General features: G+C 42.5%; 2 protein-coding genes across 3 annotated transcripts in view; one reads left to right on the forward strand and one right to left on the reverse strand.

The window, feature by feature from the left end:
* Positions 1–1,828: 1,828 nt before the first annotated feature.
* On the reverse strand, positions 1,829–44,116 carry ENTPD7 (ectonucleoside triphosphate diphosphohydrolase 7). Its single transcript, XM_037050763.1, has 13 exons — positions 43,995–44,116; positions 43,615–43,707; positions 42,380–42,562; positions 25,329–25,534; positions 24,921–25,071; positions 21,477–21,580; positions 19,258–19,314; positions 15,861–15,994; positions 12,900–13,066; positions 10,240–10,564; positions 8,277–8,362; positions 6,068–6,229; positions 1,829–4,651 (listed from the first exon to the last, which is right to left on the reverse strand). Exons 2-13 carry the CDS (start codon positions 43,620–43,622, stop codon positions 4,420–4,422), a joined length of 1,815 nt encoding a protein of 604 aa, XP_036906658.1. The 5' UTR covers positions 43,623–43,707; positions 43,995–44,116; the 3' UTR covers positions 1,829–4,419.
* Positions 44,117–62,782: 18,666 nt separating this feature from the next.
* Positions 62,783–72,089, forward strand: part of SLC25A28 (solute carrier family 25 member 28) — a 9,633-nt gene continuing 326 nt past the window's right edge. Inside the window, exons 1-4 of one of the 2 annotated variants that reach the window (XM_037050769.1) lie at positions 62,783–63,163; positions 69,078–69,306; positions 70,378–70,434; positions 71,564–72,089. The exon at positions 71,564–72,089 is cut by the window's right edge and continues 326 nt beyond it. In XM_037050769.1, the coding sequence (XP_036906664.1) occupies positions 62,873–63,163; positions 69,078–69,306; positions 70,378–70,434; positions 71,564–72,081 (1,095 nt within the window). In that variant the 5' untranslated portion in view covers positions 62,783–62,872 and the 3' untranslated portion in view covers positions 72,082–72,089. The other variant, XM_037050770.1, reaches the window with a different exon arrangement.

Below are 72,089 nucleotides of genomic sequence, written 5' to 3' on the forward strand. Positions count from 1 at the left end.
CACCTACTACTACTGCGCTGGGGCTCGATTCCAAGGGACCTCTCAAGTTCCTCGTAAAACCTCATGTTCTGAAATACACATACAGGGATGGCCACTGGAAACTCCCTTCTCAGCAGGGAATGTCAGGGGTCATGGGTAAAGTGGGAGATGACCGTGGGCTCTTGGGCAGCCTGGTCTTCTAAACTAAAGACCGAAATCTTCTTCCTGAAACCCTATCACTTGTCCAGCTTCGCTCCTGCTTTTAGTGCCTTGGGCCAATGGGTCTCCCTTTAGAATCAACCTCAGCTAGAAACAGCCTAAGTGCCCAGCAGTAAATGAGTGAATCAAAAAACTGGTACATTTACACAATGGAATACTATGCGCAGAAAGAAAGAAGGAATTCCTACCCCTTGTGACAGCATGGATGGAACAGGAGACTATTATTCTAAGTGAAATAAGCCAGTCAGTGAAAGCAAAATACCGTATGATCTCACCTATTAGAGGAATCTAATGAACAAAATAAATGAATATAGAACCACATGCATGGAAACATGGAAACAGACAGACAATGACCAGAGGGGAGGAAGGAGGGGATAATGGTGTAAAGAAGGGGAAGGACTAGTCAAATATCATGTATGAATGACCCATGGACATGGACAACAGAGTTGGAATTCACTGTGGAAGTGGGGGGTAAGATGGGCAGAGGAGGGCAAAGGGGGAAAATTGGGATAACTGGAATAGAATAACAACTTTTAAAATGTTAAAAAAAAAAGAACTAACTTCAGATCATCCTGTCTAGTCACCCTGTTTTATAGATGAAAAATGAACCAGAGAGGGCAAGTGACTTGCCTGGAGCACCAGAGCTAGTTAATGGCAAAACCAGGACTAGAACCCAAGTCTGTTGTGCATGAAGTCTGATGTTCCTTCCCCTAAATCACACCACCCACCCGTCTCACTCCTGACAAAAAGCAAAACACCCCACTGTGAGAACAGGGATGGAGGGACATCTATTTAGATAACACCAGTGAGAAGTGTAAAAAAAAAAAAAAGAAGTGTAAGTTACTTTATTTCAAAAAAGTAAATATGGATGGGAAAATGTTAATGCCTAAAAAAACTAGCTTAGCAATGAGTGGCAGATTCCAACCACCTTTTAATAAGCACTGCCTTTGGAGTTGAAGGAAACCCTTAGGCTGTGGAGGGGAAAGTCAAAATACTTAGATGACATTAGAAGAACAAATACAAGGCTAGTGGAAAGTGATTAAAATTTCCTTGACCTAAGAAAATCAATTCAAGGAGCTAAGTAACCAAAAGATGGTTATAATTTTGCTTAGAATTAGTTGCAACTTAAGTGAATGTAATGCCATATAAATATTACACATATTTTCCTTACATCCTAGTAATAAGAATTGGGAGAAAAGTGAGGGGCTATGGCATCATGAGACTAATGAAACATTACCCTTAAAGCCACTGACTCTGGTTCTGACATGTGAGACCTGTCTCAGTAATAATGAAAGTCCTAAACCAGTTCAGGTTCATTGTCACTATTATCAAAAAGTCTGGTTCTTAGGATTCAAAGGAACCGGTGGAATGTGAATTTTACAAAAAACATGATTATATCACAGTAGAACCACTCAAAATGCAGAAATGCAAATAGAAATATTTAAAAATCTTTAGAAAATGAGGGCTAAAAGAGAGTTAAAAGCAAGACAAACTGACTCTACAAGAATATTTCATTAACAGAAAATGTATACAGTGGTGCCTCAGTATTCATCGTAAATTCATTCCAGAACTCCGGATGAGCGCTGAGCAATTGAAGAATGAGGGAACTTTTTTTTTTTTGGTCAAAATGCAACAAATACAGGGTTTGATGAGTTCTGAAGGACAACTGTATGTAAGTAATGGCCCCTCACCCTCAGCAAGGAATAAACTGTTTCTGTTTCTAGCTAATGAGATTTCATTTAAGATCATTAATTGGGAGTAATGGAGAAGCACTGGAACCAATACTAAGAGCACCTATTCAGTTTGAGGGGTGTGATAAAATTTTCCATATTTTTAAATCATGGAACTCTGAGAAATTTTACTCATGGTAATAAAGACAAGCCTACATCCTATAATAGTAAAATAATATTCAGGATATAGCACACTAAACAAAAAATCAGACTGATCAAATTAAGAATATGAAAAACATTTACAGTGAGAAAAATGATGAGTAGAGGTATCCTGAGTTTCTCAACTATAAAAAGAACAGAGAAACATCAATCTGGAAGGTTATCATAATGGTTGACACATAAGATTTTTAACAGAGTGTCTGGCACATGAGTGCTTGACAAACGGTGGCTGTTCTGTTACAACCAGGACGAAGAATGACTTCCTAGGGGCTTTCGAGTTGGACTAATCACCACCTGCTGTCTGCTCCGACTTCATTTTGAGACATGAAAGGTTTAACAGTTAGCCAACTGCGAAGCTTTTGACTAGACCACTGACTAGATCTACAAGAAAAATACAAGCAGTATTTGGAAATCAAGGTGAGGAGAAAAGAGTCACCCAAGTAGGCAAAAACCATATTTTGGTATCATGTATAAGCAGCATTCATAAGGCGAAGCTCACTCACAGTGACAGAAAGATAAGAAGTCAAACAAAATCAAGGCAATTTAGAAGTCTTAAAATTAATGGAAATCGCTGAGATGAGTCTTAAAAAAATATTTCCAAAGGGCACTATAAGACACTTCGTTAGACCCATCATTAACTAATTTGGAAACAATTCAAGATTTGTTCATTTTCACCAACCAACCAAGAGTCCGTATACTCATTTTCCTGTTTATTTCTAGGAGGATCTTGAGTTCTTTTACTCCTTCTGATGCCAATATGAAATTTACATTTTAAGAATTTTACTTTTTTCCCCCTTTAAAGTCAGGGCCCATAACCCTATTTATCTAATTTTAGAAATCACAGATGACAAAAAAAGAAAAGCAAGCTCCTTCAACGCTGGGAGCATGTTCCTGGGCAGGACACTTCGGGCTACACACCGGAAGGGGTAAAGGACAAAGAAGATTCTGTGAGGAAGATGGGGGTCGATGGATAAGAATCCTCGTGCAGTTTAAAGGCTAAGTGAGGAGGAGGAGCAAAGCTCCCAAAGGGTCGTGGATGGAAATGTAATTATTATGGCTTTTCCTCTCTCCTTGTTAATGGAAATGCTGTTTGGACTAAGCAATCTCTTAACAAAGGTTCTGAAAATTTCCAAGTGGCTTATTAACAGATTTATCTATTTATTCCAAAATTTAGAATTTGCTTCTTTTAAGACATTCTAAGAGTTAAATTGAAAAATTTTCTGTTGCTCAGAAAGACTTAGTAAATAAGAGTTTGGATTTTATTTTGCCTACTATCCTAGAATTGTTCTTTCCTTGAAAGACAACCCAAATATATCCCTTCCCAAAGTATATATTGATCTTAGCAGTGAAATAAAGAAACTCCTGAATCTTCCTGTATACGGACTCATAGAAACAGGCCTGGAGACTTGGGCTAGTGAACACACAATACAATATACAGATGATGTGCACCTGAAACCTATGTAATTATATTAACCAATATCACCCCAATCAGTCCATAAAAAAATAAAAACAGCCCTAGAGGACAATGACCTGGAACCTAACCCAGGGTTCCAGTCCCCACCACAGTCTCTCCACCCTACAAGGCTCAAAAAGAAAAATTAATGCCCAGCCTCTGAGGCACATAAAAATTTTCTACCTGATCATACAAGACATCAGATAAGACTTAGTCAAATCTTCAATGGACCATCCATTTAGAAGGGGTGCTAACCCTCTAAAATCACATACTAACACAAGCAACAGTAAGTCAGGAACCTTGGACCATGTTCATAATGGCTTGTCAAGGAAGCAAAGAAGTTGTGTTATTTTGGTTGCCTGGAAATTCATATCTGTTCCACTGAACTGCAAATTACCTTGGATCTCTTGTAAAGGCTGTGGATCTCCACATAGATGATATCTCTGTTACAGAGAAAGAAGGCGATGCTGCACTTGCTAGAATGTCTTCGACTTTGTATCAGATGCCCCAAGTTTGGTTTCAGCCCGGCTTCTAGTGTGCCCAATGCTAAATTTCATGCTTTAGCAAGGGGAGGAAAGTCTAAATCCCGGGAACACACCAGAACTCCCAGGGAAAGGAGCAGATCGATTGGACTAAGGTTGGTCATCTTTGTTAGCACCAATCTCTCATTATTTAGTTCTTCACAGACTATGTTACAGCTTCTCATAGATAAGAGGACCTGGAGATTGAGAAGGAATTAAAGAAGATATTAAAGTAGAAGTTCCAAGGTCAAAAATCCACAAGGTCAGGCAAAGCAGCATCTGAAGTCAGTACAAGAAAGTGATGGAATCCGATGAGCAGCAGCTCTGGGCACTCAAGCTTCCGTAGCCCTTGCCCAGCTCATGGCTCCACCTGTACCCTCATCATAGGCACCACCTCTTCAATCCACAGCAAGTTCAATGGAGCTGAGGCTCGAGCTTGTCGACGGTGAATTCGGCGCAGCCGCAGAAGGTACAGGATGATGGCCAATAGCACCACCAGGATACAGGCAAAGAAGAGATAGTGGTTGTAGACAAAAGAGAGACGGAACCAGCTACTATGGGCCTGCCGGACACCTTCCTGCCGTAGATCCCTAGGGAATAGTTTGAAGGTGAAAAGAAATGTTAGTTTCAGAGAGAAATCTTTATGCTGAATTAAAAGGCCCAGTGATGTTAGTCCACTTATTCCATTCATGCAAACACTCTATGACACCAGCTCCATAGAGCAAGCAAAGCTGAAGCATGTCCCCAGCCCCAGGGCTGCCGTGTGATTCTTCCTGTACCTTTCTTTCTAAGCCTTAAGAGGAAGCCTCACAGGCTTACACCCTCCAGAATATGAAGACAAATCAGAAGCCAAAAAATTGAACAGTTAGGCAAGGCTGGTGGTCATCTGTCACATTAGTCTTAAGAGTGGCCCCATAACACTCTGGCCTATATATGGTTTGTAAATATAGTACTAGTGAGAATAGGTGGCCCCAGAATCCAATAAAAAAAATCAGAGTATGTCTAAATCTTTTTAGAAAGTTGCTATGCTTTTCGAGGATTTAGGTTATGGGCTAAAGAAAGCTGGCACCTGATCAATTCTATTGTAGCCTGCACAAAAGTGAAGAGGCATGTAAAGCTAAGTGCAGTGGTCCACCTGTCTAGAACAGAAGCCTCTCTCTGGTGGTCTGGATACCAGATTGGTTTCTGTTTGGTTTGACCTGCAAGTGTTCTGTTGTGTTTTTAATGTGACTCTCCAAACTGAAAGACTGCAGATGAAATACAGACTCTGGCTTCTCCTGGCAAATGAGAATGGGCAAATGCTGGGACAGCACTTCCGCAGCCGTCAGCTGTGGGGAGGGCACACCCTCTGCTTCCCCACTACCTGCAGGCTTCTGACAGCACTGAGTGTAGTAAAACAGGCACACCCCCCAAAATATAAAAATTCATTTTACTTTACTGGAAATAATCCAGGGGAGAGAATACCTAAAGATTATCCCAAACATCTTGTTATTCTCACAGCAAGACATCAGGCTACCATTGCTTGATGCCAATACTGCCCTAGGAGCACCTCAGGTCCTTTGCTCAAGTCTGGGCCCACCAGAAGCCCTCCAAGGCAATGACACCACCTCTGGAGGGGCGCTTGCCATCAGGAGAGATGGCTCCACACAGACAGTCTACCACATTTCTCTAGTCAGATAGGTTTTCCAGGGTAAATGGATGACATTTTAATTTATCAGTCAGTATCTTGGAAGCAGTTAGTGAGAGCTCAACCCTAAAGGTTTATTCATTGTGGATCAACAAATAAAACTGAATTTACAAAATTTCAAAGCTAAGTAACAGACTCCGGACCCATAATGCTCAAGCTTCTTTCTGTTTCAACATGCCTGGTTAGTAATGACAGTTCACCTGGTAGTAATAAAGGGAATTTGTTTGCTTGTTTGTTTTGGGGTTATTGCTTAAGAAACCTATTCTGAGACACTAACATCTTCGGAGCTCAAGATGCCAGCTTGGTCAGTCCACCTTACCTGAGTGGTAGGAATCGTGTCTTAAACAGAATGGCTCCCAGCGTCCACTGAACTTCTCGGTCGTACACCAGCTGGGCTGTCTGTAGGTTTGAGTAATCGTAAGGAAAGTGGAATCCTTCATGAAGAACTTGGTACATCCAAGCCGATTTAAAACACTGGTACCTGTGTGACAAAGAATAAATAATTTAAAAAATTATTTATTTTCTGAAAAGAAAATTAATCTTTTCTTAAAGATTCAGCAAAAAAATTTTAATCAATGCTTTCCTTTGTGTACTCCCACTGGATGTCAAAAAATTCTCTACCTGATTTACCTCCCTCACCTCTAGGGGGAGGTGTCTACTTTTGAGTCTACTTTATCTTAGCATTTACTACGTATGTAAGTGAGGAGCACCTTTATGCAGTAATAATATTATGGCTACGTTTTCTTTCCTTTTTTAAAAAGAGATCTTATTTTCAGAGAATATGCTGGAATATCTACATATGTAATTATAAAATCTGGGATTTTTTTTGTTTTTTTAAAATTTTTCAAATACAGTTGTCTCCATTTCCCCCACCACCACTCCCCTCCGCCCCACCCACCCCCACCTCCCACCCTCAATCCTACCACCTTTGGCTTTGTCCACATGTTCTTTATACATTCTCCTTGACAACCATTCCCCTTTTCTCCCATTATCCCCTCCTCCCTCCCCTCTGGTTACTGTCAGTTTTTTCTTCATTTCAATGTTTCTGGTTATATTTTGCTTGCTTATTTGTTTTGTTGATTAGGTTCCACTTATAGGTGAGATCATATGGTATTTGTCTTTCACCTCCTGAGTTATTTCACTCAGCATAATGCTCTTCAGTTCCATCTAAGCTGTTGCAAAGGGTAGGAGCCCCTTTCTTTCTGCTACGTATTCCATTGTGTAAATGTACCATAGTGTTTTGATCCACTCATTTACTGATGGGCACTTAGGATGCTTCCGATGCTCAGCTACTGTAAATTGTGCTGCTATGAACACTGGGGTACATAGGTTCTTTTGAATTGCTTTTTCAGGATTCTTAGGATATAATCCCAGCAATGAACTTATTGGGTCAAAAGGCAGTTCCACTTTTAGTTTTCTGAGGAAATTCCATACTGTTTTCCACAGTGGCTGCACCAGACTGCATTCCCACCAACAGTGCACTAGGGTTCCCTTTTCTTCACAACTTCACCACCACTTGTTGTTTGTTAACTTGGTTATGATGGCCACTCTGACCCATGTGAAATGGTATCTCATTGAGGTTTTAGTTTGCATATCTCTGATGGCTAGTCATGCTGAGCACCCTTTCATATGTCTCTGGGCACTCTGTATGTCCTCCTTGGAGAAGTGTCTGTTCAGGTCCTTTGCCCATTTTTAAATTGGGTTGTTTGTCTTCCTGGAGTGGAGTTGTATGTGTTCTTCATATATTTTGGAGATCACACCCTTGTTCGAGGTATCATTTGCAAATATATTTTCCCATACAGTTGGTTCCCTTTTCATTTTGCTGATGTTTTCTTTAGCCATGCAGAAGCTTTTTATTTTGATGAAGCCCCATTTGCTTTTTCTTTTGTTTATGTCCCTTGCTCTAAGGGACATATCAGTGAAAATACTTTTACATGGAATATCTGAGATTTCCTGCCTCTGTTCTCCTTTAGGTGAAGTCTGGGATTTGCTTCCAAATAACCCAGTTATGATCAGAGGGGAGTTGTGGGTGGGAAAACAGATGAGACATGACTGGCCAGGACAACTGTTGACAACTTTTAGCAGAGAAGCTGGCTGATTGGTCCACAGAAGTTCATTGTTTTTATGTTTTCAAATTTTTAAACTAAAATGTTTATTAAACAGGAGGACCAATGAACCAAACTGACAAAATACTGATACCTGTTGAAGCTGAATGATAATTACATGAGTGTTTATGTTATTTCTACTTTTCTGCATGTTTGATATTTTAATGAAAAGTTGTTTGTTTTTTTTAAATACCACCACTTTTGATTTCAAGCCACTTGGAGAGAACTCTGAAACCAATGGTTTCCTTTGGCTTCACTAAAATAGGCTCATTATTTGGCCCCTATCATTCAGACAAGTCAAAATCTGATATAATCAAATTCTCATTGCATGTGAAACCTAATCTGTACTGTTGCTTGCTCCCTCTCCTTACACTCTACCTACATTTTAAGGTCGCATCTAATGGGGAAAAGGAAGTAACTTACTTGAGTCGATGCTCATCTGCATGTGGTGAATAAAGGCCATTCCTGAATCTCTGAGTCAGTACTGACCAAGTCATGCCGCAGTAATCCTGGGAAAACCACAGAGAAAAGGTGCAACATGAAATTGGAGGCAAACTCTCTAACTTCTTCCACAGTCACAACTGTTCCATTTCTAAAGTGACCTGAGGGCTACTAGTGGACAAAGGAAAACAGACATGGTATATTCATTCCCTCAGTACTGTGTCATGTGCTGTGCAAGGCAAGTCCCAGACCTCCGGCTTCTGCGAGCATTGAGTGGACTGGAAATACTCCTTTTCACTCCTAGCACCTCCAAGTCCAGCACAAAGCCAGCCTGAGATGACTCCTAAGCCTCTTATGCTACAAAGACAGGTAAATTTAGGACCGGGATTATCAACACCAAAATCCAAAGACAGCTTCACTCCACTCTACAAAGGTCCGGCATGAGCAGGTGAAGCAGATGGAACAGAATGGCCCAAAACCTGGCACTGGCCTGCCTCCAAGTGGAAATTCTCACCAAAGGAATCATTCCCTTCAGTTTGTTCGGTAAACTAGCAAGCATTTCCTGAATGTCCACTACGTGTCAGGTGCTGTTCCACACGTCAGGGGATACCAGCAGTAAATACAACAAAGATTTCTGTTGAGTTTTCTCTATTTCTTGGAAGCCTATGTTCTAGTGGTGGGGACAAAGGATAACCAAATATACACACATACATACACATACAGTATGTGTTAAATGACCTAAATGCTCACAAGAAAATAAAGCAGGACAGGGAAAGAGGTAAGAATAGGGAGGGCTCCAATTTTGGGTAGCATGGCCAGGGAAGGAGTCCCTGGAAAGATAAAATAAGAGTCAAAGTGAAAAAAAATAAGGAAAGGAAATCATTTACCTGGGAAAGAGAACATATTAAGCCCCTACCAACTTGGGCAAGCAATAATTTGAGCTCTTTGGTATTCAAGGGAGTAGAATTTGAAGAAGTTTTACAATGAGAGAAAGATCCAAGCCATGAGCAGCCAGGGAGCCTGGGACACAGGAGAAGGAAAGGGAGTACGAGGGCATTCCTGGCGGCTGGGGAGGAAAAAGCAAACCCAGTTTTCCTCAATATTCCTTCGGGACAGCCTTCAGGGAACAGAACAGTACACACTGCAGAATTATTCTACTGGAAGTCTTCCACCAAGAGACCCTAGAGAATCATAAGAAAGCAAAGAATAAAAAATACAAGAGAACAGATTCTTCCCATAAGTTTCTCTGATAAAAGAGAGAGATCAGCTAGATACAAACAAAAGTTCAAAGTGATGAATCTAAATTGAAGGAGGATCTATAGAAAGCTAGTTGACCTTTCACCTGTCCAGGGAACTAATGATTTAAGTCTATAGGATACAAAGGATATATGCTCAAAATGAATTTTTACTTCTTCCACATTTTAAATTAAAAAAATTCTTCCACCATCATTGCACATTTTTTGCATCTTTCTCATATTCTGAGTGATCCTCTACTACTCCAACTTTCTAAACAGCTCAAACCAAGAAAATGAAAATGGACTCACCCACCTGTGTGACATCATCTCCAAAAGCACAGTACAACTGGGGACACCAGCAAGGGGAAAACCCCCTGCAGGTGACACTACTTGGCCACAAACATGAAACAGGACTGTTGGTAAGCTGGAGGAAAAACTACCAGCTGCTACAGCAATGTTAGCCCCGGGTGACACTGTGGGTGACAGGACACCCTGGAAAGCTAAACTTAATTCACTGAAGGCAGTATAGCGTAGCAGGTTCCTTAAGTTCTCTGAATACTGTACTTTCTCATCTGTAAAACGTGAGCTGATAAGCCTCTTGTGAAGAGTCAGGTGAAACCATGCATGCAAAGCTCTTTACACAGCACCTCGTTAGGCATCTAATAAATAGCCACTGATGGCATGAGTCATCCTTCTTATTAATAATTTACCTGCGCAGCCTTGGCAAACGTTGGCCCATGGTAGCGGCCACCGATGCGCAACACATCCTCTGTACAGTAAAAAAACTCGGAGAAACCATAGAACTCGCTGTTGTTGAAGTCGATTGGAGACTGGTAGATGCCATTCAGCGAGGCCTGGCTGCTGTTGGGGCGGGCAAGCAGGGGGCTCAGCTTTGCCCCACAAGTCGCCCAGTCTCCCTTTCCACGGACATGCAGGACCTGGTTGTTCCTCTCCACCACATCAGTGAGTCCCACAGGCAGGCAAGGATCCAGAAATGGACTGTCAGTACTCAGACCTGTCTTCTCGCCCAGCAACCTATCACGATGTCGAGAACAAAACACATCAACTACTGTGCTCCATCTACTCTAAGAAACACCTGACGGGAGCAGCCCCATCTGAGAATGTGCTTCAAAGACACCTTGTCATTGTTTTACATGCTACCCCTAGAAACAAGGGTGGAGCATGACCATGTAGTTCAGTCATATATACATTTAACTTTAGGCAAATTCAATTTAGCAAAAAGGAAAGAGAAATATGGCAGTGATCAATTTTGTTCAACCTTTTAGTCAACATGTATATTTCTCAGTGCAAGGTACAGCTGGAGATGTGAATGAGCTACTGTGTCAGGGCTTCATTCACACTTGCCTCTTAAAAGTGCAAAGATCTCACCCCGCTGAGTGTGGTTCTAATGTTTAAAATAACGACTGGGAGGAGACAAAGCGGGAGGGGCTGGGGGCATTTCCTGAGGAGGGGACGTGGCCTCTGTGCAGTGTCAAAGGCCCAGGGAGGTGCATGCCCTGGCTGAGGTGCGAGGGAAGGGACAGCTCTGAGCTCTGGGAGTACAAGCGTGCACTAGCCTTGCAACAGTACTCTCATTCCTAAAGAGACTGACATGCAGACCTTGCCAAGAACAAAGTTAACTGTCGATCAAGTAGCTTTGCCAACTGCAGTTAACTGTGCCTCAGTTCCTAAAGAGATGGACATCGAAGAGTAGACTTCCTGGGATGAGGCTGCACACACGAGGACAAAGACTGGAGAAGGGAACGGGAGTGTAGCAACATGACAAAATGCTGGGGCACACCAGGACCTGTTTGAAGGAGGTGACAGCAGCTATAAGGAAAACTTAGAAAACCATCATTAAGAGAGAACCAGTTCTGACACCTCAGAAAGCACAGGTTTCTCTCGTAGACCAGCAGCTACACAAGAGGAGCAGTCACTTCTGAATTACGTGCCTTACACACGTGCAAGAAAACTCGATGCCCGGGAAGAAGAAGGCACAGCCTGGCAAGGCCTGAGGCTGCAGAAAACAGCAGCCCGAGAAAAAAGAGCAGCAGAACAACAAAGGAAGAACATGGAAAAGGGAGCAGAGTGGCTAATGAAGAAGGAACAAAACAAAGTTGGTGTGAAACTTTCACAATAATAGTTTGGATGTCGCAGAGTCACCGGAGGGATCTGAGCCCCACAACCCAAGCAACACTTGTATGGATTTGAGAGCATTTTTGAATACGAATACACTGCCCAATTTTAATGCATTTATCAATTATCTTGGATAACAGGATTCTCCCAAAATTTCTTAAACTCTTCATTACAAAAACAAAAAAAGACTTATGAGACAGTATTTTTTCACATGGTCCCAACATATGATAATTGAGTTCTGTGGAGTACTGGGATATACCAGCACCCCTTCCAAAGGGATATAGCAATAACTTTTCAAACTAGTGTTTCTAGCTAAACAAGTGGGGGTAAATAATTGTAGGGTAGAAAGAACTCTACCATTTATTATGCTTTCCTTCAAGATACATGATGATAAAATAATTTTAAATACTAAAAACCCCCACAACTGTTTGTACATTATGGTCTGCTTTATCTGACACTCAAATAAAAAAATCAGTGATCTGGTCCATGCTGGGGGGAAAACTGGTGATTCTGAAATTAATGAGAGAACAATTTAAAAATTAATTTTGCCCTGGCCAGTGTGGCTCAGTTGGTTGGCGCATCATCTCATAAACTGAAAGGTCGCAGATTTGATTCCAGGTCAGGACACATGCCTAGGTTGTAGGTTAGGTTCCCAGTCAGGATATGTACAAGAAGCAACAGACTGCTGTTTCTCTCTCGCATCAATGTTCTCCTCCCAGTCTCTTTCTCTCCTATTCCCTCCCTCTAAATCAATAAGCATGTCTTTGAGTGAGGATTTTAAAAAAAGGATAATTTTGACTACATGCTTTTTACCCTTTAAGTGCACTTTGGAACATAACTTCTGCATAAAATGCAAGTCCACTCTACTAATAATTCAACAAGCCTGTCATGAGCACTTCCATGTAGAAGGAACTGCTATAGAGTCTACATTATACTGCACATTTAAAATCGACAACTTAACTAATCTCACCTAATGCTGTGACTCCTGAAGTGAGATAAGGCAAGCAGTCACCACAGTAAGCCGCTATACTTTTTTGTGAATCCTAATAACAAAGATTAGAACACACTTTCATCTCAGTTAGCTAATGGAGGGTCACTAAGAGATGCTCCCCCATTGGCAGGGCTGGTCAGGAAGAAGAAAGCAAGGATGTGCCTTAGTAGAACGTGAATATTCCCAATATCTGCAACCTGACAACATTCTATTTCAGAAGCACAGATCCCATGTCGAACATACCTGTTTTTGTTAAGAGTTTCATTCAGCACAAGGTCTTCATAGCGCTGTCGGGCGAAGTTGCCCCCAAACCCCAGAAAGGTGGTGACGTACACCCTATACACATGTTTGGTGTGTTGCACATCACAACCCAGGTTGAACTCAGCCAGCAGGATCTTTGCAGCTTCTTCCTGTAACATCGTGCAAAGAAAATAAAGGGAATTTCAGTTTAGGTTGATTTCTAGAAAGCTATGACATTGCTAATACATGAAGCTTCATTCATTATGACTAGTCTTTAAAATATCTTGTGGCCCTGGCTGGTGTAGCTCAGTGGATTGAACGCGGGCCTGCGAACCAGAGGATCGCGGTTCGATTCCCAGTCAGGGCACATGCCTGAGTTGCAGGCCAGTTCCCTGCAGCCAACTCCCAGAAGGGGACGCACGAAAGGCAACCATACATTGATGTTTCTCTCCCTCTCTCCTTCCCTTCTAAAGATAAATAAATAAATAAAATCTAAAAAATAAATAAATAAATAAATAAATAAAATATCTTGTGGCATTCTTTCATCCTCATAGCGTTATTTTAAACAAAAACCTAAAATGGCAAGACTATGTAAGAAAGCACAAATCAGAAGCTGAACACCAAGGTGAAGACCAAAACACTATTTGCAGTTTTACAGAAGGTACAGTCATTACAGGTGTTGCGTTTTCTCACGTGTGTGGTACTGTTCTCATTTGTCCAGTTCACCAAAATGAGAATGTACTGTTTTTATAATTAGAATTAAAAAATCTTTGATAAAAATGAATTCAAAGAATTTGGGAGATCATCATGAGCTCTATTCTATGACCTTTTCTAAAATTATTCAAGAAGTCCTAATGTTCCCTGTGACAGATCTGGAATTGGAAAGTTTAATTTTATTGTACCTCCAATAAAAACATATTCTTTCTCTCTCTCTCTCTTTTCTCTTTTATTTTTAACTGGTAATGAATAAAAGGTTTCTTTTGGAATGATGAAAACATTCTGGAACTCAATAATGGTTGCATAATTTTATGAATATGCACAATTTTATGAATTGTACAAAAATGCATTAGACATTTAGGACCATTTAAGTTTTAGAAATGCTATTGTGTTATGCCTCATTGTTTTTACCTTTTTCTTATCAAGCACTAAGATCCATCTTTATGATCCATTATACTGTTATGTGCACAACCATTTGTTGTTCGAGAGTCCATTTCTGTATCAGTCCTGCTTTCTAAATCTGCACACACAAAATGCCCTTGTGGGACATGTAGACACATGTGCTCATCAGATATTTCAAGCTCCACACACCCAAAACTGAACTCATTGGTTGTAGGACTTCAGCTACAAACCAAACAGACACTCTCGCCCAAACCACCTGGACATCCTGGTTTGCTCAGCATCAAGCCTACCCTTTCCCCTGTGGTCTCTCGCAGTGACTGGGCTCCTCCCACTGCTCTGAGCTGGACCCTTGGAACTACTGGCCAACCCCCCTGCCCTACCCATACCACCATATTACACTGGTTTTTCACTCCAAAATGTCCCAAATTTGTCCCTTTCCTTCCATTTCCACTTACATTGTTTAGTTCAGCCTCTTATCACTTCTCAACCAAGATTCCCTGACCTCCATTTCTCTAACACCAAAATTATTTTCCTAAAAAATACATTGACTGGATCACAGCCATACAATGAACATAACCACGAAGTTCAGAGCTGGGGAGGACCTTCAGGGCTTAATTATTTCATAGATGATGAAACTGAGGCCCATATGAATGCCCTGCTCAAAACCTTTGCTGGTTCTCCACTACCTGTAGATATGAAAGCCGAATCCCAGCATGGCACCCAAGACTCCTCACGATTTAACTTCATCTTATCTCCCTGGCCTCACCTTTTACCACAATTGCAAATCCTGTGCTTCAACAGGCTATTCTCTGGATATTCTGGATGCTTTGCTTTGTGCCTTTGTGCATTTTGTTCGCTCAGTGCAGATGGCCTTCCTCCAACCTCCACTATGCAAAACCCTATCATCACCCAAGGCCCAGGTAAATGGGAAATGGTGGAAGCTGGCATGACTCCTATTCATGCTTTGCAAATGCAGTCAACCTTGCCAGTGCACACACTGCCACAGCTTTGTTTAGACCAGAGGTTCTCAGCCAGGGTGATTTTGTAACCCCAAGGGACATTTGGCAACATGCAGAGGCACTTTTGATTGTTAAAACTGAGACTTGGCAGTGGGCAGTGTTACTAGCATCTAGTAAAGGCCAGGGATGCTGCTAAACATGATACGAGGCACAGGACAGACCCCACAACAAAGATTCATCCAGGCCAACATGTCAACAGTGCTGAGAAACCCTGGCTTACACTGAATCACAGCACTGTCATGGCTGGCCTGTTATTGCAGGTGTCTCCACTGACAGATTACAAGCTTTGGGGGCCAGTGTAACATGTCGCGTTCCTGACACGCAATAGGTGCTCACAAGTGTCTGCATTTTTTCCCTCTCTGTGATAAAATATCCCCCTCAAAGTGCATTCTTTACATTCTGGTCAGGTAAGGGGTATTGTAAGAATGGAATCTTTGGTAAGGAAAAGGGAATAAACTTAATGAACAAGTATGCATCAAATACTATGCTCTGGGGTTTATACGTATTGCCATGTCTAATTCTCAGACAACCCAGGGATATAGGTAGTATATTTATAATTGCTAAAATGTATTAAACATTTATTATATGCTTGGCAGTATGCTCAGTACTTACACACTTGGTGGTATTTCATCCTCACAACTTTGTGAAATAAAGACCATTATTATTCTCTTTCTACATACAAGGAAACTGATGCTCAGAGAGACAGCATAAGCTAGCAATACTGAACAAGTATTTGTACCCAGGCAAGTTGGTCTGTATCTGAAGAAAGTGCCCTTCTTTTTTAAATACTGGCATCCCTGGCAACTCTCCCTAAAGGGTGAAATACCTCTTTTGGAGGAAGGATGGAGGTTGAGGTAGGAACTTCATAAGCAATCTGAAGAGAGGCCCCTCCCATATCCAGTATCCCCACTGTCCTCCTGCGTCCCGTTACCAGCTCCTGGGCAGCTCCAGCATCTGATTCTGAAATAAACAAGGGAACAGAAGGGGTCCAGTCACTTAAAACCCAGATTAGGTCAAAAAGGAAAAAAAAAACCAAAACAGCAACACCTTAAAAAATTGAAAGCAAACTGAAAGAAATTAACTGTACTAACTGTGTATTACACTGAGAATTATTTCAGGTGACTTAAAACACGGTATTTTGATAATATTCCTTGTAGAATATATTTAATGACAAAAGAAACAAATACCTTAAACCGCAGTCTAGTAGTCTTATTGGTAATATTATTCATATTATTGATATAATTTTAAAACCATTAAACATCTATTATAGCATAAAGCAAACAAATATTTATGTTAACATGTTTAGGAACAAATATTCAGCATAAGAGAACAAGGATAAAAGTATAAAATCAAAGAAATTAAACAATAATTTTATAACCTTAAATATGAGTTGGAGATGTCACTGTGAACTCATAGTTCATTTTTTTCCTTTCCAAAAAATACATACTTCCTCGGCCTAGAAATGATAACCCAGGAGCTTATTAGCATGCCTGGTATTTAGACCACAGCCTCTAGACATCCTCTTCCACTAAAACAAACCAGGGCTCCTTCAAAAACAAAAAGCCTGACATCCAGGGCTAGGGCAAACAAGGTGACCGACCATGGAATCCCCTGGTGTGCCGATAGCATAGGAAATACAAACTACTGAGAGGAAGTTAAAAAGAGTGAACTTAAAGGTGCTCCTATTCACCAATGATGGTATATTTTGGGCACCAAAGCACCAGGAAGTGATATGGTGGACAGTCATGCATCAACTACATTAAAATCTACAAGTTCAGAGTAATACTGAAAATACACTTCACTGGTTGCCTTTGGAAGCTGCTAGGTCACCGACTCGTTATTTTGATAAATAAAGGGAAAGAATCAAAGATTTACTCTGTCTTTCCCATAAACACAGAATTTCTCAGAATTTTTTATTTCAGGATAACCAAATAGTTGATGAAGAAGATTTCCTTTTATAAAAATTCCAGCCCTGGCTGGTGTGGCTCAGTGGATTGGTTCCCTCCCATGAAGCAAAGGGTCACAGGTTTGATTCCTGGTCAGGGCACAGGCCTGGGTTGCAGGCTAGATTCCCCAGTTGGGGGCGTGCAAGAGGCAACCAACAGATGTATCTCTCACACATAATGTTTCTCTCCCTCTCTTCTCCCTCCCCACTTCCCCCTCTCTGAACATAAATAAAATCTTTTAAAAAAAATTCCAGCTGTTAGCCCTGGCTGGAGTAGCTCAATGGATTGAGTGCAGGCCTGTGAACCAGAGGATCATGGTTTGATTCCCAGTCAGGGCACATGCCTGGGCTGCAGGCCAGTTCCCAGCAGGGGACACACAAGAGGCAACCATACATTGATATTTCTCTCCCTCTTCTTCCCTTCCCCTCTAAAGATAAATAAATAAAATCTTTAAAAAAACACCCAGCATTTATTTTTTTTTAAAAATCCAGCTGTTAAATGTAGAAGGAATGACAGAATTAGCAAAATCATCATATTGCAACTTCCAATGAAAAAACAGATCCAAGCAACTGACCATAATTGGCTGCTTAAACCATTAGGTGAAAAGTGAATGGGGAATTTTTAGAATAGATTAGATCAGGCTGACAATACCTGAACCATGAATACCTGATCAGTCTTAACATGGCCACAAGTGAGACAACCACACATCGCTGCCAGACTCTTGATGTGATGGAGAAAGAAACACTCAGCACCACCTATGCTTTATTCTCGGGAAAAGAATTAAATTGGAGTCTAAGAAAGTCTCTATATCTCATCTCCAGTTTATAGGACATATACAGGGATGAGAAACACGTGAGAGACCCACAAAGATGCGGTAGACCAAATTTAGAACATGGCACATTCATTCATTCTATCAAGCAACTAGTTTTGTGTGTGTGTGTGTGTGTGTGTTTTAACAAATGATTTAGAAATAAGAGGTGGGAAGAAAGTTAACTGTTATAAATTAAAAGAGACATATCAAACAAATGAAATTTGTGATCCTTGTTCAGATTCTGATTTAAGAAGACAGATACAAATAAATATTCTTGAGACAATCAGGGAAGTCTCTACCTGGGTATCAGATGGGTGTTATCTATTAAGAATTGTTAATTTTGTTAAGTATAAAAATGGCACAGTGCGTATGTGTTTGTTTTGAAACTCCTTTTCTGTTTGAGATAGATAGAAAAGGATGTGAAGGTAAAAGATGTCTGGAGCTTGCTTCTAACAATCCCATAGGAGAACTATGGTTGTCTCTCAGAACAAATGGCGCTAAGTCCCACAAGACAGGCAAGAGAGAGCCCAGCCACAAGCGAACGTAGAGCTGGGACGCCCTGCCGCTAACACTGAGATTGGCGCCCACCGCACACACAGTCCGCCTGCGTGCCAGGCCCTCGGCCAGACGTGGGCAACTGCTCCTGGGGCTCAGAGCGTTGTACACACAGAACAAGGAGTATTGATGCTGTTGCAGTGCGTCCAGCAACGGACTGACCTTCACCAAGACCCCAGTAAAGAGCAGCATTGTTGGGAAAATACAATTAAAAATAAATTTAAAAAAAAAAGAACTGCACTCTGCCCCCTGACAGCATGTGGTACCCACTCAAGTACTCTGAGCCCAACTGGGCACTGCCTCTGGGCCACAAGAAGCAGCCCAAGCTGACTCCTGAGGAGGAAGAAATTTTAAACAAAAACAACTAAAGAAAATTCAGAAGTACAATGAACGGAAAAAGAATACTAAAATTGGAAGTCTTTTCCAGGGGTAATCCCCGCAGGGCAAGCTTCCTGTGTGCATCCTCCAGGCTGGGCGTCCTGGCCCAGCAGTGGCTGTGTGCTGGAGGGCGGGAGCTGGGGTTCTGGGGGAGACCAGGCCCAGAAAGGCACACATATCCCCCTCCCTCCCATCTGAGCTCATGTAATGAAGGTGTTTGTTGTCCTAAAAAAAAATCCAATAGGAAAAAAATCCTTGTGTGGAGGGAGTGTAGGGACTAAAAAATGGCAAAATGTTAGTAAGTGCTGAGTCTGGGTAAAAGAATCCTAGAGGTTCATTTTATCATTTGCTCTACTTTTGTGACAGTTGGAAACTTTCCATACTAAAAAGTGAAAAATGAATAAAAGAGGTTAGGCTGGAAAATGAAGCAAGTTAAGTTTTAAAAAAGAACAAAATAAAATGCTACCAATAGGGTATGACTTAAACCTTCAGCCCTTAAACAAAGAACTTCATAAGAAGACCACATCACTCACCATCCTCGTGGTCAAATCTTCCCAAAACAAAGTTGATTCCAATCCACGCATAAACCCCTAAGAGAGAAATAGACAAGTAAAGGCCCTCACTTAATTCCTGCGGCCACACCGCACACATGCCTCTCTCTCCAAGGGAGTGCTCTTACTCTCCTTCTGCTCAGAAAAGGTGCTAATAGATTTTTACTCCATACTCTCAGCATATGAATTTAAAATTTTCTATCTTGTGATGTTTCTCCTTTTAAAATCATCTGCCTTTCTCAATTTCCTACAATGAGTAGGAATTATTATGCAGAAACAAATGTTAAATAAAGTAAACCTTGGAGTTCTGATCCTGGATGAGACAAACATTCCACCCAGCCTCCCCACTGAATGTAAGTGTGAAGGACAGAATGCAGGGGCAGCTTGCTGAGAACTGTGAAAGTAAGTGATAGGAGACACGCTGGAACAGAGATCACAATTTAAACAACCACCATACCAGTAACGAGCTTCCCATTTTTTCCCCCCTCTTATATTGCCTGGCCTGGACTCTAAAGCAGCTTGATTGGAACAAAACTATACATGGGGTGTGGACAGAAAGAACTTGCTTGCTTTCTGTTCTGAGGAGCTGGAAAGAGGACTCCGAAGGTTTAGTGAGAGCCGGGACCCCCCCCCCCCCCCCCCCCCCGCTCGTTTTTGTTTTATTCTCTCCTACGGAGCAGTCCTGCAGCAGCAGACGTAAGTACTGGGCAGGCGCCTAAAACTCTGAGGGATGCAAATCCTTCTCTCTGACCAGTGGAGCTGTGCCTCAAGAGTTGCAGCAAATCCCTAAAGCTTGATTTTTCTCCCCTCTGTCCTCTACCACTTGGCCCCGGATGCAGACTCAATCATGGGCATGCATGACAGAGTGGACAAATTAAAACTCTACCTCTCTGACCAGAAGACCATAAAAGTAAGCCCCAGGGAACCAGAGAGTGTCGGGGAGATCGTGGAGAAAAGGGAATAAAATGGTGTATGACCCCTGGGCTCATCTCCAAGCGATACATGCATAGGTCTGACTGTAAGCAATGTATCGAAGGTTTTGAGAACTGGGATAGGGCCAGACAACCAACTTGTATGGGCTATGCCCAGGTTCCAGACTGGCCAACAGCTGGTACACACGGGGGACAAATCCAAATAGCAGTGCCATGGCTTTGAAAAAATGAATGAATAGAATCACAGCCTGTAGGAGGCAGGACAGAACTTGAGGCCTGAACCAGCCAGGTCAACTGCTCAAACAAACACACAAACATCAATATTCTTCTCATGATTGAAACAAGATACAGAGTCTCATAATGTAATATTCAAAATGTCCAGATTGCAATATAAAATTACTTGGTATATGAAGAACTAGGAAAATCTCAACTCATAAGGGAAAAGATGGTCAAAAGATGCTGACCCTGATGTGACAAAGATGTCAGAATTTTCAGGCAAAAATATTAAAGCAGCTACATAACCAAGAAATAAAATCAGTCTTATAGTGAATGGAAAGACAGAAAGTCTCAATAAAGAAATGGAAAATTAAAAGAATTAAATGAAAATTTGGGGACTGAAAAATGCAATGTTGAAATTTAAAAGAAGTAAATCTTTTCCTTTATGTAGATGGCAACTAGAAGACATAAAAGATCCTCTTTTTCAAGAAATGAAGATATAATTCATCACGCAGGCCACATTTGGGCTACCTGAGGACACTCGTTCAACTCCACCCCAAACCTACAAACCCAATAGTGTGGGGTTTCGGGAAAGTACCAATGCTAGAAAGTGTGATTATGGGAGAGCCCAAAACAGAAGGAACTCATCCTGATCAGTCCCTGAAATTGAAGTTTCCCCTCGCTGCAATAATTCGCTTTACATTTGAATTTGGCAAACTCAGTATAATTCCTGAATGCATCTATGTTTTTAAAACTACAATTAGCTAACCAAAGATCCATTTGGGAGGATCACCATTAAATACTAATACATTGTTATAAACGCAGTCCTTAGCATAAAGTTAAAAACATAAATTTATGTCTTCTAGAAGCAGCATTCTAAAGCAGATACCAATGTGTAATATGCAAATAATCAAATAAACTAGATAGCAGAATCAACAAAATTATTGTGAGAAAACCAAAAATCAGATCTATAAAGTAATCTAGACACCCTTTGGAGAAACTATGTTGTGGCTGGCTAGGAGGTGAACCAGTACGCCCCTCAAGGCCCAGTACCTTCCTGCTTCCCAGAGATCACTTCGGCCTGAGACTGTGAAAAGAGGAAGTCAAACTCCAGTGGTAAATCTTTCACTAGATCAGACAAGATAGCCAACTGCTTCCTGCAAGAAAGAACCAAAAGTTAGTCGTTAAATTCTCTTCTTACAGCCTCAACCTGACCTACTTAGCCTCGTTTACGACCTCACTGTTCACCTACCTCATCCCTTGTCAGGCCCTGCTTTCCTTCAGTACCTCCTTTCATTCCAAAGGTTTAAACTGCCTTCAAAATACAGCCTCCTACTTAAAAGGGAATATGGTAACAGTAATACTTTTCCTTTCTATGATGTTACAATTCAAACGGTGTTAAAGGACAAGACTGTGGTTCTGTGTCTTTCACAGGCTGCATAAGCCACAGGAAGTGGAAGCACAGTTTCGCATCCTGTTAAAATAGGTGTAATTACATTTTTCCTAACTGCCATGAAAATAAGCTGCTAAACTGAGGAGCACAATCCTCAGAAGCAATGCCTCACTCCACCACACAGGAAGTGCTGTCAGGTTCCCGGGTGTTTCATAATCCTTTACATGAGCTTACAATAAACTTTTTAATCTCCTTTTCCAAATTCCAGAGTTAAATTTTCTCCTTTATAAAATCTTATCATTTGAAAATGACAGATCCAGAAATTCAAAGGTCATAACAATTTGGGAATAATGTTTGAAGCTTAGGGCCTACAGGGTTGTTTCTTCCCCTAAAGTTTGATGTTGTCTGTATTATCAGACAAAGAAAAGCAAAGAAACAAAGCTAGAAGTAATACTATGAATCTAGAGGAAATGTTGGTTAAAAACAAGACCAACGAGCTTGGACTTTTAACATCACTGATTACAAAAATACTTCACCAGTTCAGACAGTTGTCAGCCTGACTTAGTGAGGAAGAGGTTGGCATTTCAAAGTGAAGAATTACATTTAATGTAGTAACTTCCAATTTAATGTCAAGTGCAGTCTCTAAAAAAGCTCCTTGTTATTCATGTAAAATTCACACAGCATGAACTTCACCTGGGGAACAGGAGCAGCTGTTTTTCCCTCCCTAGTGGACCCTCCCGAAGAGGAGGGCTTTGCTGGTTTTAGTTAGGATAGGGAGGAGTGGGCACCCCCACACACTGCTGTTTGGAATGTAAATTACTCACGCAACCTGTCAAATGGGCAATCCAAAACCAGGTACCAAAAATTTTAATGTGCTTAACCTCTGACCCAGCTATTATGCTTTTGGAACTTTTACTGCAAGGAAATCATCAAATAAAAATACAAAGAGGAAGGATACTGCAGCATTATTTATAACAATGAAAAACCAGAAATAACCTAAAACACGTAAGTAGGCATTGGTTAAATAGTTTACATCATCACAATGTAATACTATAAATATGTTTTTAAAAAGAGGTCAATTAGCCCTGGCTGGTATAGCTCAGTGGATTGAGCATGGGCCTGTGAACCAATGGGTCGTAGTTCGATTCCCAGTCGGGGCACAGGCCTGGGTTGCAAGCCAGGTCCCCAGTAGGGGACAGATGAGAGGCAACCACACATTGATGTTTTTCTCCCACTCTTTCTCCTTCCCTTCCCCTCTCTCTAAAAAATAAATAGATAAAATATTTTAATAAAAATAAAAAGAGGTCAATTTATATCTGTATGTATTGACATGCAAATTTATCCAGTATATTTTGAGTTCTAATAGGTTATAAAACAACATATAATATGATCCCAATTTATGTTTTAAAAAATACTAACTTTCATTTTGTAAAATACTGTTGTTTTTTAAAAGACTTTTAATGGCAAAATGTTAACTACTGAAGCTGGGTGGTGGGTGAATGGGGATTCATTAAACTATTCTCTCTACTTTTCTATGCATTTGAAATTTCCACAATAAAAGGGGTTTTTTTTCCCTTAAACATCACCAGGTATTTGGTATTATTTTTTGTATTTCATTAAGGGTTCTTCTATTGCAAAATAAAAAGGAGGTAGAACAAATTTTGTTAATCCAAGTCATTGTCCAAGAAACAAAACCTAGTGCCAATAAATGAAAAATACAATCCAGCTGGCTTAAATCCATTTTGAATATCGCTCACAAATGCTAATAACTTAGCAAAACATTCTTTCTACCAAACAGGTTTTTGCAGTGATAGTTACACTAATGTCAACAACCACAGTTGCCATGGAGGCAACAATGGTTTCATAAGCCCAGGACAGAGCTAGGCATTAGACAGGTGATCAGAAAACAAGGTAAAAGAAAAGGAGAGTTCTTTACAAATCCTTAAGACAAAACAAACATTAATATTCAGAGCTTCCAGGCTAACAATGAACATTTAGATAAATGGGGTGGAGCTACACGGTGGGATTGGTTTGAAGAGGACTGTTCTGACAGACAGAGGGGTTGCTGAGAAGCAGTGCCAGGAGGTGAGGCAATCCTCTCCTTCGCTCTGGACACACGAAAGCTGGCCAAACCATCGCCCTGCTGGTTGGCTGATTTTTGACCTCCGACAGCTTGTCCCCAGTCCCTCCTACTCTGCCCCTCCTTTGCTGTGACTCATCGGGATACTCAAACTTGTGATGTGGCACTACCTGTGTCATCTGTACCCCTCCCTGGCTCTCTAAAATTCTGAACAATGTAAATATTAGTTATGTCAAAAGCAAAAATTCTAAACTGCATGTGTGGTATGATCGCAAAGTTGTAGAAATTACACACAGATGTACAGAGAGAGAGGGAATGTGGCAGAATGAAACAGTTTTTTTTTAAAGATTTTATTTATTTATTTATTTTTAGAGGGGAAGGAGAGAGGGAGAGAAACATCAATGTATGGTTGCCTTTCGTGCGTCCCCTGCTGGTAGTTAGCCTGCAAGGAACCAGCCTGCAACCCAGGCATGTGCCCTGACTGGGAATCGAACTGCAATCGTCTGGTTCGCAGGCCCGCGCTCAATCCACTGAGCTATGCCAGCCAGGGCTGAAACAGTTTTGATAGATTAGTAGGATCATAAGATTTTTATTTGAGGTTCTTTTTGCTTTGTTTTGTTTTTTTACTTTTAAGATTTCCTTTAGAGCCCTGGCTGGTGTGGCTCAGCGAACTGATTGCCAGCCTGCAAACCAAGGGGTCACCGGTTCAATTCCCAGTTTAGGGCACATGCCTGGGCTGCAGGCCAGATCCCCAGTTCGGGGCATGTGAAAGGCACCACACACTGATTTTCTCCCCCTCTCTTTCTCTCCACCCCCTGACTGTGAAAATAACTGTGAAATCAATGGGTGTAGGGGGAAGATCTGCTCTATTTTTGAGCAAAGAGTCTTTTGGTGCCACCTGTCCACTCTGTTGTGAACCCACGTCCCATCTTCAGACCAGGGGCCCACAGAGGACATGCATGGAATCAATCTCCCAACTCCTACATCAGCCATTTCCCCGTGTTTCTCAGACCCTGCACCTCACCTCTCAGGAAGGAGCCTCATGCCCGCTGTGCAGAGAATGTAAAGGGGCGTCTCCTTGTGCTTCTTCATAGGCACATGAGCAGCAGCAAAGCTCAGCAGAGGACGAAGGTAGTCGCTGGCATGTTCAGGAGTATCTGCCATCGCAGAGATTCCTTAAGAAAGATAAAAATTCTTTAAAAAATAGGTCATGTACACTCAGAAGACTGATACTCACAAGGTTCTGCTTAAGGTCCTAAACATTTATTTATTTGAGAGAGGGAGGCAATGAATGAAATATCCCTCCCATTATCCAGAATCTCAAGAGAAAAGGGCAGCTTGCTTTCCCCTTGCCCTCTTCTTTCCTCTCCTCTCCTCCTTCATGCCTATAGCTGATAAAAGAGATCAAAAATGAACAAATTCCAGTTAGTACCTGGCTTGATTTTTTTAACCACTGGTTGGCTGTTGCGGTCTCTCATCTGTTTGATGTCCAGCAAGTCATGGGGGTTCCCATTATGTCTCGGCCAAAAATAAACAAAAATCCGGGAGCCACTGCTGCCACAGTCCACAACAAGTCCGTAATTCAGATTCGGGTCTTCGGTGTCAGTAGCTTCAAGATCCCCTACTCGAGCCAGATACCTAAGTCAGGAAGAAAAAGATTCAGTGTGGATAAAAAGCCAAGTCCACAAAAGGCACTGCCAATGAATCCATTGTTTATGAATCTTCATTCAGCATCGAATGCGCCAGGCACCTAGGACCACGGGCCCTGACAAAGGAGTGAAACACCAGTGACCGTGTGCACTGGTGTATATGAGGCAACTGCAGGTCTGTCTGCCTAGAGGCCAATGAAGTTAGATAACTAAGACTCCTCCAAATTTGGGGGAAGTTCTGGAATTGGCTGTGGTAACAGATATTTTACCAAGCATTAAAGAGCCTCTAGGCCCGGGTAAATAACTGGTTTTAGTTGTTATAAGCCACTTGGGGTGGTTTGTTATATACACTAAATACCTAAAATGATCCTAATAATTTTTCTATCTATTTATCCTTTTTCTATATAAACATAAGAATACTATGGAATGATATACCATATCACACTTAGTATGTGTTTCTGCGTGGCGACACTTTTATGGGGCTTTTTGCTTTGCATTTTAAATGCAATTGCTACAATTGCATCAATACACATGTATTTCATAAGAATAATAATTATTCTTTACTACAATCTTTTAAAAGTTTTGTAGCTGTAAAAAGAATGTTCATAAAATACGTAATGAAACAATGCCTGTGTGCCTAACACCCAGATTAAAACCGAAACATTACACTGTAAAACAATAAAAGCTTCTAGGCTGTAAGACAGTCCTTTGGGTTGAGATTTTCTTAGATTCTCATTCCAAGACAGCTGACAGCAGGAAGATGAAATGGCAGAGATGTTGCCAGCAACGCTGAGGTCTGAGTCTCAGCCCTAGTACTGTCTGTGCTGTGTGGCCTCAACAAGTTACTTCACTTCTCTCGGACTGGGTCCTCATCTGCAGCGTTGGGATAGCGGAGTCTCGGCCCCCAGAGGGACTATGCCTGCCCTGCAGTTGGCACAGCGCAGGGCGGCCGTGGCCCTGCCCTCACCACGTGGTAGTATTGGGGAGAAAATAACAGAAGACTCTCTGGAGAAAGGGGCTGAAAAATCCAGAAAGAAAAGAAGGTTAAGAGTCGGTAAATACTTCTGAGCCCTTTAAACAATACTAAAATCCCCTCAGAGCCCGAGGGTCTGAAAAGTACAAACACTGCCTCCTCCTCAAAGGTTTCACTTAGAAAGGAGCCCTGTGAGGATGGCGTTTAGCCTGTTCTCCAGAAAAGAAGGGTTTTTTCTTGGGACCACTCATGGAAGTCCGTGAGGGCTTCCAACCAAGATGGAGGCGTAGGTAGACACACTGTGCCTCCTAACCCAACCAAAAGAAGGACAACAATAAATTTAAAAACAAAAAACAACTAGGACTGACAGAAAATCAAACTGTATGGAAGTCCGACAACCAAGGAGTTAAAGATGAAGTATTCATCCAGACTGGCAGGAGGGGCGGAGGGGCGTTGAGGACTCCTGGCCAGACGGTGGCTGGCAGGGTGGGCGGCCCCACATTCGCACACAGATAAACCGGGAGGAATAACAGGGGAGCGAGACAGACCGCACAACCCAGGGTCCCAGCGGGGGGCAATGAAGCCTCAAACCGCCGACTGAAAACACCTGTGGGGTTGAGGCAGCGGGAGAAACTCCCAGCCTCACAGGAGAGAGTTCGTTGGAGAGACGCACAGGGGCCTAGAATGTACACAAACCCACCCACCTGGGAATCAGCACCAGAAGGGACCAGCTTGATTGTGGGAAGCAGGGGGAAGGGACTGAAAACCAGCAGAGAACAAAGCAAGCGCCACTGTGCCCTCCAGACCCTCCCCCACAGACAGCATCACAAGGCAGTGACTGTGGGTTGCCCTGCCCTGGTGAACAGCGAAGCCCTCACACCTCACTACGTAACAGGCATGGCAAGACAAAAAAAATGGCCCAAATGAAAGAATAGATCAAAGGTCCAGAAAAAATACAACTAAGTGACAAACAGATAGCCAACCTATCAGATGCACAGTTCAAAACACTGGTTATCAGGATGCTCACAGAATTGGTTGAGTATGGTCACAAAATAGAGGAAAAAGTGAAGGATATGAAAAGTGAAATAAAGGAAAATGTGCAAGGAACCAATTGTGATGGTAAGGAAACTGGGACTCAAGTCTACAATATGAACCAGAAGAAACATTCAACCAAAAAAGAATGACAAAACAAGAATTCAAAAAAAATGAGGAGAGGCTTGTGTGTGTGTGTGTGTGTATACACATATATATTTTAAATATGTGTATAAATATATATTTATATATTACATTTATATAAGTTTATATATTTATATATTATATATGTGCTTATATATAAATTATATAGTTATATATTTATACATATATATGAGGTGTGTCCAGAAGGTATCCAGCCATGTAATATGGAAAATAGAGACATTTATTGAGGAAGACAGAAGATACAAGCGACACTGTGCACAGGACAATAACGCCTAAGTCCCCTTCTAAGTAGGCATCGTGGGACCTCACACAGTTCTCCCTCCATATCTTCCTGAATCTCATCAATGCTCTGAAATCTCTTCCATTTCAAAGGTGATTTTAGTTTTGGGAAAAGCCAGAAGCCACAGGGCACCAAATCGGGGCTTCAGGGCGACTGAGTCACCTGGGTGATTTGATGTTTCTCAAAAAAACTGCACAAGATGAGATGCAGGAGTGGGCGCATCGCTGTGATGAAGCTGCCAATCACCAGCACCCATAGTTGTGGCCTGTGAATCATTGCAATAGTTTCCGTGGAGGAATGTTCAAGCTTAACGCAAAACTTGACGCAGATTCCTTGCTCTACTTGCTCAATCATTTTGAATGTCATGGCCACAGAGTACACATGCTCACTCAACGGTGTGTACTGCCCCCACTGACTAGTAAAATGAAGTTGTCATTGTTCACACACGTGCATTCTAGTCCACTCTCCTTGGCTGCCAGGTTACATAAAGGTTGCACAAACTGTTCTCATTATATTAACAATGGCTGCACTTTTTTCCAGACAGACCTCATATACTGAGGTGTATCATACAGATTAAAATTTTGTCTTCTAAATAATTTAGCTAATAATTTAATAAATGCCCTGAAAGCAGGGCCGTGGACTATTTCAAGAATTATGAATAAGCTCTCTTCCTTATAGGTATGTGTCCTACTCACCCCAAGACCCTTACACAGAACTCCTCAGGACGAAGTTTTGTGAAGCCTAAGGCTTATACAATCGTGGGGGGTGTCTTTAAAAAAAAGACTCAACATTACAAATACAAAGGGGCCTATGCAAGTGAGGGGCCTTAAAGTGGAGGCATCAGTAGCTTTGCAGTGAATCCACCTTTGTTCGGAGCACTAAGCCACGTGCTGTGCCCCTCAGAACTGTGTTTACTGGTGACTTCACGTTGCTATACAGACCACAAAGTTCCTTACTTTGGACAGAAAAGCAAACTTGCTAAAAGAAAAACATGTAGAAACTGTTCTAAAATCAAAAGGTAGAGCCCAGTGCCTTTCCTATTCTACAACACAATATGCGTTTTACAAAAAGAGAAGATAGCAGCGTCTCTAGGGAGTGTATCCGCGCCTTTCCCCACCCCTCTCCCGGGTATGTGTTCCCTTGTCTCTCCCCGCCTAAGTTCCGAGGGCCTGTCCTTTGCCTCTGTAACTTGCTTCCCAAGCCCATTTCTCCTATGCCTCACTTCTTCCACGTCTGTAACTTCCTAAATAGACTATCTCATATAGTTTGGGGGAAAAAAACCCAGAACATTTACTTGAGCTTCATTATAATGCTGTAAATTATTGCATAGCATAGTGTCAGGTAGAACTTTTTTCTGGATTTGATGTGAGAGCAAGTTGTGGGAAATGAAACAGGTGGTAAAACTCTACCCCACAACAGAACGTTTCCAGTCCTAAAGATTCCATTTCACCACGTCCTTTCCCATGCTAGTCAAATTCCTGCTGAGCTGGGCTCATAATCCACCAATCAACGCAAAACAACTCACTTCTATAACATGAAAGCTGGGGAGGGGCCTGGGTTCCCTACAGAAGTCTTTGCAAATACTGACCTTGAAAGATACGAAAAGAAACAGGCAAGATAATCCATGTCCACAGAGTGACTTTTCATTTCCCATCTGAGTAACCTTTGTATTTCAGTGCTTCGCAGACCTTTCTCTGCTTCTCTGACACCACCCTCCCTTCTTCTCTCAGACAACATCTGGATGCCATCACCTCCTGCTTAACGAGTAACTTTTCTCTGGTACACTGGTTTTCAAACTTTTGGGGCCCAGGACTCCTTTACTTTCTTAAAAATTAATGAACCCCAAAGAGCATTTGTGTACTTGGGTTACATCTATCTATATTTACCTTATTAGAAAATAAGACAAAAATTTAAATATTAATTTATATATAACAATAGTAGTATATATTAACATATTTTATGAAAGATAACTATATTTTATAAAACAAAAAACGAGTGGTGATGTTTTATAGCTCTGCACACCTCTCTAGTGTCTGGGTTAGTAGAAGACAGCTAGATTCTCCTATTTGCTTCACTACCCAATCTGTTATGATACGCTCTGGTTGAAGTTTATGAAGAGAACCAAGCCTCCCATAGACATGTTGTTGGCAAAGGGAAGAGTGTTTCAACAGCCTTTTTAGATCATTGTGGATAATCTTTGTTGACACTGCACTAAAAGTCAACAAGTGGACTTTCTTAAAGGTTAGCTGCCATGTGGAATCTAAAACCCTATCTAGGGGCTTTTTATACTCTGTAACATAAAAATCCACTGGTTACCTTGAGCTTTGAATGGCTTTACCCGTGCATAATTTTGTAAAATCATACATTGGAAAATATTGGTTCATTAAGCTACGCAAATCTCCCTAATGTCCACACATTTCATTACACAATATTTTAAAAAACACATTCATTAACATCACCACCAATCTTATCAAAAAAAGCCTTTTCTATATTAAGCTATCAAATTCACAGTGGCCGATACACATTTTTCGAACTTCTGATTTTCACTTGAAAGCTCATATCTTATCATTGGCAATAAATACTGACAGTTGTTTTCTTTAAAATGACAGGCTTTTACTTCATTCATTTTCAAGAAAATGTCTATGAAATACCTAATAGTGAAAACTACAGTTTTTCTGGCAGTCATTCTTTCAAATCAAAATAGCATTCATGATGTACTTAGGTTTAGCTTATCACTTGAACAATCACCTAAATGCTTTTCCTCAAGACAACTTAAGTATGCAACATAAATGCTTAATGTACATTTCCCATTTTTTTCACACAGAATATTGATATTCTTAAGTGAAACTGTACTGTCTCCCCCACTACAACTGTGTGACAATGACAACTGCAATGACCAGTACAATCTGGGACCTCTAATCTTGATTTGCCTTAAGGCGCCCCAGTCTTCCTGAACGTTGCTTTTACAATGTCCGTGTAAACATCAACTCAGTGATGTAAACACCAACTCAGGAAAGGCCAAGGAACATCACAACAGCCAGGAGGTAGAAGCAACTCAAAGGTCAGGCGACAGATGGAGAGATAAACAAAACGTGGTATGTACATACAATGGAAAACCATTCAAACCTGCCACATGCTACAACGGGGATGAACCTTGAAAACCACACTAAGTGAAATCAGCCAGTCACTAAGATAAATACTGTAAAATTCCCCTTCTATGAGGTATGTAAAGAGGTCAAACCCATAGAAACAGAAAAGAGAATAATGGTTACCAGGGGTCAGAGGGGAGGAAAACAGGGGAGTCGATACAAAGTTTCAGATTTGCAAGATGAAAAACTTCTGGAGACTGTTTGCATAACAATGTGAATATACTTCACTGGACAATTAAAAATGGTTAAGATGGTAAATTTTATGTTTTTAACGCAATTTTTAAAGGGGCAAACATCAAACATCTCAGTGGTGTTATGAAAATGGTTTTGGCCTCACAGACCCACTGAAAGGGCCTCAGACACTCTAAAGGGCCAGTGAACACTTTGAGAACCGATGCTCCAACGGGACCTTCTTTTTCTTAACATCCATCTGCTTCCCTTCCTGTTCATTCCCCTTTCCCTTCTCTGACATGCCTTTGCAGCCTCCACCCACGGTGCTGGTGTCTGTAGCGGCCCCAGTGATCTGAAAAGGCCTCTTCCTCCTTCTGCTGTAACCCGTGGCGTGGCGTTACTCCTTATGAGCACTAAGATCTTGTGAACCCTCAGCCTTCTTTCACGAGCGTGCCTCTGCCTCTCTGTTGAGGCCATTGGTGTCTCAAGAGTAGGTGTCTTATCCACAGTACCTCGATATTGTCACAGTGTTCTCACATTTCTCTGATATGTATCAATCAATCAATCCTGATTAATCTGGTCCTAGAGCTCACAGAATGGAACTGTTGGTTTGTTACCAACTCCTCAATGTCTTCGTATTGCTATATTCAAAATCGGTTGGTCTCCTGAGAAAGTTCCAATGGCTTCCCAAAGCATTCTGTCATCCTCTTCAGTTCCTGTCAAGATAAACAACTTTACAGCTCCAATTTGGGTGCAGCTCAACTTCCCTTTCTCTTCCCCCAGAAGTCTTCCCTGTACGCATTGGCAGAAATGTCAGCTGGCATCAGAACACAGGGGAGAAAGACAGAACCAGAGGCGTTCGTTACACTTCCCATTTGAGCCTTTGGTCAGTGCTGCTGGCGGCAGAAAGTCTCCCTTTTTCTCTGCTGGCATACAAATGAGTAACCAGAGAACAATTTTCTACCCTGGGAAATATCATCTCTTTCTGGAACTCTGACACCTTGTGACCTAATCAGGCTCCTTACACTTATCAACGAGCTGAAGGTCTTCCTCTGGCAAGGCTCCTAACATGGATGGATCGCTGGCCCTTCTTGGATGTCTTTGTTTGTAATTTGCAGTCCTGGCCTTCGCCACCACGGTCGATTACTTACACGGATGGACCCTCCTGCTTTGCTGATGCTGCACTAAGTTAATCCCTAAAGAGGAACTAAAGCCCAGGAGAAAAATTCTGAAAGCCTTGGATTCCCTCACATTTACCTTCCCACACCATATCTGATTCACCATCACACACTTAACCTCCTGCCCCTCGCACACACATTGTCTCTCTATTTGAGAAACATGATTTCCCTCTGGCCACTGCTGAGTCAACAAAAAGAAAGTGACCCACGTGTACATCACCCAGGGTAGAAGGGAAAGTCACTTTTCACTGCCATTATCCTGAAAACAGCAACAGCATTAGACTGGTAACTGACAAAACCATTACCTAGCTTACAAAATCAAAACTAATTCTACCACTTCTAGAGTTCATCTAGAACTCAATAATGTGCCAGAGGCCAATGAAAGTGGCCCTCCTCAGCATGGGGCTGCCAGCTCTCTGCTGAATGTTACAGCAAAAGCAGCTGTGCATGACTGATCTCAGTAACACATGCCCAGAAAAGCACCTCGCACAGTTACGCTGTGTCTCCTAACAAGATTAATCTTGTTAGGAGCAATGAGGAACATTTATGAGCTAAAGTTCTGCTTATAAGTACTAGTAAGGACAAGTAAGAACAAATGTCTTCAATTTCACCAACAAAAATCTCTGAATTATTCTATTGTATGTCATAACACTTAACTTATACACATAGCCTAAAGTCAATAATTTTTTTTCTAACCCAAATAATGCCTCTTTATGACTTGCTTTAAACAGAATTCAAACTCCTAAGGAAGGCTAGTTCTGGCCTCCATGTGACCAGTGAGCCCTTGAAATGTGACTAGTACAAGTGAGGGATGAAATTTATTCTATTAATGTTTAAATTTAAAATAGTCACCCGTGTGTAGTAGCTACCCTATTTTGATACCACACTGCAGTCACTCAACATTATTTGTTGAATAAGTGAGTAGGAGAGTGAATCAATGAATGTAAAATATTTACTGAGTCTGGAAAAGTCGCTGGTGCACCTCTTACAACACATGGCACATGCCAGATAGAAGTTACACCAGACAGAAGTTAATGACAACACACATTTGGCCAAAATTAGTCTTAAAAATGGTTTTGGTGTGCGTGAGGGGGTAGTGTATAGGGGCTATGTCAGGGAGTCTCTGTACTTTCTGCTCCATTAGCTGTGAACCTAAAACTGCTAAAAAAATAACATCTACTAAAGCAACAAAAAATAACTCTGGATTCAATCCTTACTGACATTCTATCACTCTCTAAACTTACCTTTCCCTAAATTCTAGCTGTAATGCAAACCCTCTTCTTTTCCCCCTTCAGAAGCAGTGTGGGTGCATGTCCATAATAAGAAAACAAAAAATGTCACTCTTTAGTTTTGAAACTACTGAGAGAAAAGCCCCCACGCAGGCTTCTGAAGTTCTGGGACATTATCACTTCAGAAGTGATCATCTAAGTCCCATGAATGAATGAAAAAAACTAGACTTAAAATGTTTTCTCAACATAAAAACAAATTATTTTTTAAACATTAGACACTTTCATACATACATGTATTGAAATACAAAGATGCAACGTAAGACACAATATAACTTCTAACTAAAGCAATGCCTCATTTACCAAGACCACAGGATGAGTTCCTTGTTCTGGTGGGCAGTTTCCTGATCAAGGGAAACTATGTCCCCAACAAGGCACCTGCAAGTCCGTGTGCTCCTGGCAGCACAGCCCAGGAAGTCCTCACTTAACGTCATCAGCAGGTTCTCAGAAACTGAGACTTGAAGCAAAACGACATAGAGCGAAACCAGTTTTACCACAGGCTCACGATACAAACAAGAGTTAAGTTCCTGTGGCATATTCCTGGCCACCAAAACATCACCAACTTCTAAATAAGTCCCCAAACAGTTCTAATATTAAACACTGAAATAAATGTGAACTATACAGACATTTAAGAAAAATTAATAAAAGCAAGTGAAAGCCGACCACTTTCCAACCCGCCGATTCCGGGTCAGAGTCCCAGGTGGCTGGATCCATCTGGCAGCTCCGGGCACAAGGCGGGAACCGCCTGCTCGGGCCACGCCCCATCCAGGGAGCGCCCAAACACGCCGCACTCACTGGTCCTGGGACCACTGAGAGATGCCAGTGCGCCTCGTGTGGGCGTCGTGGGGATGTGGGGGGAACCGCGGTCCTCGGAGAAAACCCACACAGACATGGAGGACGAGCGACCCGCACACAGTGGCCCCGGCCAGGAATCAGTCATTTTTCTCATCAGCGGTGGATGAAACAACGTTATTCTAGGACCTGCTGTACACACCTGGGGAACATCACAAAGACTGACAGAATTCATCGTGCAAATTTGGAACAATTTAAAGAAGACTAAGTATGTCTATATTACATGTCTGTAATAAAAAAATCACAACCACAAGCATTATCTTAAACATTTTTTATAAGCTGTTGAACTAAAGTGATAGGTGTTGCCATCAATTCCTAGTTATTTGCTTAATGCTTTTATCATCAGCTAGTGGTCGCCTGTGCTTAAGCAGTAGCTGCCACCACAAAAAAAGAAATTCTGGAAGGAAAATTTTAAATGGAGAAAATGCTGCCTATTGTCTTCAGTGTATATCTGCAGGGCGGGAAAGGGACTTAGAGAACAAAAAAAAAACCCAAAATGTCAAATAATATTATAAGACTAACATCCATGATGCAACGGACTTTTCTCCTTTAATCCAAATGACAAGACTACCTCACTTTATACACAAAGAAAATGGCATTCCATAATCCAACACCTGCCTAAGGCACCTAACTAGCGAATGATGGGCTAATCAACTCTAAAATCAATCCTCTTTTTCCTACAACATAACATCTCCCCTCCAAATAAGATAAACCTTAGAACAGTGATTTTCATCTCACGGCATATATCAACTGATTACCAAAATTCTGGGGCACGTCAAAAAATGTATTTTTTGCCGATCTGACAGCTATGTTGTGTTGGCCATTGTCATTTCTTTATTTGAAAATCTCAGGGAAATGCCCCTGAACAGTCATGCGATACCTGACGGTATGGCACATTGTAAAAATCCTTGTGGCACACCGGTGAAAATCACTTGCCTCAGAGCAATGGTTCTCCACTCAGGCTGCACATTCCTCACCTTGGGAAGAGGCCCAGTGGTCCCCATTTTTAAAGGTCCCTAAGTGATTCGGATACACAAAAGCTAAAAACCACTGATTTCAGGTCATCATTTCATAACTGTTAGGCTGAGTATTAAAGTTTTAACAGAAGTGTGTAGACTTGTTTGCCACTATAGAAATGGTCTAAAGAAATTTTGAGTAAGTCCACATTTAATACATTTCCTCTTTCGCCTTGCTGTCAAGATGCCAGATATCCATATTTTTAGTCCTTACCCAAGGATATGTGTATTGATTTGGGAGAGAGAGGAAGGGGAGGGAGTGGGGGGCAGTGGAAAGAGGTGAGAAGGAGAGGGAGAAACATCAATCAGTTGCCTCCTGTATGTGTCCCGACCTGGGTACAAGGATCAAACCTGCAACCTTTTGGTGAACATTCCAACCAACTAAGCCACCTGGCCAGAGAGAGATGCCAGATATTATTAATCACTGTTATCAGCGTGTGCACTCCCCACGATCAGCGCACACTCCCCCACCACCATTCTCATCGGCTGTTATCTGCTCTGTGGGGAGACGGCAGAGAACCCAGATAATTAAAAGCGGATGTAAAACAAAAGCAAACAGGCTCTAGATGAGAGGCTATTTTATCTGTAAAGTTCATGAACTTCAGGTACATGAAATTAGTGATATCAAATTTGGTTACTCATGGGCCTCATCTCATTATTTCTGATTCTTAACTTTGTTCCTGATTCTTGACAGTGCGGAAATCCTGGTTCTCTCTATTCGATTCTACACAGCTATACACAAACGGTTTTCTCATTGGGAAATTATGAACTCCATGAGTTCAGGGGCCCCATTTTATTAGCCTTTATACCCCAGCATCTAGCACAGTCACACATACAGCAAGCTTTCAACAAACGTGTGCTTCCTCAGTGGCTCCTGGAGGCTGGCTGCCATGAGTGGTTTAACAATATGTGGTAATTTGTAGCAATATACACATACATTTTTATTAAAGAATAAGAAGATTTATTAGCACCATTAAAATGTCCATACTACCCAATTTAATTTATAGGTTCAACGCAATTCCTATTAAAATACCAATGGCATATCTCACAGGCCTAGAACAAATATTTCAAAAATTTATATGGAACCAAAAAAGACCCCAAATAGCCACAAAAATCTTGAGAAAAATGAACAAAGTTCGGGGATCATAATATCTCCTATCAAACTACACAATAAGGCTGCTGAAATCAAAACGGCCTGGTGCTGGCATAAGAACAGACATATAGATCAACGGAACAGAACAGAGAGCCCAGAACTGAATCCATGTCTCTACAGTCAGTTAATACTTGACAAAGGGGGCATGAGCATTCAGTGGAGTAAAAACAGCCCCTTCAATAAATACTGTTAGGAGAGCTAGACTGGTATATGTGAAAAAATGAAATCAGACCACCAACTTACACCATACACCAGAATAAATTGAAAATGGATAAAAGACTTAAATATAAGTCATGATACCATAAAAGTCCTAGTGGAAAACAATGGCAGAAAATTTTCAGATATCCCACGTAGCAGTTTTGTTGCCAATATATCACCGAGGACATGGAAAATAAAGGAAAAAAATAAACAAATGGGACTGTATCAAATTAAAAAGCTTCTGCACAGCTAAAGAAACCATCATCAAAAAGAAAAGGGAAACAACCAACAACCATATGGGAGAACATATTTGCCAGTGATATACCAGACAAGCGTTTACTCTCCAAAACATGTAAAGAACTCATACAGCTCAACACCAGGAAGATAAACAACCCAATTTAAAAAATGGGCAAAGGACCTGGACAGACACTTCTCCAAGGGCCACATACAGAGGGCCCACAGACATAGGAAAGAATGCACAACATCACTAGCCATCAGAGAGATGCAAATTAAAACCACAATGAGATAGCACCTCATACTTCTCAGAATGTCTACCCTTAATAAATCAATGAACAATAAGTGCTGATGAGAATGTGGAGAGAAGGGAACCCTAGTGCAGTGTTGGTGGGAATGCAGACTGGTGCAGCCAAGTGGAAAACAGGATGGAATCTCTTAAAAACATTAAAAGTGGAACTGCCTTTTGACCCAGCAATTCCATTGCTGGGAATACCTTAAGAACCCCCAAACACTAATTCAGAAAAACGTATGCACCCCTATGTTCACAGCAGTGCTATTTACAGTAGCCAAGTGCTAGAAACAGCCTAAGTGCCCATCAATAGATAAACAGATTTAAAAACTTTGGTACATTTACACAATGGAATACTACACAGCAGAAAGAAAGAAGGAATTCCTACCTTTTGGGACAACATGGAAGGATCTGGAGAGCATTATGCTAAGCGAAATAAGCCAATCAGTGAAAAACAAATACCATATGATCACACTTACAAGAAGAATCTAATGACCAAAATAAACTAATGAGCAAAACAGAACCAGAGGCAGGGAAACAGCGTACAGACTGACAGCTGCCAGTGGAGAGTCGGGGGAGGGGACTGGTGCAAAGAACACGCATGAATGACCCATGGACATGGACAATGGTGTGGGGACTGACTGTGGAGTAGGGGTGGGCTGGGATGAGGAGGGCAAAGGGGGGAGTGGGGATTGGGGCAACCGTAATAGAATAAGCAAGAAAAAAAAAAGAGCACTGGCTAGTGTGGCTCAGTGGATTGAGTACCAGTCTATGAACCAAACAGCTGCTAGTTCGATTCCCAGTCAGGACACATACTTGGGTGGTGGGTCAGGTCCCCAGTGGGGGGCATGGGAGAGGCAACCACACATCGCTGTTTCTCTCCCTCTCTTTCTCCTTCCCTTCCCTCTCTTTTAAGAATAAATAAATAAACTCTTTTAAAAAAAGAATATGAAGCTTTAGGCTACATGGCTGCTGGCAGCTCAGTGAAAGCACCACACAGTGTCAAGACTTTGGTAAGGTCACCACAGCAGCACAGCCTGTGTGTTCCTTAGCGCTGTAGCTAACTTGTGTCAATTAATTCAACTTCACAAGTATTTATTGGATCTGCCCACTCGGGTACAGTGACAGACAAGAGGATCACTGCCACATAGCCTTGAAATGCATTTACTGCTCTCCATTGTCATCGCTGCCACCCAAGCTCAGGCCACCCTCATCTCTCTATTGGAGTGTTCTTATTCGTTTCCCTTTCATTTTTATTCCCCCACGTTCTATTCTCTACAATGCCACTAAAATAAGCTTTCCTTAAAAAGCATTTCAGACCATGTCTTCTTCAAAGCCTTAATGTCCAAACTCCCTAAAATGGCTTAGCGACCTCAGCCTGATCTGCCTTTCCAGGCATATGGCTCACTACTAACTCCCGACCAGTCTTCACTCCAGCCATATTAACCCACATAGAATACAATAAGTAGACCATGCTGTCTTCCAGTGGGAGACTGTGCTCAGGTCTGCCAAAAAAAATCCCAATAAGCATTAAGAAAATTCAAATTATGGATTTAGTTCTCCAAAGCCAACAAGCTTAAGGCCAATTATTGACAGCTGTGGCCATCTAAACACGTATTTCCTCTTCTGGAGAGGCAGAGTCACGACAGCACTGCTAGAGAAGTAAACGTTGAAAACATAAACTTCTTGAGAAAAGGTACCGAAGTCTCTGTGTTCTCATGCCTATTATCACCTGGCACATAGTGGCTACTCAATAAATATTTGTCCAATGAATAGATGAATGACCAAGTAAATAGGAAATAAAAGATTATGGAGAGGAAACAACCCAGAAATATTAAGGAGAGCAGGCATGTGCCCCAATTCTAACTGAAAGACTCTAGAGGAAAGAGTCTAGGAAAAAGTGACTAGAGGTTTCTGGAAGGGTCTTCTTCATTCTTATAAGAGAGCATGGCAGACCTGTGTCTCTCCTACAGGACATGAACAAGGATGCACGCAGCCTTGTCGCTGCTGGCTGCTATTTTGCAACCATTAAGTAAGATGACACTATGGACAATTGAGACAGAAACTCCCATCCTGCCACCAAGTGTTGAACTTATGGCTCTGCTACCTCTAGACTTCTAGTTATGTGAGCCAATAAACTTTCATATTATTTAAATCAGCTTGACTGTTACTTGCAGCCCAAGGCCTCCTAACTGATGTATATCCGAGAAGCAACAGACGAAAAATCATATTGCAGATAATGAGCATGACATGTCATAGTTTAATTTTATAGCCTAATCAGAAACTAAGCTTAAAAAGTAGCAAAATGAATCACTGTTATAAAAGAATATAGATGTTCTATGTAACTGGCAAGGCATTAAAACCATACCAAATAATTCAGGTGTATTTTCTATGAAAAAGGTATTATTCAGATCTCAGTGGCTAGAACTAACAGATTCGACTTTACAGAAGAAAATAATGAACTAGAAGGCACAACAACATAAAATACCAAGAAAGAAACAGAAAAAAAGACTGGGAAAAAATGGATAGAGCATTGGTATGCTGTGAAAAAACTTCAACATGGCTCGCCCTGGCTGGTGTGGCTTAGTGGACAGAGTGCTGGCCTGAGAACCAAAAGATCACTGGTCTGATTCAAGGTCAGGGCAGATGCCTGCGTTGTGGGCCAGGCTCACAGTTGGAGGCTTGCAAGAGGCAACCGATCCATGTATCTCTCACACATTAGTGTTTCTCTCCCTCTCTTTCTCCCTCCCTTCCTATAGGGAACCGTTTTGTGTGGTGTGGGAATGTAGCCCAGCCCCCACTCGGAAAGACCAGTGGGGATTGAGGTCCCAGCACACAGGAGCCACGCCCATGGATAGGTTCTCCCGTGGGGAATGAGGCCTGCATTGTACCTAGGCTGCTATGAGACTTGCTTTTGCTAAAACTCCCTCACCCTGGACTGAGGCAGAAAATGTTTACTGCATATCTTTTACCTTCCTAAAGTCTGTGCTAAACCTCCCAAGTATGGAGTGCAACCAGTTCAACTACTTTTCCCCTTGATTTTTAACATCCTTCTCTTTGAAATAATAAGCAACATTCTTTCCTTTGCTTTCTGTAAAAGGTAACCACCTACAGCAAACCTGTATATAGTAAATGAGGGCCATCCTCAATGTAATGTACCCAGAAATGCAATAAAAGCCTGTCCAGGCCGGGGTTGGGGCCCTCTCTCTCTCTCTTAGAGAACAGCCATACCATCCCTTTTTCTCCACAGGACTTCTGTAGTCCATGTGAATTTGTCTCTTGTGTCCACAACACATGGATCCTGCCAGCCAGGGTCTACATCACCCTCCCCTCTCTCTAAATAAGTAAAATATTTAGAAAAAAACAAAACTTCAAAATGGCTCAATATATATGTGCTTGGAGATGTCAAAGATGAAGTGGGAGAGCACAGAAAAAGTTTCTAAAGAAATAATGGTCAAAATCTGTCCAAATTTGATTAAAAACTATAAATCCATATATTTAAGATTCAACAAATCAAAAGCCCAAGAATCATGAAGAAAACTCTACAAATGAACAGCAAAAGCAAATTGCTTAAAACCTGTGATAATGAGAAAAATCTTAAGAGCCAGGGGAAAAGGACTCATGCACAGAGAGAACAAAAATAAAAATGACAGCAGACTTCTCCTCAGAAATAATTCAAGCCAAAAGACAATGGAGCACCATCTTTAAAGTAATAAAAGAAAACTAATCAATCCAATGACCATTTCTTTTAAAAGGAAAGCAAAATAAATACATTTTCAATAATATAAAATTGAAAGAATTCGCCAATCACAGACTCACACTACTAGACAAATTAAAGGAAGTCCTTTAGGCAAAAGAAAAATGGTCCCAGATGGAAATATGAATCTACACAAAGGGATGAAGAGTCCCAGACATAGTAAATATATAACCCTTCTTTTCTTGTTTTTAAAATTTCTTTAAAAGATAATTGAACATTTAAAGCAAAAATAAAAACCAATGTATAGTGGCACTTGTAACACAGCGAAGTAAAGTACATGAGAGCAAGAGCACAAAGGCCAAGGGCAAAGGCACAGGTTCTCACACTGTGTGAACTACGTGTACGTAGACTATGATCAGTTAAAGATGTGTAGTATTAAGGCTAAATCCTAAAACAATCACTAAAAAAATAAAAACAAAGTTACATCTAATAAGCCAACAAAACAGACACAATGGAATCATAGAATACTTACTCAATTCAAAAAAAAAAAAGAAAGGAGAAGAAAAACAAAGAACAGATGTGACAAGCAGAAAAGAAACAGCAAGAGATTTAAACATAAACATAACTGACAATCACATTAAATACAAATGGCTTAAGCACCCCAAATAAAAGGCGGACATGGTCAGATGGGATAAAAAGCAAGACTCAATTAAATGATACCTACAACAAGCCCACTTTAAGTGTAAAGACACAACTAGCCTAAAACTAAACCATCTGCCGTGCTAACACTCACCTGAAGAAAGCCCAAGTCCCTCTATGAACACCAGACCAGCAGATGTCAGGGTAAAGAACACAATCAAGGATAAAGGTGGTAATTCAATAATGATAAAAAGCGCCAATTCATCAAGAGTAGGTAACAATCCTAAACATTTATACACCCAATAAGTTAGCCCTCCAAAACAAGAAAAAAGCTACAAAACACAGCATCATCATTCCTGATTCAAAACTGAAAATTGTCAAGATGTTTATGTAATTAGTGGCATGCCATTTTACTAATAAAAGTGCACTATTCCCCCAAAGGGTCAAAGGTAGTAAGGTGTTAATAAATACTTATGACTCCAGTGAAAAGCTAATCAGAATTATCTAGAGCTGACTCACCTTTCATACTGCCTATCTCGTGGTAACGAAGCACCCCAGTGTCGAAAGTCCATGATTAACATAAGTAAAAGGAGACAGGATATGCAGAAGAGTCCTAGTAATGCCGCCCGCTGACGGGGAAACGGGCTCACCGTGGGCACAGTAAAGTACCAGGAGGCTGGGCAGAGGTAGGAAAAACTGATTCTGAAATGATACAAACATTAATAAGAAAAGTCTCAGCTTTTAAACTAGTGTAAAGCCCTTCCTAATAAAGGCAAAAATTCATGCCGCCAGAAATTTAAATGTTCTTTTAGTCTCAAATTTTAAAAAAAGACATATATAGTTCATGGCACTTCTACTATATAAATCAGAAAAGCTTGGAAAATCTTTTTCCAAGTCTGTACTTTGGGATGCAATTCAAAGAATTAATCTTATTTTAATGAAAGGATCACCAGTCTCCCTGAGCAACCCCCTAACATTGAGAAATCAGCGTACTACAACAGCCTCATCAAGAATGCTGTCAAAAAACTGGATGGTCAGAAAATTTATTCAACTGATTTTAAAAATACTTTAATGGTAATATATGCACATGTTAAAAGAATATATAGTGAGAAGTGCATCTTTTGTCCTAACCCAACCATTTCCCTCTTAGAGGCAACCATTACTACCCAGTTTGTGTATTTTTCCAGGAATATTTTCTGTATACACAATGACAGAGATATGTCACATGTGGTAATAGATCCGTGTGTGTGTGTCTCCATTCCTTTGGTTTTACACATATATTGCTCTGTCTTTCCCCACTTACTCTATTTGACAACTGTCCCATATCCACGGAACCACATTAATATTTTCTGAAAGCTTCAGAGTATTATTACAATGCATGGATAAGTGTATTCAAGTGTGAAGTTCACATTCTATATTGATTCATAAGGACCTCAGTCTGTTTTCAAAGTTCATTGCAAAAAAGAAAAATTCTTTGTTTAATCTCCTCAAGGAGATCAAACAGCCTCACTCAAGTGGAAATACGTCAAGAACATTACAATCTAGCCCTTTGCGACCTGAGCCGGGGTTGTGGGCTGGAAACTTTTGTATCTGCCTTCAAAAGAATGCAACTGTGACCTTTACAACCGTATGTTCAGATGCAAAGTCCAGATGCAGTCCTAGGGCAATCTTTACTAGTAATAATCTCTCATGGCCCCTCAACCTGCCTGCCACCCCCACTGAGCGCCAGCTGAAAAGAAAGTGCATAGCCTTACCTAGCCATGGGTTCCCTTCAGCGGTCCCGCCTGTCACCTCCTTTTCCTTTTGCCCTGAGAAGGTGGTCTCCTTGTCCCAGGCATTTCCTGCGCCTGAAAAGAGTTGGTTGGGTTTCAGGCTCACCTTCATCAATGCCCACGAGATCCGATTTCCACGAGGTCACAGTGGCCACACTCTCCGAACTGCCATTCCTGGTACGTTCTCGGTCGTTCCTAGGGCCCAGCGGACCCTAACCGGGCTTCCGTAACCGGGCTTCCCGAGAGAGAGGGATTCTCGAGGGCCAGCGATATTCTCAAGGAAACAGCAGTACCCAGCGGGTGGGGTTGGGGTACCCCCTTCCCTTCCACCCCTCCCGGCTCCGAAGCCCTCCAGCACTTACACTCCCAGGTCGAGTGGCCCGGTGGCCCCTCCAGCTCCTCTCGGGTCCGTCCACCACGAATGCCCGCAATCTCTAGCTCAGCCGGAAAAAGGCCTGCGCCAGCTGCGGCGCCACGTCCCCAAGGAAACCGCTGGTAGCCAATGACTGACAGGGGACCCAAGGAACCCGCCCTCCACGCAGCCAGAGGTTCATTTGGTGGCATGTCCATCCATCAGGGTGGCCAATCCCCAAGAGTGTTCGTCTTCTAATGCCCGCCCCAAGATTTCGAGTGCGCCCAATCCAGAAGGGCGCTGTGCCACTGCTCCGCTTGGAGGGGCTTGCAGAGAGGGCACAGGTGAGGGCATGGGTGCGGTGTCACCCATGCACGGGGGCGGGCCTTGGGGTGTGCTGCCCTCTCCTGCGCCAATTCTCCGCTGGCTGTTTTCTCCATGGCCTCCCCAGTGGGTGGGTCTTGGGGTGTCTGCCTCAATAGTGCATCCCTTGCCCACAACCTATCGGAGGTTTTGTGTTCCCGAACTCTGCCCCGCAGAATGGCAGTTCTCCCACCTTAATCCTTTCCTATTGCCTCCCAAACTGATGCCTTGGCCTCACTGTCTTGTCCCGTGAGAAAAACATTAAGAATCGGCACATGACATCTACACCAAAGCGCTTGGAACCATTCATTCAACATTAATCGAATATCTACTGTGTGCCAGACATTATGAGCAGCTGTGTCCCTCCCCACCCGGACCTTACACTAATACACACAACCGTAATGGTTCCTTAATGCTGTTTTTCTTGCTTACACAAGCCGTTTCATTTCTAGGAGGGAGGCCGTTGGAAAGGGTCAAGTCCAAGTTCTTACAAACGTGGCACATACGTGGCTGTACTGAGCCGTCAGTGCAGCATATTTTGCCTGCGCCTTATCTCCGTTATTCTGCTCCAGCACTGCACCTCTGGTTTCCGGCCTCCTAGGTTTTGCTCACTCTGTCCGTCCACCTCCCCAACCCCTCCAACTGCCTCAAATATCCTTCCCTGACTTTTAGCCAGGCCAACACATATACATCCCTTAGCACTCCGCTTAAGTACCACCTCTTCTAAAAGCCTTACTTGACCTACACCCCCTTTATACATGCCTGTTGTTTCGCTCACCACATTAAATTACAAGTATATTTTTGTGCCTGTCTGTCCAAATGACAGAATATCCTTGAGAGCAGGGACTGTCTGCTTCCACATCAATGCTGGGTACCGCCTGGCACATGAAACCACTAATACATGTGAACCAGTAAATGCGGAATTAAATGAAGACAAGCCAAGTGAGAACAAAAAGAGGCTATTTATTCCATGTTTGCTATAACAAGGCAGTCAACTGCTATCACTTGTGTCCAGCAGACTCAAAGGGTGCTAGGGGAGTGGAAAAACTAAAAATGAAAAAAAATGGGGGAGGGAGGGGATTTTAATGTGTGCTCTGATTTGAGGGCATTTGCTCTGTAGCATGAGGAGGCTACAGGCGGACTAACCAACAGCAGGGCATCTTATATAATTGTGTTGGGGGAGCATATTTGGCTCTCTCCAATTGGTCCTGAGTCGGAAGGGGTGGGGCAAAAAATAGGGAAGCAGTTATTAGCCAGTCAAGAGTTCTGGGCTGATTGCTGTAGTTTGTGGGTGAGAGTTCTAATCATCACATATGGTCTGGCCATCATCTGGTTTGTAGATTCACTTTCTCTTGACTACAGTTGATCCTTGAACAACATGGGTTGAACTGCATGAGTCCACTTATACATGGATTTTTTTTCAACAGATATGTGCAGTATTGTAAATGTATTTTCTCTTATGATTTGTTAAGTAGTTTTCTTTCCTCTAGTTACTTTGTTGTAAGAATATAGTAATTATTCACATAGCATACAAAACATTTATTAATGGACTATTTATGTTATCTGTAAGGCTTCTGGTCAACAGTACACTATTAGTTGTTACATTTTGAGGGAGTCAAAAGTTATATGCAAATTTTTGATGGAGCAGAGTTAGTGCCCCTAAGCCCCAGGTTACTCAAGGATCACCTGTATTGTCTTTTCCTTCCATAACCCTCCCAACCTAACTGGCTCTCCAAGTTGCCTTTCTCCCTCAATTCTCAGTGGTAGTTCTTCTTTGTCCCTTAGTCCCTCCTGTTCTTCAAGGGTTATATTTTATCCAGACCCCCAGAAGCTACATTGAGTAAAATAGCTGCATAAAGTTAGGATGAACTACAAAATGATACAAATATCAGGTATTTTTATTATTCCAGAGCCCAACTTAGTGCCTGGAATAACAGAGACATGGAAAACACTCAAAAAATGTTTCAGCTTTCGTAAAAATTCTTGTAGTTGCCTGCCAACTGTGCAGATCTAAGTCTAGCCTATATGTATTTCAAACTCCAGTGTTCCACCACATGGGAGATTTTTAAATGGAAATAGAATTCCTATTTATGTTTTAAACAGTACTCAATTCAGCCCTGGCTGGTGTAGCTCAGCGGCCTGCGAACCACACGATCGCGGTTCGATTCCCAGTCAGGGCACGTGCCTGGGTTGCAGGCCAGTTCCCAGCAGGGGACTCACAAGAGGCAACCATACATTGATATTTCTCTCCTTCTCTCCTTCCCTTCCCCTCTAAAGATAAATAAAATCTTTAAAAAAAACAGTACTTAATTCAGATGGTTTATGAACTATATTAACTTAGAACTTGAAGGTACATTGAAACATCTTCTAATTTTCACAGGAGCCTACATTTTAATATCAACACTTTCTTTTTTAATAATTATGTTCTTTAAATATTTTATTTTGGATTTTAGAGAGAGGGTACAGGAGGGAGAGAGAGAGGACAAGAAACATCGATGTGAGAGAAAATGGGAAAAATATCGGTTAGCTGCCTTCCATATGTGTCCCAAGGGACTGAACCCTCAACCCAGGCATGTGCCCCAACTGGGAATCAAACTGGTGACCCTCTGGTTCTCAAGGGGATGCCCACACCTGAGCCACTGTGCCCAGAACTCAGCACTTTGTCCTTATGCTTTTTTTGTCTGCCTGGTTTGGACAATGCTTCCTTCAAAAAGTCCATATGCCCTCAGGTATTTGTAAAGCATAATTCTTTATGAAAGCCTGCAAAGTTTATCTGATCAACGGCTCACAGGGCTAAGTTCTGACGTTTCCAGTCAGATGGCTAAAAATATCTATATATAAACAGGTTGAGACCATTTCTCCATCTCATCTGCAGTAACTCAACATGTTGAAACAAATTACAGAAATCCATATTTCAAAACAGGGTTTTAACTGTCTTTTAAAGGCTTGTCTACCATCACATTTACAATTTTCTCTGCAAGTTTTTGAGTCTACCTAGCCCTGAATAAAATCTGCCAAACCAGTCCCACACTAGACATCACTTGTCTGCATTGCTTTATTTCTATATTAATTTTCCTTCTTTCCATACTCCATCATGCCCTTACCTCTGAAGGAGTTTAAGTCATGTGGTCTTCACTCTCCCTTGCAAGTTAACTCTTCTCTCTTCATGTGTCTTAAAGACACCTCATCGTCCAAGACCAACCTCATTTTCTCTTTAGTTTCACCTTATCTACCTCCTCTATACACATTACCAACTTTGATTAATATCCTGTGATTCACTGGAACAGAAATCTGCAAGTCATTCTAGAATCTCCTCCTTCTATTTCCTTTCACCATTCTATCCAATTAGTCACTAAGTGTTCTTAATTCAAGTTTCTAAAATCCTCTTTAATATCTTCTGATAAAGCCTTCTAACTTGTGGCCCTGCCTCCAGACCCATGCCCCTCCTAAGTACCCCTCCATTCTGGTGACACTAGTGAAATGTAATTATACGGCTTCCTGTTTTAAAGTCTTTCTGTGGTTCTCTATCCCAGTGGGATATAGTCCAGATTCCTTGGCGTGGCATGGCAGATTCTGCTGACTGCTAACCCCAAAAGTCAACAATCTCTCTTCCACCTTGTTAACATGATCCCAGTTTCACTTGAGTAACTATGCTCCTACACTTGGCCATGTGCTTAAAGAGTGCTAGGCTCCAGTCCCACCCCCAAACTACGGTTGGTCTGAGTCCACCATGGTGGCCCATTCCCTCACCAAATATTAAGTCTGGACATAGGATGCAGTTCTAGGCAATGATACTGAAGGGAAGTCAGCGGCTGGGATGAATGAGAGGAGGAGAGAAGACATTTCTGAGAAGGGATCTCTCCATCCTAAAAAGAATATAAGTTAATAAAACATTTACATATGAGAGAGAACAGAAGATCCCTTTTCTTCCTCCGGAATTAATTTTAAAGATATGATGCCTGGAGCTGCGACAGCCTCTGCCAACTATGGTGGGGGGGCCAGGCCAGGAATAACAGGAGAAACCTGGGTCCTTGAGAACGTCGTTAAGCTGCTAAATTAACCAACATGGGAGCAGTCCCACCTAGGCACTTACTATCTGAGACACTCAATTCATTATTGTTCTTATTTTTAAGTCACTTGATTCAGCAATTGCTGCCTGGGGTCTTCTAACTGATACACGTGGTTTACAATGCCTGATATAACCTAGCCCCCAATACCTTCCAAGCACCCCAACAGGTATTCTTACTCACGCCCCTGACATGTTTGCAGTTCTCAGAATTATGCCTCTTCTCATCTCTGAGCCTTCATACTTGCTGTAATTTCTGCATAGATGACTTTCTTTCACTTATCTACCAAACGAACTCCTGCTTATGCTTCACAACTCAGCTCAGAGACACCTCTTCTGTGAGCTCCCCCAGGCAGTTCAGGAGCTTCCCCTTCTTTGCTCTTACAGCACTTTGCTCATGTCTATTCTTTTAGGGCAAGAATAACTGTTTCCTAAGCTGGCAGCTGTGTGAGTGGACCTGCTACCAGTTGGCCTGGTAGGAAAGCAGAACATCTAGGTTTTAGACCTCAGTTAGTATGTTTGGTCAGAGAAAGCGGGATCCCTGGGCTTAGCCAAAATGAGAGAAGTTTAGACTAAGGTACTTGAATTACTCTGCATAGTAAAATACAAGAATTCTGAGAATCATCCCCTCTAGAGGCTGGATTTGGGGAGCTCTGGTAAGGAAAAAACTAAAAAAGATAAAGGAAAAGAAAAGGGACCTGTGTAGAGTCATGGAAGACAGAATGGAAGAGAAGGACCTGTGACAGACTCTCTGCATTATTTGTCTATGGTTGTGTCACAGATTACGCCGACACATGGTAGCCCACACAAACAAGCACTACTGTCTCTCACAGTTTTTGTGCATCAGGAATTTGGGAGCAGCTGGCTCACAGTCTCCTATAGGCTGCAGTCAAAATGTCAGCTAGCATTATAATTGTCTGAAGTCTTAACTGGCACTCAAAGACTTACTCGTACTTCCAAGGTGGCATACTGCATGGCTGGCAAGTTGATGCTGGCTGACAGTGGGAGGCCTCCGTTCCTTTTTGTATGGGACACTTCCAGGGATGTTTGAGTGTCTTCATGATGTGGCATGTGGCTTCTCCCAGAGCGATATGAGAGAGACAGAGAGAGAGAGAGAGAGAGAACCTGGTGAAAGTTCTATCCTTTTGATGACCTAGCCTCAGAAGTCACATATTGCTCTTTCTGTTGTCATAATGGTGCGCATTTAAGTCCTGGCTGATGCTCTCAGGGGCATCAACAATGCCAAGAAAAGAGGAAAATGCCTGGATCTTATTAGGCCACCCTGTCAGTTTGGTTTCATTATACTGACAACCTAAGTGGGCATGATGGACTACGAGGAAGCAGGACGGAAACACACCGGAGGGATTCTCCGGGAATCACGGAGATTCACGTCCCGGGATTCTTTTTCTAGGGATGTAATACATACGTGCAAATAAAATGCCTCCGTGGAAAAAAGTCACATATCTTTACTTCTGCCACATATTATTGTTAAAAACAAGTCACTAACTCCCAGCCCATATATCAGGGGAGGGCAATTAGGCTCTACCTTTTGAAGGGAGAAGTACCAAAACAATCTGTAGACATTTTACCATCACCACAGTCGCCAAGACAAAATGGTCAAAGAAATTTCAAATAATAGTGTTGACATCTAGGGTTTAATTCTGAGTTCTCTGCTATGTCATAATCCTTTCCACGACCCCAAAATTTTAACCAAAGTTTGACAATACTACAGCCGTGTGCTACACAATGTTGCGGAATGAAGGGTAGCAGCACAAAGAGATGACAGCAACTCTGGGAAGTAAATTAACAGGTAGCATGATGGACAGTTTGACAGTCACAGGAAATCAGTGGTCATTCAGAGAAGTGAAAAGTCACACTTTGGAGTGCCAGCAGGGGAGGCAAGGTGCAGTATGGGAAACTCTAAAATACTCATAGTACTGGGACGCAGGCACGGGAGAAAGATGTCGATCCTTCTCCTAGCATCCACTATCATTTTGTCAGGGCGTGGACACCGTCCCCAGGAGTGCTCCTGTGCATTTGAGGATTCCAGCTCCGCCCCTGCCTCCAGGAATGAGGCTCGGAAGCCAGGTCCGTGTCTCACTCCTCTGTCCAGTGGCCACATCTGTTTTTCTACAGCCGCACATAGCACCCAATTCCAAAATAAAGAGGCATTTGCTAGGGCAAATGAGAAGTTCACTTGCTTTTGTTAGAGAGTGTATTAGGGAGGAACTTCCTCTCTGCCTCTGCTCCACTCCCTAGATTCTTAACATGATTAAGCCACTGAGTCAGACCGAACCTGAATTTCATTTTATGTCTAGGCACCCAATTATTTGAGCTAACATCTTTTATTAAGTAAATATGAAATGAGTACTAGTCTTTTGATGTTTTATATGTTTAATAATTTTCACAATCAAAATGTAGGGGGGGGAATGAACATTTAATACTATCAACTACCACACTGGAAAAATTAAACTGTTTGATAACATACTATGTTAGTAAAGAGATCAAAAACACTCCACTCTTCCAGATGCTCAGGCCCAAAACTGTGGGAGCTCTCCTTAATCCCTCTCTTGCTCCCAAGCCCACCTCCAGTCCATGAGCAAAGTCTGTGGGCACTACCTTAAAAATGTACCCAGAATCCAGTCATTTCTCACTAACCTCACCGCCACCACCTGGGTCCAAACTACTACCATTTCTCACTGAAGTATTGCAGCAGCCTCCTACGTGGTCTTTCTGCTGCTACCCTCCCTCCTTACAGTCTGTTCTGAACACCACGACCTACGTGATTCATTCAAGTGTAAGCCAGGTGGTGTCACTCCAAACTCAAGTCTAGTCGCTTCTCACCTCAGAGGAAAAGCCTTAGTCCTCATAACAACTTACAACTTACACACCTCTTAACTCTCTAACCCCATTTCTCGTTATTCTTCCCTCTGCTCACTTTACCCCAGCCACACGGCCTCCTCACTGTTTATGGAACGTGGCTGGTCCTCTCTGGCTTTACGTCTTTGTAATCAGTGCTCTCTTCTCCAGAGACTTTATACACCCGTTCTCCCTCCCTAGAGCCTTGCTCTCTTACCTCCTTCAGTCTTTATTAAAATATCAGCCTCTCAGTGAGACCCACTGCAACACTGTAGTTTATAAGAAATACAGTCATTCAGATGACCCAAATATATTTCTCAGATATATTTGGTTTTCACACACAGTTCTTGGCTCACAGCTCCCAACCTCCTTGGAATTTCCTGATGAGAGCAACAGAGTGTCTCTTATGTTAACAGGTGACTTTTGGACCCTATCCCAGGCTGGGAGCTGGTTGCCAGTAGAAGTCAACCATTAGGTAAGAAGATTGGAACAGTCTGTCCCACCCCTGAGGTCAAAGGATGCGGGCGGGGCTGGAGGCTGAATCATCACCAATGGCCAATGACTTAGTCAATCATGACACACACAAAAAGGCAAAAGGACAGCTCATTGGTCCTTTTTCAGAGTTTTCACGTGGGGAAACAAAATGCTTCTGCATGCCACCATGCCAGGCCCCAAGCACCATGAGGACAGAAGCTCCTTCATTCAGGACCTCTCCCTATACATCTCTTCATCTGGCTGTTGATTCAAACCCTTTAATAATCTTTGTAATAAATCAGTAATCTAGTAATCAAATGGGTTCTCTTGAGTTCTGTGAGCTATTCTAGGAAATTAGTCAAACCCAAGGAGGGGGTCTTGGGAAACTCTGATTTACAGTTGATTTGTGGTTGTAGTACAGGTAACAATCTGAACTTGTGATTGGCATCCTGAGTTGGAGGGGGCGTGGGAAGCTCTGATTTGTAGCCAGCTGGTCAGAAGCACAGACCACAACCTGAGTTTACAACTGCTGTCTGAAGTGGAGGGTGGTCTTGTGGAGCTGAGCCCTTTACCTGTGGAATCCAATGCTACCTCTGGGTAAATTGTGCCAGAGTGGAGTTGGATTCTCACACACCCTGCTGGTGTCCTGAGCATCACTTATTGGTGTGGGGAAGCCTACACACACATACACACACACTGGAATTGGGTCCAGGAACCCCTCTTTACCCATCCTGACCATCCTATTTAAAATTATAACTGTCCTTCCCACTCACACTTCGTGTATCACCATTTTCCTTGCCCAAACACCATTTCACATACAATGTTTTACTTATTGGGTTATTGTCTGACTCCCTGCAACTAGAATTTAATCTCCATCAGAGCAGGAATTTGGGTCTAAAAATGAATAAGGAAGTTCTTTACATATGAGAATATCTCAAAGGAATATAGTTAAATAAAAACTGAGGGCTAATGAAAAACCTCATATCACATATAAAAATTAACATGAAATACCCTGGCTGGTGTAGCTCAATGGATTGAGCGCTGGCCTGCGAACCAAAATTAACGTGAAATAAATCATAGCCCTAAATGTGAGGGCTAAAACTATATAACTTGTAAAAGAGAAAAATAGGAGAAAATCTTAGTGACTTTGGGTTTAACAAAGATTTCTTAGGCTCAAAAGCAAAAGCAATATCCACAAAAGAAGAATGTAATAACTTGATTTCTATTAAAACTAAGACATGGCCCTGGCTGATGTGGCTCAGTGGTCTGAGTGCCAGCCTGTGAACCAAATGGTTGCCAGTTCAATTCCCATTCAGGGCATATTACTTGGGTTGTGGGCCAGGTCCTCAGTTGGGGGCACACGAGAGGCAACTGATCAATGTATCCCTCACACACTGGTAACTCTCTCTCTTTTCCTCCCTCCCTTCTTCTCTCTCTAAAAATAAAAAAATAAAATTCTTTTCTTAAATAAATAAAATCTTAAAAATAAAACAAACTAAGGTCTGTTCTTCAAGAGACACTGGTAAGGGAATAAAAAGATAAACCACACATCAGGAGAGAAAAATATTTGCAAATCACAAATCTGATAAAGAACTTGTGTCTTGACTGCAAACAGACATGCGAAAGCTGAGTCATAAGAAACAATCAACCCAATAATAAATTGGACAAAAGACTTAGATACCTCACCAAAAAAGACACACAGATGGCAAATAAGCACAGGAGATGTTCAACATTATTAGTCACCAGGGAAATGCAAACTAAAACTACAATGGCATACTACTGATACCCACTAGAATGGCTATAATGAAGAAGACAATAATTTGCCAAGAATGTGGTGCCATGTGCTACGAGTCATGAGGACCCGTAAGCAGCTCTCACATGGAGAGGACCTGAGGCCTCCTGCCAACAGCCAGCATCAACTGGACAGCTGTGTGAGTGAGCTGCTGTGGAATTGGATTCTCCAGCCCCGGTCATGCCTTCAGATAACTGTAGCCCCAGCCAACGTCTTGACTAAAACTTTACGAGGTACCCAAAGCCATAACCACTCATCTAAGCCACCATCAAATTCCTCGCCCATAGAAACTGGTGATGAAGGGATGTTTATTGCTGTTTAACCCACAATGTTTTCTAGGCATGTGTCCTGGAGCAGTGGATGACTAATACAGAGTCACATAGGAGAAAAAGAAATAATAGATACATTGGCGGGCCTGTCATAAGCCCTTCATAAAAGTTAGCAGTAATTGTTGTTGTTTAGTGCACACATGTCCTTTTCCACCAGCAATTGCAAGTTTCTTAAAAAGGAGAAGTACAGTTCATTCCCTTTTTTGGAACTCGCTGCCTCTCCTCATCCTGCTCTGCCCTTTAGTGCACTGCCAGACACACGTGTAACAGAAGGTCCAGTAAGTAACTCTCAAAGGGAGGGATTTAAATGCAAAGGTGAAGCACTTTATCTTTGTCTCTATGAGGATAACTTTCCATTTTGTAAAGTATCTGATTATCTCCTTTGTTGCAGCCCACGTAACTGTCTTGGCTCTTACATACTAGTTTGTAGTAGTAAGCTGCAAAGGCAAGAAAAGACTTGATTGATTAAAAAGAGGAAATAAAGAAATGAGCACTGGATAAGGCAGAAGACCTGGTAAAGGGGTCAAGGATACACCTGTAGTAAACAGAGTGAAAAATGGGAGTAGGACCTGAAGAAAAGCCAGGAATATCACACAGTTAACTCAGGGCTTCAAGGTTCATGGGTTTGAGGTCCACATTTGTTGCCATAATTAGCTTTTTGTCAATGCTGTTTGCTGCCTCCATAACCCTGGCTGGTTGCTTTGAGAAGACATCCTACATTTGTAAAGAATTCCATACCACAGAGCATTAAAAATACACGACAAGTACTTAGATGAATAAGCCAAACCTCATCCCCTGCTGACAGCTTATCTTATTTGTATGTCAAGGACAACAGGCATTACATTATTTAAGATTCAAGGAAAGTTTTGTAATTCTAGTCATTCTACTTAAGGTACTAGAAATATTTAAATCTACTCTTCATGATACGAAGCTCACACAATAACTGAGGTCACTCTGGCATACCTGAAGTAAGGATGTCATCATTAAGAGGGAAGGAGGCTTATCTGCAGACAGCCCGACTTTGGTGCTCCAGCTGATCGGCAAGGTGTGCGAACCAGTGGTGGGGGAGTAGGCGTGGTCGTCTCGGTTTCCAGCCTGGCAGTTAGGTACCACGATGGGATCAGTTTCTGTAATGGGTGGACAGACGGTCATCAAGGAAAAACAGCTAATAATAATTATAACAATGGTAACGATAATCAACATTTATTGAGTTCTAACAATAGGTCTGATAGTGTCGTGAGAACTTATTCTTTTTCTGATTTCATCCTCAAACAATCCAATGCAATATATGTTGTGACTATTACGTGTTACAGATTGGGTAACAGAAAGTTAGATCAAGTCATGAAACTTCAGCTACCCTCTGTTTCCCTCTTCATTCTGACGTTTTTCTGATAGTCATGACCAAGGTGAAGAGAGGCAGGATGAGTCAGACATCAGTCTCTTTCTTCCTTTTTATCATTTTAACTAACTCTGTTTGGTGGCTTATCACCCAGTAAGACAAAGTTTGCAGACTGTAAACAAAGACCTATTTCAATTATTCAGGCTATGTTCAAATACCTTAAGACATTAAAGATGGGCAGAAATTGGTATTGTAAAAATATTACATACAGGTTTGTAATTTCATTTCAAGATTTATACAACTTAAAAATTATACACTTGACATCATTAAAAGAACATATCATCATCTGGAGAAATTAATTTTAATTAAATGAAACAGTTTCCTAAAGTTTGGGACATTGTGTCCTAAATTACATTTTGGGGAAACTTTGTTTTACCAGGTACATAAGTAAGAGCTTTTAAGAGTGGGAATAAGTAGGAAAAAGAAGAGAAGGTTTTGTGTGACTAGTAAGTGCAGGGTAAAAATAATTACTTGGGGGCATTATTTATAGAATTTACACGGTTTTGCCCAGATAATGAGGATATGATAGAATTCATCAATGAGGGGGGTGGAGAATGGGTAGCAGTGAGATTTGTGCCCAAATATGAATGAATTTGGACTTAGCACATTGAATATCTTCTTTCTAACTGTATTTGTTTCAACTTAATTTGAGCGTGAAATGAACCAAAACTTCCTATTACACAAGAACCAGTAAAGATAAAGTAATTTTTCTGGATTTTTGCCCAGGATCCAAAGATGACATTATGTTTGTTTCTTAGATAAATGGAAATTAGTACTTTACTTTGTTTTTCCTTTTAGAAATAAGATCCTTTAGGAGAAAATTTAATTTAAAAAAGCACGGTGTGATTACAGTAACCACATCTCCAAAAACGATGTACGGAGGGAAACCGTTTATTGCTTCAAGGCTGATGAAACTGAAGTTCTAGAAGAAGACAGTCTTCGATGCACCTCAGTTAGATGTTTTATTGTTTTAAATAGCTTCATTGAGATATAACTCTTATCAGTAAAAGTCACCAAATTAAATGGTTCTTAGTATATTCTCAGTGTTGTATAACCATCATCACAATATCGTTTTGACACATTTGCATCAGCTGAGAAGAAACTTGGTAGCCATTAGCAGTCATGGTCTGCTAATGGTCAGCAGTCACTCCCCAGGTCTTTTGCTTTGGCCCCAAGTAGATCTTTCTTCAAGTTTACGTGGGAAGCCTGGGCATAGACTTTTGAGAAGATGATCAGATTATTCAGTTCATCTGTTGGATGCTAATGTTTTGTTTTTTAAATTGAGGTGAAAGTCACAGAACATAAAACTAACCATTTCAAAAATGTTCATCTGTGAAAACTAACACATACTTACCCTATACTTCTAGAAATAATAGTGCATGATATAAAATTGAGATCCAAGTTGAGACATTAGTAAATGAAAAGTATACCCCTCAGGTCTTTCCTATTCCTGACCAGGGAAGGAGCACTGTACTTTGGAGCACATTATTACGTCCCAGGATGCACTTCTAACAACCTTGATTATCCTGGTCCCAAGACAGATGATATAGACCTTGCCATGAATGTGTCACCTGAATGAAATAAGGCCGTACCACTTTTAATAGCTAATTCTTTTTGCTTTGTTCTAAGGGGTATCTTCCTAAGAAACAATGTATTCTTTCATAAAAGTCAGGGGTTAGAATAGATAATGTAAATTAAAAAACCACTGCTCCACTGTACTGTGTGTGTGTGTGTGTATATATATATATATATATATATGCCCTGACTAGTCCACAAAAACTAAATTACCCATTCCTAGAGCCATGTTTTTCCCTAAGAGAAATATATGTAAGTCAGAGAAGACATGACGTCTACAGTTGCACTTTGATTAGAGAGGGCAATGAACTGTAACAAGGGGAGGTATGGGTAAAGGCACACTTTTCTTTGGTAAGGTGGAAGAACAGACTGAGAAATGGGGGGAAGGAAAGGAGAACTGCTCCAACTGCTTTCTCAGGAAGAGGAGTTTTAGGAAAGATGCTGAAGATGAGTAATAGCAAATTGATTCCCTTGAAATTTTTCCCCACAGACCCCTTGGGAAGCCGTCCTGTGTCCATTCTTCAGTTTTAAACTGCTTCAATACACAGTATCTTCTTATTCTGCAGCCCTCACTAATTGCCCCATCTCTGAATTCTACAGCTCTTATGATCTATTCTTCGTAATTTCAGAAGTAATTTTCCTTCAAGTGGCCATAAAGAAATCAGTCTTTTTTTATGTGTGGTTGCTGGACTCATATTAGTCTACACTGTAGTCAGACCTCATGCCTGGTCATGAACAATGGCACTTGATGGAAAGAGGGTAATATAAGCTGGAAAGAGTAGTGGGACCTGTTTTAGATCTTCAATAATGACAATTTTGTTAAGAACAAAGAGAAATGCATTCTGGGGAAGAACATGTGTCAGTTAGGATACACCAAATCAGCAGCTATAACAAAGATTCAGACTAACAGCAATTGCTTAAATGAGTTCTCGCATGCACTAGAACATGAGCGGGCCAACGGTGCCATTGTTACCCAAAGGCAGCAGGTTTCTTCTACCTTTTACTAAGTGGTTGACATCCTCTGGGCATGCATTCTAGATGACAAGGGAGAAAAGGAGAAAAATACTCAGAAGACATAATCCTTCCTTTTAAAGGCAGAACCCAGAGGTTTCATGTCACTTACACTCACTAGCCAAAACTTAAATCACACAGCCACTGCTAGCCGCAAGGGCAGCTGGAGATAATGTAGACTTCAGCTGGGAAGCCATGGGCCCAAGCTAAAACTTGGGGTTCTGATTACTAACGAAAATAAATGAGACTTGAAATTGAGACCACTAGTTAGTCTCACAGATAGACGAAAAAAAAGAAAATGACAGGATCTAGAAAAGAGAATGTAGAAAACAATTGTCCTAGAAATACTGGAAAAAAAGAGTTGACAGTACCTGACTGAGGAGTTGCAAAGTGAGGGAAGCTATTGGGGGTTTAGAAAGAATATTACCAAAAAAAAAAAAAAAAAGAGAGGGAAAAAGAATTGCTAAGTTGTTTTTTAGGAAGGTTTAGTGCTTTTGAGATGTAGGATAGAGTATGTGTAGATGTACTGAGAGGGGTATACCAGATAGTCAGAACGGATTAGGTCCTTGCTATTCAAAGTGTGGTCCAGGGTCTCGCAGCATTGGCACCATTTGGGAGCTTGTCGGAAACACAGAATCTCAGTCTCCAGCTAGACCTACAGAATTATAATCTGCATTTTAACAAATTCTTCAGGTAACTAATATCACATTAAAGTTTGAGCAGCAGTAGGCTAAATTATGCAATGGGTGGAATAACCCTAAAATCTTCTTGTCTTAAAAACAACAGGCCCTGGCTGGTGTAGCTCAGTGGATTGAGTGCGGGCCTGCGAACTACACGATCGCGGTTCGATTCCCAGTCAGGGCACATGCCTGGGTTGCGGGCCAGTTCCCAGCAGGGGACTCACAGGAGGCAACCATACACTGATATTTCTCTCCTTCTCTCCTTCCCTTCCCCTCTAAAGATAAATAAATAATATTAAAAAAATTAAAATAAAAAATGGGTGAATTTAAAAAACAACAACAAAGATTTATTTCTTGAGCGTACTAAAGGTCCATCTGGAATGAGGTAGGTGGCGAGTAGGGGTCTCTGCTCATCATCTTCAATGGGCTGATGGAGTCTCCACCATGTGAACATCAACACTCATGTGACAAGGGAAGTTATTGTGTGGCTCTCATGTTTGTCTTATGTTTCCTTGGCAAATCCTGTGACCATGCCTATCTTCAAGGAGGTGGGAAGAATAATCCTACCACATACCTGGAAGGAGGGGAATCATAATTCTGGCAAAGCTAAAAGACTCTCGAGGTAGGGAGGCGTTTCACAGAGTTATTACAATATAGATGTAAAGTGATCAGATACTGGAAAAGTATATCAGTTGGAAGGAAAAGGAGAGCATGAAAAAAGGAACATTTCAGAACAATTATTCTGAAGTAGTCAAAAAAGGTTCTCAGCTTTAGAGTCTGATTTAGTAGACAAATTGGGAAGACTTTTGTAGAAAAGGAAAATTTTTGGAGGAATTGGTTGGGGTGGGAGTGGAAAGACTGAGATTGGAATGGACATGCTGAGTCAGAAATTAAGGTGGATATTCACCTCTGCCTAGCTTTCCAACCTCGTCTTGTATCACTTCCCCCCACTCACCAAGCTCCAGCTATGTTGGCCTTCTTTCTGTACTTTCACACACCAGCCTGTTCTCACCTTAGGGTTGTTGTATCTACTGATTCTTCTGAAATGCTCTCTTCTGGGTCCATCATGAGCTCCTACCGGTCACTAAGAACTTGATACTAAATGTCATCACCTCAGAAAAACCCTTCCTAGTCATACGAATGTAGCCCACCAGTCACATTTTATCACACCTACCTATTTCAGTTATGGGCTTAGTCCCTGCTATTTTTATTTGCCTATCTCCTTCCCTCCATTAAAAAATAAGACCCACAACCCCACCTGTCTCCGTCATGGAGCGGCCGTGGGTGTATCTCCTCTGAGAATGAGCTCACGGCTGGTCCCTGCCATTCTTGAAAATGCGCTGAGGCCCTCAAGGGGTTGCTGCTCAGGTTTCCATCAGGCCACAAGAGCAGGGCAGCCATCTCTCCAGAGGCTTGCTTGTGCCACCTATGGCTACTACCAGCACTGTTTGTTCCACTTCCAGTGACGGTTCCTGTGTAGGTGCTAGTGCCCTGGGAAGCCATTCTCCACCACCCCGATACCACCCCAGGCCACTGGTGGGCAAGCTTCCTTTTGGGGAAGTCCACTTTCCTGTTCATGGCCAGTGCTAGAGTGCCCAGTAGCACTTAGCAGCAGCGTGATCACCTGTGATCTGCCTCAGGAAGCCACTAGGAAGCAGCCTGGCAGGGAGCACAGCAAAGCCAATGCGGGGACCCCATCCTGAGTGGCCTCCACCAGCCACCAGACTTCCAAAGGCCCTAGGCTCTTTTCAGCCCTTCCCTCTTCCAATCCCCCTTTCCCCTTCTCCCAACCCCACCACATGCCATACACTAAGCAGGCTGCCACAAGCAGAAACAGTTGGGTTCTTTTATATCAAAATGACAAAACACAAAAAAGGAAGTTGAGAGAGCCCCACTCTTTACTATCCAACCACACACAGTCTTCCCAACAACCCATAACCTTGTGCCTTGCATCAAGTGGAAAATAAATGACAAGCAACCAGCCAAGAAAAAAACCCCTCCATGACAGCATGGAGTCTATCCTGTACTACCAGCTTCAAGTCGTGTCAGGCACAAAGTTAGTACTCAGTAAATACTAACTGAATGTTCACGTGGAAATTTCAGTTAAAAAGTATGCAATAAAAGAAATACACATAGGGGCGTAATGAAGAAAACAGATTTGGAATAGTAAAACTCTCTAAGGTATTAAAGATGAACAAGGAGCATTAAACCTTTAGGAATGCTCCCCCTCAGTGGGTAGAGAGGTATAGGTGACTGAGATGTCTGACAGGTAGGACAGAGTGGTTCCTGATGCTAGGAAAAAGTTTCAGTGAGGGATGGGTCAACAGGGGTCAAGTGTTATCTCTTTATCAAGAAAGATGGGAATAAGGAAAAAGACCATCAGATTTGGAAAGGTCATTTGGGGGCACTGAGGAAAGGTATAACAATGTAGGGCTTTAGAAGAAAAAGGACATAGCGGGTATAAATCATTCATAGTTGAATAAAGAGAATTAGTATTCTAGTAAGACGAGTGAGTTTCATTTTGAGACCTATTCATTTCCAAGGGAAATGAACTAGAGAAGAGGTAAGAACTAGAGAAGAGGTAATGAAACATGCTCTGGAGGAGGGTTTCTTAACCTGAGATTAAGAGAGCCTTAAGGGTTCACAAGTCACTTTCAGAGACTCTGCAAACTCAGAAATCACATGCGAAATTTTGTGCGTGCATAGCAGGTGGGAAGTGGTGGGGAGACAAGGATTTGTAGCTTCATTCTTTCCCAAAAGGTCGAGACTCCCAAAGGTTAATAACCACTGCTGAAGAGGAAGAGAATGGATGAGTTTTTTTTAAAAAAAATTAGAAACAAAACAAAAACCTAGAGGTCCAGAGAAGGGTTAAGGTTTAGAGAAAAATAAAAACCTCTTATTTATATAAGAAAAAGCTATAATCAAAATGAAAAGTTCACAATTGCATCACCATCATAGTAAAATTAGGTGGTGAAGACAGCGGGGAGCAGTGTGGAGGCTTGCGCAAACACGCTCAGTGAATGGATGCCGGGAAGATCCGAGCGGGGAAAGTGCCTGCGTTACTTAACCGAGCCTGCAGAGCTCCTCTGCACTGTGTCAGCTCAGGAGGTGTTACTCAAAACTGGGAATTTGGGGCATTGTTCTTTAACCAGTGAGCGCTTCTCTGACTCCAGCACAACCATCAGGGAGGGAGCGGTCTTTTAAAGACCATCACCACCTGGAGATGGAGTTTCCATCAGACCGTCAGGTCAGGGACCAGCTGTACTTCCGAGCTTCCTCATAGTGTCGGTACTTTCCTCGCTGTTTGAGCAGCTCCTTCCAGTATGGCCTTTCCGCCTGCTGACATCTCAGAATCACACTGCCCGATTTCGACATCTCCCTTCCCTGCCTCCAGCTTTCCGCCGGACGCAGGACCTATTGATAGCGGACACCCGGGGAACTCATTCATTCAACTGCGGAGCTTACTGGGCAACTTTGGACGCAAGCTCAGTGCGGAGCACTGGGATCTAAAGACTACCGGGCCCTCAGGAGTCAGTTCGCGCGCGGCCGGGGGGGGGGGGGGGGGGGGGGGGGGGCGGGGAATAGTGGGGGCAACACTCCAGAACCGACCGGAGTCAAAAGGGCCGCTGCCCCCATGTCGCAACAGGTTCCGGAACAGGTCTGCGGGCCATGCCACTGGAAGCTCGGCTCAGGCTGGCTCCACCTCACACTAGCCTGAGATCCCGCGGGAACAGAGCTCCGGGTCTGGAGACCCGCGCGTCTCGGGTTTGGGGCGGGCGCTCGAGTGTGGGTCCTAAGGGTAGCAATCAGCAGTTCGACCTTGGGGCCTGGCACCGCTCCCCAAGGCGACCCGACGCGTAGCACCGAGAGCTCCACAGGCGCCACTCCGAGGCCCAAATCCAGCCTCTATCTCGCCGCGGCGCTTCGCTCTCTTTTCTGTAGCCAATAGGATCCCGACGTGGCCGCGGTCGCATATCAAGGGTGGTTGAGCCTATCAAAGTTCAGCCTTAAGTTTTACAGGTCGGGCCAATCAGTGGCCAATAAACAAGAAGCTTCCAAGATCAAAGGGGAAGGGGTGGGATCTCAGTGGTAGCAGCGCCGCGGGGCGGAAGAATGACAGACAGCTTCACTAATACCGTAGACACAATTTTTTACGTAACCAAGGGGGCTGGGCTAGCTTGGCGGTGGCACCAATGGCTGGCTGGGGGGCGTGTACGCGGGGGCCCAGCGGGAGCAGGAGGCCCGGGGCTCTCTGGGCCGTGCCTCAGGCAGACGCAACGGGGCCGGGGGGCGGCGGCGGCAGCGGCGGCGAGGGTGGGCGCCGCAGCTGGCCCGGGTGGATGGAGTTAGAGGGTCGGGGTGCTGGCGGTGTGGCGGGGGGACCGGCGGCTGGGCCGGGGCGGAGCCCCGGGGAGTCGGCGCTACTGGACGGGTGGCTGCAGCGGGGCGTGGGCCGGGGGGCCGGCGGCGGGGAGGCCGGGGCCTGCAGGCCCCCAGTACGACAGGATCCGGACTCCGGCCCTGACTACGAGGCACTGCCGGCTGGAGCCACTGTCACCACGCACATGGTGGCAGGCGCCGTGGCGGGGATTCTGGAGCACTGCGTGATGTACCCCATCGACTGCGTCAAGGTGAGACTTGGACCGGCTCCGAACCCGACCTGGGGCTGACCCGATCCCTGGGTCCAGTCCGGAGCCAGGATCCCGGCCGAGAGCCGTAGCCGACATGAGTTCCTTCCTGGCTCCTGCCATCACCACACAATTCGACCGATACTCCATGCAAGCAAGGTCCCGGCAGGGAGTTGATCCCAGTCGGGAACCAGGACCCATTTGTAACCGTCAGTGAGATCTGAATCGGGACTCTGGAACGAAAATCTGTCAGCCCAAGCCCTGGATCTCAGCTGGGACTAAACAGGAGTAGGGTGGGATGGGATGAGAACAGGTAAGTGCTACTAACTTGATTAAGATGAAGCCAACTGGCATGAATCAGACCTCAGGGGCTTGAGATGTCCTCTGGGCGAGTGCTTTTACAAGCTCCTTGCTGTGTCTTCCCTTAAAAGTGACGGGACAGGAACCAGAATCTGTGCTCTCTCAGATAAAAGATTTACTTAATAAACAAACCCATGAGTGATTGGAAATCATTGTGCAGTTGTAATTCAGAGAACCAGACTGGGAAATAACATGGGAAAGATTTGTTCAGGAAAAGGTTTCAGTTTCTCTTAATTATGACACCCCACCTATTTCCTGAACATGAAATTTGAGCTGGGATTAGGATTGCTCCCTGGGATATGTAGGGAGCACATCAGTTCCTAACCAACAGATGGAACTGATAGCGTATTTCTCTTCAGCCATCTGAAGTTGACAAAAAGGAAAAAGTTGCCTGGAAGGGAAGCATTATGATCAGAAAGTGGATGTAAGTGTGAAGATGAAATGGGCTCAACGTGAGGGCATGATTCCGGTGAAGGTACATGTATCTAGTAAGTAATTGCATCCACGGCCAGGCAGGCTGATTAGTGGGTGCAGAAGTCAGGTGCTTCTGAAGAAAGCTGGGTGAAGAGAGGAACAGATTATTCCTGACAGTTCTTATTGTTGTGCACTAGCTAAGGTACCAACCACTAAAAAAAAGTAAGAACTAAACTGAGAAGTAAACTCGAGGGGACTCTTGGAATAAATATAATGACAGAGACTCATGGCGCTTTTACATGTTAAGGATATAGTTAAACAATATCCGGTCAGCTCCGTGATGCATGTTTTTCCCCTCAAATTCGGGAAATGTTATATATTCAAAAAAAGGAGACTATCAACTTGGGAAATGCAAAGTCTGTCTCTTCTGCTTTTCCCTGGTTCCAGTACCATCTCATGTTTTCACTGGTAATGTGGATGAGGAAATGGGGGAAGGGCTCATTAAGCTTTGCGGATGACATTTGAGTTGGCAGGAGTACATTGCAAGGTAACTCCTAAAAAGGGCCATATGCTTTGAAAGGGTGGTAAATGCCCCCTTGGCTAAAGTGGACATTAGAATTTTAAATGCCCTCATCAACTGGGGGGAATAGAAATAAACAGTAAAATCCATCAGAGAGAAGTAAGAAGATGGTTAATGTTCTAACAATACTGAAATGTAAAGTGGGTAACTACACGTGAAAAAGATTCAGACGTTTATGTAATAGGGTCTAGGTTGAATGCCTGAATTGTTAATGCTAAATATCCAAAAGTTAATATGATCTAACTGCAAAATAAAGTCACTATACTTAGACTGTGAGTGAAGAGCAGGGTGGAGGGTGCTATATTTCAGGATAGGTATCAAATGAAAAGTAGATCAGGAACACAATGACTTGAGAAATATAATGGAACTGACTTAGAAATATACCTACAACTTATCCCTCTAAGTGTGCCTCATTACCTTGGGAGACTGTTTCCTTACTCCATGTATTTACATAGTGCTATTGTTGCTGTAAATATTTTACAAAGTACTCTGTTAGGAATGCCTCTAGAATATTTGGGTACATACACTTAATGGGACAAATCTTTGTCCTGTGACAAGACGGAACTGATTTTTTAATACCTGACACCATTCAGAATCAGGGTCAAAGATAAGGTGGGACCAAAAAGCAAAGAGACTGATTAACTCCCGAGGCTGATAAATCCACTCAGGGAACCATCTCTGAGGAAGAGTTCCAGAAATGTTTTGCATGACCACAGCATTGCTGTGAGTCCCTTCTAGCTTTCCAAGTTAACTATAGTGTTTTTGAAGAACAGTTTTTACTAATTTACATAAGCTTTGGAATTTTTAAAAACTTACTTATGCCTCAACACCCTACATTAAAGAAACAACTTTTTGATTTGGAGGAAAAAATGCTCAGGTGTCTTTAAAAAAAAAAAGCTATTTTAGAAGAATCATTTTCATGTGCCATTAATGCTGGGGTTTAAATGACAAGGGAAGAACTAGGTGACACCAGTAGGATTTAATGTTAGTAAGTATGTTGTGCCGACATGAGAGTAAAATTCAGATCTCTTCCTTCAGGGAAGTCTCTCAGTTAACTTGTCCCTGGGCGGCTCTCTTCCTCTTTTCATAAATGAGTGGTAGCGAGGAAGAGCAGCCCAACTGTCCCCTAAGACTAGAGGCAAGTGTCTGTGTTGGAGCCTCTAGGGCAATCCCAGTGTTAGCAAATAAAAACTGACGTTGGTTCTCAGCTTGCAAGCCTGTGTACCCCCAGCCACTTACCAGGGTCGGGTTGACTTAAAATGCCCTTGGGAGGGACCATGGGAAGTCAGCATAGCCTCGCTATTTCCATGGTCATAGGGCGATTTGAGAACCCAAATAAATCCCAGTTTTTCTTTTCTGGGCCTTGGAGGCAAGCACCGGACTTTATCTATAGAGATAAACATTCTCTGCAACTCAAAGCAGTCGGAACTTTTTCCCAAATCATCTGGTGAAGTACCCACCTGTCAACCAAGGTGCTGTTTTTTGGCTCTGTAGTGGTGGAGCAAATAATCTACTCCCAGAATAAGTTAACCAGGGGACTTTTTTGCAAATTCTAGATGGAAATGGCTACCTATACACATTTGATGAAAGGTTATGAAATGGAAATGTTGGCTTATTTGATTTTCTTACAGCTGGCAATAAATATTCAGTAAATTGCAGTTGTTCTTATTTGCCCCACACCCTCACATGCCTTACATTTATTTATTCATTTAATCCTAGAAACAACTTCATGAAATAGACAACATTTTTAATATTTTACAGATGAAGGAGGCAAATTAAGTAACTTGTCCAAGGTCACATAGTTACGTGGCAGAGTCATGATTTGAACCCAGCCTGACTCCCAAGCCTTCCATTCAGCCTCCCCAAAACATTCCCACAACCAAGCAAGGCACAGAACCTCACCATAGTGTTCATTACTAAACATGACCTTCGGATTCATAGTTGGACATATAATTCAACCACAAATTTTGAAATGAAAACAAAAAATACTACATTAAACCTGATCTATTAGTGGTTAAAGACTAGTTAGTTGCCCATACACATTTGTGAAATGACTCATACAAGAGACAATGCTGCCGTGGTCTGTAAATTCCAAGATATGAACTAGAATTTCTGAGAATTGTATTTGAATACTATAAAAAGCCTTTTGTTTCTAGCACCTTATAAATTACCAATGGCTTTTACATGCCTTAACCCCTTGAACCCTCACAGCTGCCCCATGAGCCAGCCATTCTAAGCCTTATGCCATCGATGTGAACGTTGAAGCTCAGAGAGATTGACGCCCCAGGACCACACACCTAGCCAAGCTTGGGCTTAAACTCAGGCTTTCTGACTCAAAGGTGTCTTACCAAACCACTTATCTCCCTACTTGTTCATTTGGCTTTTCTTCAAAGCCCGTATTTTTATATTGAAGGCTATTAATCCTTAGATTTCATCTTTTCCAAAATACAGATTTATTGGCCCACACATATGGGGAGCCACATTTTTATATTTGGCAGAGCTTATGCCTGGGTCCTTTCTATCAGGGTTTATTCTCAGTGAGTTAGATTTAGATGTATGTGCAATGTTCAGAGTAACTTACCTAGTCCAGGCTTCTCTTGCGGGTGCAGGGTTTCAGGCCTCCGAGGCCAGACCTTTCAAGACTGGTTAGCTAAATATACTATTGACTCCAGCAAAGCAGTGACCCTGGCCTGGTAGCTCGGTGTGTTAGAGCGTCATCCTCATCTGCCAAAGCAATGTAATTTCCGGACACTGTCCCTGTGCAAGATCAGTTTCGAACAAACTTACAGAAACAAGTCATTATTAAGCTACGAGGCCCAATTTATCTATTAGTAGCCATAGCCAACAAAGATGCAGTCTCTTTAAATAACTCACCTGATGGATTTTATGCCTCCTGGGTGATGTGAAAGATCAGTAAGCACACTTTTATTGGATATTTATGAGGGTGGTTTTTTTCAGAGGTGTAAACAAACGTGTTACCCGTGTTAAGTGATACTGTTTATTTTTGATTGAACTTCCAGTAATCTTTCAAGCTTCCAATTCTTTGTTGGTAGCAGGCAGGAAAAAATATAGAGGAATGTGGATTGCTTACGTCTAACTAGAACCTGTTAATCTGGTTAGTTTCTGTTAATCCAGTTAGTTTTCTTTTCTCTCATGCTCTTGAGAAAAGGCATTACTCTGGGGTCCAGATGGCCAACAAGAAGGTTCAAGCTTTTAAATGCAGATTCAATCAGTGATTAGAGTGAAGCACAAATTTAAACTGTACTTGGATATTGGTCACCCCCTACTGGTCACTAAAGGCTGATTTGCTGCTTTTCGAACTGGTGCAGAACAGTTAAAATTAATTCATTCTTTCATTTATTCATTCAACAAACACATCTTGAGTGCCTACTGTGGTCCAGGCCCTGGATATTGATTTTATATTCTGTTAGTCCCATGCTACCACAGCCCGAAAGTGGATCAATAGACAAGAGATCTTCACTGGGAGACATACCCTCAGACACCCTCTGGGGTAGTGTCTTAAATAAGATTCACTTCCAAAATTTTAATAAAACTTAGTCAAGGAATATCATACCAAATGTCTACTGGAAGCATTTGAGATCTTGCACCCGGCATATGTTGTCACTTTGGCTCAAATAAAGTCATAAAAATTCTCTACAGTCTTGGACATTTCTTACATTGACAAACTCATATAAATGGAATCTACAGTATATACTCCTGTGTCTTACTTCATTTAACATTATGCCTGTGAGATTCATCCATGGTATTACATGTAACACAAGTATTGACCATAAACTTTCATTTTAATCTGTGAATCCTCTGGAGATTCTAAGGATTATATTTCACTGAGACTGGTTTTATTCACTGATGCCAATTTTGTCAATGTAGCCTAGAAATCTGGAAACCCCTTCCATTTTAGAGACTAGATCCACCTTCATAGTTTCAGGGTAAACTTTCTTCCCAGGAAATTAGAGCAGCATCTATTAGGAATGCTACTTTGGCCAAGACTATCTTACAGACCCAGCTGCCAATGCCAAACTCTGTGGAAAAGTCAGATTATCATCTCAGTTTTATCAAAGGATGAGCCATTATCGCCTCATTAGTCAGTGTAGTATTTGGTTAGGAAGCAGAGCCAGAATCAGCCTTCAGAAATGCATCAAGTGTGTGTAGACAATAAATACTTGACTTTAGAATCCATATGTAAAGAATTCTTAGTCCGAGTTATTAAGGGCACAAAAGAAACTCCTGAAACACAGGCTTCATATTTATTGCTGAAGCTATGAATCATTTTGGAGTTCAAAGACACTTACCAAGGGGTGATATTCTCAGGAAAATAATGGTATTCTGTTCTTAGGGACATAAATGACTAGAAAAAGAAAGGTCCAAGTCTTAGAAAGATGGCATATAGATTTGGAAGGAGGTAAAACTGGATGCCAGCCATCCCTCCTGCACACTGGCTTGATTCCACGAAGAAGGGTCTGCCCAGTGCCCACAGCCCGAGTGGTGAGGTTGAGTGAGAAATTGGCATCACTGACATTGCACTTCTCCTTTCTGTGATTTCAGACCCGAATGCAGAGCCTACAGCCCGACCCAGCCGCCCGCTATCGCAATGTGTTGGAGGCCCTCTGGAGGATTATAAGAACGGAGGGCCTGTGGAGGCCCATGCGGGGGCTGAATGTCACAGCAACAGGCGCAGGGCCTGCCCATGCCCTCTATTTTGCCTGCTACGAAAAGTTAAAAAAGACATTGAGTGATATAATCCATCCTGGGGGCAATAGCCATATTGCCAATGGTATTGAGCCTTCCTGTGCTGGTTCCCCCATTTTCCCAACTCTGGGCTTTGCTGTTGTCAATGCTTTGCAGTTTTAGCATGCTTCGGAGCTGAAGCTTTGGCTGGGGTAGGCCAGGTTTCAGGGTAGGGACTTCCAAACCTGATGGTCTCAAAAAACAGGCTGCTTCAACCCCACTCTTCCTTTGGGGCACCTCAGCAAAGGGTTATAATATCCGCCCTTAACTTACCTGCTTAACGATTTCATCTTCTCACTGGCATCAACTTCCAGCACCCTGGTAATGTGGAGGCACGTTGAACTAGCCCTGTTGTGTATTTCTTGAGAGCCAGCTGCTGTCCTGCTCCTCGGGACAGGATTGGAGGTGACCCGGCCACCCAAGGGAGACGCTAATGGAGCCCAGCTCTTTGCCTCACTTTTTCAGGACCCCAGCTGACTAGTGTTTGTCATTGAGGACGTGACAAGTCCTCCGAGTGAATGGGGATGGGGCCAAAGGACTTCCAAATGGAAAAAGAGGGAACAGAGGGTTGGAAGTTGTGTGGATGTAAAGGAGTGACTAGGAGCCTGGAGACTGAGGATTGTCTGAAAACCAAAGTGAGAGTAGAGGGTGAGAAATATGGTAGTTTGGACCTGAGGAAAAGTCTAGGTGGACAGATGTTAGGGTTTGGAGGCAGGCTGGGCAGCTGAGGGGCATCAGGATAGAAGGTGAGGTTCTGTGCAGATGTGGCCACCTGCCCCTGCTGTCCTCCCTCCAGTGAAGGCAGTGGGTGTGCAGGCATCCCTTGGCCAGTGTGTCTGCATGAACTGAATTAACTGATAAAGGCTGGACTCTGTGGCTCTTCCTGCTCATAGTATTGCAGATGTGCAATGCACTTTGGTGACCTTACTATGTTGTTGGGAACACATATCTTCATTTCTCAGAACAGGAGTTTAGGAGTAGTGGGTTCCCAAGTTTTGAGCTGGCTCTTAGCATCCCTCCGCTGTGGTTTAGCACAGCCACTTCCCTTCAGTGCAGGGCCTCAGTGAATGTTGCCCTCTCCAGGCCTTACATGTGGCAGTTGTTTTCTCCTTTGCAGGTGCAGCTGGGTGTGTAGCAACATTACTCCATGATGCAGCCATGAATCCAGCTGAAGGTAACGATTCCTCAACCTTTCCCTCTGTGGGTAGCTGCATCTCCCTGTCTGGGCTTTTCCTTTATTTCTGGTTTGCAGAAGAAAGCAGAGTTTCTGAGGCAAATCCTGCCGTGTTACCCTGTCTTACCACTAGATGGCGCTCCGCCCATGTCCAAATTTAGGAGGAGCCCCTTGGACAGATAGCATATTCACTGAGAATTTCATTCATCTTTGTGGCTTCCCTGGAAAAAATACGGCTCTACTTGGCTTGTTCCTGGACCTTCCTGGAAGTCCCCTTTGCAGTGGAATTGATCTTACCTGAAATATTAGCAGATTATTTCACTTCAAACAGATGAAGATGGATTTTAACATTGAAAATGCCACCTTGTTGGAATAAAGATAGTTGAAATAGGAATGAAAGGGTAAATTGTGGAGTTCAGTCCCTGCATTGCGGCTTGGATGCTGGCACTTTAGTTGGATAATGAGGTACTCAGACAAATAGGAAGGGATAGTGTGATTACCACGTTCCTTGACTTCCAGTGCTTTGCCTGTCTGGGCAAGGCCGTGGAGTGGAAAGGGCCCGCGCTACAGTGACATGCCACAGAGCTCTTACCACGTCATCCACTCGAGGGAGGAGGGGATGTTTGGAAATGAAAGCCACACTCTCCCGGGCTAAGAATTTTGTTTTCTTTTGGTAGCAGTCCTGTAACTGTCCTTACTCCCGTAAGAGTCGTGCCCTCTTAGTACCTGGGGGTTGGGATCGTTAGGGCTCTGTGTTCATTGTTATGTTCACTGCCACTGAGTCATTTCTTGTTTTGGAAGTTACAAAAAGTTAATATAATAATGATTCAGTCATAGGTACTTGTTTCAAGGAAACCCTTTATCTTATGTGATATTTAGTTCATTTTAAAGAAATCCAGTAGGGTTTCTACTAACTAAAGTGGGTCCATTATTTCTTGTCTTTTTACCAACCCTCTCTGATTCCCTTCTGTCAAAAAAGAGAAACCTGGACTTATCAGGCTGACAACTCACTCCCATTTTTTTCTGTCTCCATTCCATTGCTGACCCGCTGACTTGGGACTCTGAATCTGGACACTTGCTCATCGGTCGGTTGCTGTCCCCACGTCTCCCTTCTTGATGGCATCGGCAGTGGTCAAGCAAAGGATGCAGATGTACAACTCACCTTACCACCGGGTGACAGACTGTGTGCGGGCAGTGTGGCAAAATGAAGGCGCCGGGGCCTTCTACCGCAGCTACACCACCCAGCTGACCATGAACGTTCCCTTCCAAGCCATTCACTTCATGACCTACGAATTCCTGCAGGAGCACTTTAACCCCCAGAGACGGTACAACCCCAGCTCCCACGTCTTATCCGGAGCCTGTGCAGGAGCTGTAGCTGCGGCTGTCACAACCCCACTGGACGTTTGCAAAACACTGCTCAACACCCAGGAATCCCTGGCTTTGAACTCAAACTTCACAGGACATATTACAGGCATGGCCAGTGCCTTCAGGACGGTCTATCAAGTAGGCGGGCTGACCGCCTACTTCCGAGGGGTGCAAGCTAGAGTAATTTACCAGATCCCCTCCACAGCCATTGCATGGTCTGTGTATGAGTTCTTCAAATACCTAATCACTAAACGGCAAGAAGAGTGGAGGGCAGGCAAGTGAAGTAGCAC

Source organism: Sturnira hondurensis, unplaced genomic scaffold (genome assembly GCF_014824575.4).
Source record: "Sturnira hondurensis isolate 20B ecotype Veracruz unplaced genomic scaffold, ASM1482457v3 Scaffold0006849, whole genome shotgun sequence".
In the NCBI taxonomy this organism is placed as follows: Eukaryota; Metazoa; Chordata; class Mammalia; order Chiroptera; family Phyllostomidae; genus Sturnira; species Sturnira hondurensis.

Excerpts from the sequence above, each read along its gene's own strand:
- ENTPD7 (XM_037050763.1), bottom strand. Across the intron at positions 25,072-25,328 it reads GGTTAAAAAAATCAAGCCAG|GAATCTCTGCGATGGCAGAT; the intron begins GTACTAACTGGA and ends ATCTTTCTTAAG. Across the intron at positions 21,581-24,920 it reads ATGAGGCTCCTTCCTGAGAG|GAAGCAGTTGGCTATCTTGT; the intron begins GTGAGGTGCAGG and ends TCTTTCTTGCAG.